This window comes from Cryptomeria japonica, chromosome 9 (assembly GCF_030272615.1).
Source record: "Cryptomeria japonica chromosome 9, Sugi_1.0, whole genome shotgun sequence".
Taxonomy (NCBI): Eukaryota; Viridiplantae; Streptophyta; class Pinopsida; order Cupressales; family Cupressaceae; genus Cryptomeria; species Cryptomeria japonica.
In genome coordinates, this window is record NC_081413.1 from 587942538 (window position 1) to 588006151 (window position 63614).

General features: G+C 35.6%; 1 long non-coding RNA gene across 1 annotated transcript; it reads left to right on the forward strand.

Annotated features, from left to right (window-relative positions):
* The first annotated feature begins 27725 nt into the window (after positions 1-27725).
* On the forward strand, positions 27726-60662 carry LOC131052107 (uncharacterized). Its single transcript, XR_009107280.2, has 3 exons — positions 27726-28055; positions 59818-59933; positions 60019-60662. It is a non-coding gene; the product is annotated as an uncharacterized LOC131052107 (long non-coding RNA).
* Positions 60663-63614: the final 2952 nt, after the last annotated feature.

The following is a 63614-nucleotide window of genomic DNA, read 5'->3' on the forward strand; positions in this document are numbered from 1 at the left end:
ATTACCACCATTATTGCATCATTCCTAGAAGGTGACATGGGTAACCCTTGCATAAAATCCATGCTAATAACTTGCCACTTGTGTTGAGGTACATCGTGCAATTGTAACAATCCAGCTGGATGTTTATGTTCTGCCTTTACTCTTTGACACTCCAAACATTTAGCCACATACTTGGCAATGTCATTCTTCATCCCTTGCCAAAAGTATAGCTTCTTTAGATTTGCATTAAGTTTGTTAACTCCTGGGTGCCCTGAATAAGGGGCATTGTGAGCCTCTCACAGGACTACTTCCCTTAAGTCTCCTGAATTTGGAATATAGATTCTATTGTTGTATCTGAGCAACCCTTCTTCATGTAATGTATACCCTTCAACCTTAGGATCCATTGGGTTGTGTTCTAAAGTCAATTTGACTTGCTCATACCATGGGTCATGACCCTGCTCATCCATTACTTGCCTTTTGAAAGAAGTTTTGAATGTTGTTATAGACATCAAGTGTCTCCTCCTACTTAAGGCATCTACCACCCTATTTTCCTTCCCCTTAATATATTCAATTTAAAAATCATATTCACTTAGAAAATCTAAACACCTTCTTTGTCTGGCATTTAAGTGAGGTTGGGTAAAGATGTATTTTAGTCCTTGGTTATCTAAATTTAGCTCAAAGGGATTCCCTAGTAAGAAGTGTCTCCATTTTTGCAGGGCATGCACAATTGCTGCCAACTCTAAGTCGTGGGGTGCATAATTGACTTCATGAGTCTTTATCTTTTTGGATTTGTAGGCTACTACCCCTTCATTTTGGACAAGTACTCCTCCTAACCCTTCAATAGAAGCATCAATTACGACTGTGAAGTGTCCATTTGGATCTGGTACCTTTAGAATGGGTGCTAAAGTTAGTTTTCCCTTCAAGATTTGGAATGCCTTATCACTTTGCTCAGTCCACACAACTTTTGCCCTTCCTTTGTAATGAGGTGCTGGGGTTTGCTATCTTAAAGAATCCTTCCACAAACCTCCTATAGTAACTTGCTAGCCCCATAAAGCTTCTTACCTTTGAAACATTCTTAGGGATTGGCCATTCTACTATTGCCTTTATTTTATCTGGATCGACTTCTATTCCTTCCTTTGATATTATATGCCCAAGGTAGTGGATCTTTTCCTCAAAGAAGGCGCATTTGGACAATTTCCCATATAACTTATGTTCTCTCAACCTTTGCAAAACAATTTGTAGGTGTACTAAATGTTCCTCTTCATTTCTAGAGTAAATCAATATGTCATCCAGAAATACCAAAACAATTTTATCCAAGTAGTCATGGAGTACACTATTCATTAGGTTCATAAATGCAGCTGGGGCATTAGTTACACCAAAAGGAACTACTGTGAATTCATAATGCCCATATCTAGTCCTGAAAGCTATTTTCCGAATGTCTTCCTCTTTAATTTTGAGTTGATGGTACCCTGACCGGAGTTCTATCTTTGAGAAAAATGCCACTTCTTTCATTTGGTCAAAAAGATCCTCTATGCAAGGTAAGGGATACCTATTCTTTATTGTGACTTTGTTCAACATCCTATAGTCGATGCATAACCTTAAGGTTCCATCCTTCTTCTTAACAAATAAGACTGGCGCTCCCCATGGTGATTCACTTGGCCTTATTAATCCCTTAGCTAAGAGTTCCTCTAATTTCATTTTGAGCTCTTGTAATTTAGTTGTGTTCATCTAGTAAGGTGCCCTTGATACTGGTTCAGCTCCTGGGAGTACTTCGATAGAAAAATCAAACTTCCTCTTAGCGGGTAAACCGGGTAATTCTTCTGGAAAAACATCCTTAAATTCCTTTAAGAAAGGGGTATTTTCAAATGTTGGTGTATTTTCCTCCTTTCCTTCATCAATTTCAACCATATAGATTTGGCCTCCTCTTCTCCTTTCCTTCTTTAATTGCATTGCTGAGATGGTTTCTATATTAATGGGTTTAAACTTTCCTTGGATTTTGACCCTATTCCCCCCATCATCCAAACTTTCAACAACTTTGTTATAGAAATCTACATTAGCTTGATGGTCTGTTAACCAACTCATTCCAATAATTATATCATATAACCCTAAGGGTGCCACATAGAGATCTACCCTTGTTTCGAACTCAGGAAATTGTACCCTTGCCCCCGACAAACACTTAGTTACTTCCCTAGTTGCCTTATCCCCATATTGAACCATCCATGATGACTCCCTTTGATTAACTTTTAATGCATATTTGTTTACTAATTCAGGTGAGATGAAACATTCAGATGATCCAGTGTCAATTAGAATTGATATTGGTTGTTCAAATAGTGTACCTGGAGTTCCCACGGGAACATTCTGGTATCTTCCTCTTCAGTTCCCAACTGCTGCATGAGTCCTTTGTTGGGGCCCTTGTTGGGGTTGATTGTCCCTAATTTGTCCTTGCATCCTGGGGCACTCTCTAGCAAAATGGTTTCCCCCACACATGAAGCATCCACCTGGAGGACCCCTCCTACCTTGATTTCTAGGGGGATCATTCCTTGTTTCATTGGCCCTGGGTGGATAAGTTATCCTGTTCTGCTAGTCATTCCTGTTATAGTTGCCTCTGCTATTATTGCCTCTGTTATTATTGCCCCTGTTATTATCATTTCCATTCCTCTAATATTGATTAGGAGGTGGTCTTCTTTCGGAAGAATTATTCCTTTGACCCATGTTGAAATTAGTGTTTCCATTGAATTCTTGCTTCCTTTTAAATGAGTGGTTCCCATTATAGTTCCACCTTGCTAGTGTTTGAATCTTCCTCTCTTGCCTTAGGGACTTTTCAAGTACTTCATTCATGTTTCTGGGTCCATGCATGTCAACCTCTGCCCCTATGTTGGTATTTAGCCCCAAAATGAACTTCCTTGCTTGACCTTGTTCATCTTTCTGGTACATAGGTACATATTTAAGCAACTTGGAAAACTTATCCCAATATTGTTGAACGAATAGGGACCCTTGATGTAGATTATGGAATTCTGTCACCTTCTCATCGAAGAACAATTGAGGGAGCCACCTATCTCGGAAGTGGTGAACAAATTGATCCCGTGTGACCGTATCCTTGCTATACCCATTTTGTTCCTTGGTGTTGGTCCACCAACTGGCTACCTCCCCTATGAGTTGATAGGAACCGCATAAGGCCTTGGTTTTTTCGCTAAAATCTCTTAGCTCAAAATATTTTTCCATTTCATTTAGCCAATTCTCAGCCCCTTCACCAATTTGCCTCCCATCGAACTTAGGAGGGGTGATTTTCTTTAAGTCCTTGGAGAGTTCCAATATGTTATTTTCCTTTCTATTACCCACCATATTCCCTTGATTGCTACCAGGGTTTCCATTTTTTATACCACTTCTATTTTCAAAGTCGTTCTGCTTTTCCCTAAGGTCCTGCATTAATTGTTCTAGAAAGTTGATTTTATCTCTTTGTTCGGTTAGAAGATCAATTATAGCTTGGACCCCATCTCTATTATTTCTTGGATTGTGTCGATCCTCTTCATGGTCTTCCTCATGGTTTTCTTCATGGTTTTCTTCATGGTTTTCCTCATGGTTTTCCTCATGGTTTTCTTCCCTTTGACTCCTATTACGTCTTCCATTACCCCTTCCTCTTCCTCTTCCTCTTCCTCTTCCTCTTCCTCTTGCCATTCTAGGTTTTTACCTGAAAGTTAAATTATGTAGTTATTTCTTGGTTTAGGATTTTAAAATTTAATTTCTATCATTGCAAAAGATTCCCTTAGTTGAATAAATTGAAGTGAACACAAGGCCTAGATTTGAACCTTTTCTCTAATGCCACATGTAATAACCCACCATGATTGATTCAACAAAATTGAGTATTCATTTTTTTTGTGTGTTTAATTTAATCATTATGTTTTATTCAATTACATACTTTGGGCATCCATCCAGGATGAACATCTAACCATACGGGTTAGGCAATTGTCCATATGGGACATAAGATTCCATCTATCCAATATGGGATAGGCATCTACCCATATGGGTTAGGCATCTATCCAAACGGGATAGGCATCTACCCATACGGGGTAGGCATCTATCCAAACGGGATAGGAGATGCTCTGGCCAGAGACTTAGACTCATTGGGACCATTCGGGTCATGAGCCACTCACTAAGTACTACACTCTTCTAATAGAAGTGCACCGAGGACGCCGTCCTTAGGAGTAATTAAATAATACAAGCTTGATTTTCACCTCCAAATTTGGCTTAAAGCCTCAAGAAGTCAAGCAAATCCATACGGGATTCCTTTTGAGTATGCATTGAATTTCTTTTTCCAATTTAATTATATTATCTTACAAATAGGATTCTTACTCAACCAAGCCCAAACCCCACCCATGAACGCCTGAGTATGAGGGACAATTCCATCCCAAGACTACCTACATACCCGCTTCGGCACGAGATCAAGGCATAAAGTATGTAGTTGTACTTTCTATTCTATGGTTTGATGTAAACTGATTTGTGGGTATGCAACCCTTTCTAGGGTCAATGTCCCAGACAGTTTCTCTGCAGTTGCTACCCACAATGGTAGCGCTTAAGCAAGGCTCAAGATGGCCTATTGCTTGTGGCCTAAAATAACTAGATCCTAATTCTTATCATGAGCGTCACCCTTGACCAAATCGCAAATCACCGATATCTCTTCAAGATAAAAAGAAATCAATTTCATAAAAGCATTTAACTTAGCCATCCCTAAAAGGGGTTTACTATGGTTTATCTCAACGGATGTGAAATCATTTTCAAGTTATCTTATTAGATTATCGATCCAAGGGGGATTACCTGCCCCTTGGATTTTAACTTCCAAGTGTCCCTTATTACTCCCCGACGATTTATAGGGACGATGCCATAGGCGTCATTGATGCAGCTTTATTAGGCATTAAGTGTAGTAGTTCAACACGACGGTATTACCCATAAGCATGACCCAGAGGCACCGTATATACCGAACGCTGCTAAATTTGGTTTTCCAACTTCCTTTGATTAGTTTCTAAACTAAGAGCTTATGAAAACATCATGCTTGAATATAATTATGAAATGAATGTACATAACTTTAAACTTTACGAACTTTAGTGACACTTAAATACTATTTGAAAATGAGAAATACCATTTTTCTACAACTAAACAAATTAATACATGTATTGGCATGATAATGATAATTGTGAACTTACATGCAATTGCATGAAGATAATGAATGCGAATTAATATAAATGCAATGCAAAAGTAGCGTTATTTGCATACAAAATGAAGACCTGTTTACTCCTATCATGAGAATAATTTATAGAATTATTGGCAATTAGTTTATACTTTTTGAAATTTTGGATCAAATTGAAATAATACGACTTATTTGTTTTTAAGTGAGTCAAAAGTTATTGATCAAATAATCTAATAAATCCCTAAGGGGATTGAGACAATAATAATTTTATGATTCCAATCTCTTACTAATTTATTAACTTTAAAATTTAACTACGCAATTATGAAGATTAGCTTTAATTAAAATGATTATATATTTTTTTTTAAAAAATTATATAAAAATAAAATTAACTTAAATTTTAATTAAAATTATAAAAAAACCGATCACAATTTCCAAGTGTAATGATATGTAAAAAATGCATTGTTTAAAAAGTAAATGGGCTGAAATAGGGGATGGGGACCACAGGTCCCATCACCCCCTGCGGTCCTGCATGCGTAGGCCCGTAGGGGTTGAGGGGACTCCGCGGGCCCCCCAACTCCCCTGCGGATCACTACCGTAATAGTGACCGTAGGGCAATGGGGGGTGCTGTTGTCCCTCCCTGACGGTTACAATGACCGTCCGTTACACCATGCAGAGTTATTAGCTTTGATCGCCATTAATCATCAGCGTTAATATGCATTTTGCCTTCTCTTTTTTCTTTCTTTTATTCGAAACAAATTATATATATATATATATATATATATATATATATATATATATATATATATATATATATATATATGTATGTATGTATGTATGTATGTGTGTGTGTATGTATGTATGTATGTATGTATGTATAACTTATATAACAAAGGAGTATTGACTTATAAAAAATAAAACATGAATAATATAGGAAATCAAATAACTGTTTAATTTAATTTAATTAGACATAGAGAGTAGATTTTTAAACAATAAGGATAAAACAATAAGAGTTCATTCACAGGAGTGAATAACCCAGAGAGTTGTTCACAGAGATAAAACAATCTAGGAAAATGAAAAGATAGATGCTTATGCTAGGGAATGTATTTTAATCTAATTTTTAATCTAAAATTTACAGAGATAAACTTATATTTTTCTTCCTCACAGAGATAAATAATCCAGAGAAAATAAATCATTTCCAGCCATGTACAAATGAAAGATAGATGATTATGCTGGTAAATGCAAGCTCATAAGGTGTATTTACAATCCATTTTTCAATCTAAATTTTATAGAGACAACAAGAATAACAAGTATACTAAGATTTGCAAGGAAGCTAACTTATTCCTACAGGAAGATTTGATTCATCCATAGCAAGAAAAAAAGTAAGATTTTATTCTTTAAATTTAATTCACAGTGTGCATATAAAATAAGATTAATCTAATATACAACAATTAGATAAGAAACAAGATTTTAATTCTTCAATCTAACAAAAATCCAATATATTGAAAGACAATATTTAAATTCTTCAAACTAATCCACAACAAAATCCAATTTACGGTAAGGAATTGAAAATAGATTTCAAACTAATTTCAGTAATGTATTAAACCAAGATTGATCTAATTAAATTCATAGCAAAAGTAAAAATGCATGATTCAAAATAAAACTAAATAAGAAGAAAAACCTGGAAACTTGCAAATGAAGAATCCCCTATGAACCCTTCAATCAACCTCCCTTGATCTTCAAACTTGAAAGAATTCCTCCAAAGAAAATCTTAGCTATTTTCAAAATGAAATATGACTACCAAAGAAAAAGATTACTTGAGAGAAGAATTTCTTTATGGAATAACCAACTCCCTTTTTTGAAAACTTGTATATCTTTTATAAGAAAAATCCCTCTATTCCACTACCTAAATTTTTAACTAAAAAAAAGAGTTTCTTTCCCAATTTTGGCCTTCATGCAAATTGATTAGACTTAGTGGGAGGAGTTACATGCAGGGTGGTAGAGAAGTCTCTAGAAGCTTCTTATTCTTCCTACAACATGTGCCATAATTTGGGTGAGAAAAATTAAATAAACAATTAAGAAAAAAATATATTTTCCATGTGTGTGCGTGTTTTATTATTTTTATCCCTTTATAATATTCATTCAATAGTTTATCCAAAAGAAATATAATAGAGTTTGTATTTTAAATCCAAAGGTGATAAAGGAGGGTTGTGACATCCTCCCCCCCTTAATTTGTGCATCATCCCGATGCACTTATTAAATGCATTCAAAAGAGTTTATAGTTTATGTTTAAAACAAAAAAGGAAACAACTGTTGCATCTCCTTAGTATCTTCCCAAGTGGCATTCTTTTCATCATATTGGTCCCATTGCACTTTGTACTCATCAACCTCTCTGTTGCGCAACTAGCACTGGCACCTCTACAAGATTCTGAATGGCTCTATCATTATTCCTCCCATTTCCTGGACCTGTAAAGCATCCCAGTTCAAAATGTGTTGCTCATCAGGTACATACTTTTTAAGAAGAGATACATGGAAGACATCATGGATTCGGCTGAATTGGGGAGGTAAGGCCAACCGGTATGCAACTAGATTAATCCTTCCCAATATTTCAAAGGGTCCAACATAACGAGGTGCAAGCTTAGTCTTCTTCCCAAATCTTATAGAACTCTTGTGTGGCCTAACCCTTAGGAAGACTTTCTCTCCTACCTCAAACTCCCTTGGTGTTCTATTTTTGTCTGCATAACTTTTCTGCCTATCTGAGGCTTCCTTCAATCTTTGTCTAATTTCCTTGGTTTTCCTCTCCATCTCTTTCAACATATCTGGTCCAACAATCACTCTATCTTCAAGACTATCCCAACTCAAAGGTGTTCGACATGGTCTACCATACAAGGCTTCAAAAGGTGCCATTCCCAAAGATGTTTGATATGTATTATTGTAAGCAAATTCTACTAGAGGTAGGTATTCTTCCCATTTCCTCTGTTGGTCCATACAATACATGTGAAGTAGGTCTTCCATAATCTATTATGTCCTTTCTGTCTGACCATCGGTATGCGGTGCAGGTCTTCCATAATGAAATATGACTACCAAAGAAAAAGATTACTTGAGAGAAGAATTTCTTTATGGAATAACCAACTCCCTTTTTTGAAAACTGTATATCTTTTATAGGAAAAATCCCTCTATTCCACTACCTAAATTTTTAATTAAAAAAAAGAGATTCTTTCCCAATTTTGGCCTTCATGCAAATTGATTAGACTTAGTGGGAGGAGTTACATGCAGGGTGGTAGAGAAGCCTCTAGAAGCTTCTTATTTTTCCTACAACATGTGCCATAATTTGGGTGAGGAAAATTAAATAAACAATTAAGAAAAAAGTATATTTTCCATGTGTGTGTGTGTTTTATTATTTTTATCCCTTTATAATATTCATTCAATAGTTTATCCAAAAGAAATATAATAGAGTTTGTATTTTAAATCCAAAGGTGATAAAGGAGGGTTGTGACATTTTGTAAAGATCAATATAGGTTTTTGCATTACCCTCCACTTAAGGTTAGTGTAGGAAGTTGTTTCACTACTTATATTAGTTTCGTTAGTTTCATAGCTTCTCCCTATATCTCTACTCGTCATCAGTGGCATCTCACATGAGGTGGGATTGAAATAATTAGTCGATAGGCTATTTTATGTGGGTAACCCCACCGAATTTGTATCATGCTACAATTTTTTCTTATCAGTAAATTAGATTTGGTTGTACATGTTTAATTCATGGGAAGGGAAAATTCAAACTCACCTTATTTGTATAAGCATCATCACCATCATTTTTTCAGTGTATAAGGACATAACCACTTTCATTGGAGTCTTCAAAATGGGACAACATGGTGTTGCCATAAGTGATCCTTGGCTATGGCATGAATTGTACAATTCTTTGATGTAAAATAAACCAAATTCATTTCATTATGCTAAAGTATTATGATTTGTTTGATGGAGTCAGAAGAACGAAGCTATAGGAGAGGTTCTGATGGCATTACATAGTAAGATCATAGGGAGAAGATAAATTCATGTATTTTTTAAAACTATTTAATTTTGGTAATGGTTGTTTTTTTTGGTTCAGTTTCTTTTAGCAGTGAATCTAAACCATGCCTAGTTGGTAATTGTCCTTTTTTTGGAAGATTGCAATCTCTTTTGTGAGCAGATACGTGGTAGAAGCCCCTCGACCCCAAAGAGCTCTAATAGCTATGTCACTTTCTTCACATACATGGTAGAAGCCCCTTTTTTTTTGGAAGATTGCAATCTCTTTTGCTTCTTTTGTGTTATTTTGTTCGGTTTCTTTTAGCTATGCCACTTTCTTCACATACGTGGTAGAAGCCCCTCGACCCCAAAGAGCTCTAAACTATTTTTCGATTCATTGTAGGAAAACAATCTTACATTGATAGAAATAGTAGAGACTCCATCCTATAAGAATAGAACCAATTTTTAGATATATTTTATATTTTCATATAATACAGAGAACTAGATTGAGGCAACAGAAATTAAATTTTTTGGATAAAATATTCAAAGTCTTTTGCATACTTTTGAATGATATGTCAAAACATAAAAGAGCACTTAATTTTTATTCCAATTTAGGTGTCTTCCTTTAACATAGGAGTTTCTCTTAATCTTTATTTTAAATCTCAATCAATTATCTCTACTTTAAAATTGACACAAATGGGCCATGCTAAACAAGACTCTATAACCCTAGATAGATATTTATCTAGAACTCAAAAGAAATTTCTAATTAGTTTAAGTAGATTCAATGATATAATTGACATCGTGAAACATATTTCCAAATTTGTAAAACGTTTTACACCTCATTCCGATGGAAGTGTTAGTTTAATTTAGTAGGAATATAATATTTAAGATATAAAAATCAAAGTGTAGAAAATAAAAGTGACATTATAAAAGAATTTTCACTGATTTCTAATATATTTGATTTGACTTTTCTTACATTATCGAGCTATTCATCTTAAACATCGTCACAAAACATACACTTCACCCACACTAAAATGTGATAAATTTTGTGTTATTTTATTGGTCAAAATGATACTAAGAATAGTCTCCATCAACCTAAAACCTAATCCGTCATTCAAATATATCTAGTAACTTTGTTTAGGATATTTTCAATCCAATTGGTCAAATCTTACTTTTTAACCATCAAAGTAAATAATACTAGGAGTAGCCTTCATTTGTTTAGGATCTTTTCTATCCAATTGATCAAATTTTACTTTTTAACCATCAAACGTAATGATACCATTGAAATAAATGATACTATAAATACTCTTCATCATCCAAAAACATAATCCATCATTCAAATCTATTTAATAACTTTGTTTAGCATCTTTTATGTCGAATGGTGCCAACTCCTCCATCACCTTGAACAAGTGTGATGCCTGATATGAGGCCTGGTGCTTGCTTTGGCAATAAGTTGTGGGTGTCCACAGTTGCTTTCCACAACCTTTTTGCCTCCACTGGAGACTCTATTTCAATACTGAAACTTCATGCCACCATCTTCTCCTCTTCTCTTTTATCTCAAGATTTCTACAACTATTCTTCTTCAAAATGCTTGCCTTCGTTTGGTGTAGTGTTGTGTATGAGAAGACGTATGTATGGTATTTATAGGAGTGAATAACAAGAGTTGTTGTATTACTAATCTTTCATTGTGTGAACTGATTTTTGAGTCAAAGAAACATGCCCTTTCCCACTCGTTTATTCAGTGACTTTGGAAGCAGGCATAGAAAACAAAAGATTTTCCACAAAAAATTCCTAGTTAAAATTATCAAAGCATTTGGTCTTTGCTAGAGACTCACTTTATCACATTGAGCGGATCCTTATTGCATGTTTTGAATGTTTGCAACCCACTTTTACAATTGTTCTAGAAGCTTCCTCGCTCCACACTCATTAAAATTCATAATATTAATGAACATGGCAATTTCTTTCCATTTGCATTTCAATTATTTATAAGTAATGTAAATTTAAATAATAATATCTATTAAAGAAAATTTAAAATAAAATTTATAGATCATGTCTAATCTTTAATATATCCACAGTTATTACTAACATTCCTGTTTTTAAAATCGTACAATACATGAGTATCTATACTAACTAATATGATGTGTGTTTTAGAAGTTAGATGCGTTATAGTTTATATTTTAGGGCTAAATGAATTTAATTAATTAATTTATATTTTACATTCCTTTGAGAATCCCAAAATACTCAATCCTTGCTTATAATGAAAATGTGGATATGTATGCCACCTTGATTGACCATAGTACTGTCTAGATAATCTAATTATGTAACATGTAAAATTATTATATTTGAAGCACCTCCACATATGGGTAGTTTGTCAAGATATGGATGGTAGAGATTGTGTCTTAGATCGGAGTCTATGATTTTCTTGCGTATGGGAAAGGATAAGTAGTATTCAATATGGAGTATATGATTAGATCAAGTAAATGTAACTGATAATAGCTTTAAATTTCAATTAGGAAAGGAGATGCAATAAAGTTGAGGCTCGAAGAGAATGTACTTGGATGAAGGCGATCAAATTATGAAATGAAGGGTTGAGATCAACTTTCTCACATGGAGAGAGGACATTTACACACATCTATGTCCTTCACAAGAGGATCATCAATATTGAACTTGAATTGAGGTTGGAGATATGAAAGGTTGTTTTCTGTATTTTATTGTTGTTGAGGCACAAATGCTTTATTTTATTCTTAAAATGAGGAGATGGATGTGCCTTAGCCTAATTAATTAGATAAAATAATCTTGTAATTAATTAGTGATGAAGGAAAGTTAATGTATACATTTAAATATGATTTAATTAATTAATTATGATGGGGATTTAGCATAATTAATTAAACAAATAAGTTTTTTTTTAATTAAATATTTGAGGAAAGATGGCCTAATGAATTAAATAATTTTTTTTCATTAGTTCATGAATATGTGGTAAAGGATCATGACGTGAACTGATGAAAGTGTGACAAAATGTTAGGTTAAAATTTGCAAGGAAATGTTAACTGTCTACAAAACTATGAACCTCTTTAAATATATATAATTCAATGTATATAAATGATTGAACTTGCGCTTACAACATGGGAATACAATATCATGCGACTCCATATCTTATACCAAGTGAATGACACAATGCAAGATCAAATAAAACTTTTTCACTAGGAAGAGTTAACACCAATACAAAGGTGATTGCTTAAGAATATTATTAGATTTAAAAAATAAATGATGAAAAAATAAGACAAAGGTGATTGTTTTTTATTACAAGAAAACATGTTTTCAAGGGACCCGAAACCCTTTGCAAAAGGTCACAAATAGAATCAAACATGAAAAGATTAACAATTAAACAAAACGTTGGCCATAGAAAAAAATAGAGACATCGACAGCCTAGCACCAATAAAAAACCAACAAAATACCCAACAAAAACCAAGGAAAGAGAAGGGGATCTAGGCCAAATTCTTCAAAGCCTCAACAACATCCTCCTCCAGTTGGTTCATATTCTGAGCTACTTTCTTCAAATCATACATATCCTGTAGCAGTTTGTCTTCCTTCCTCTTCAAATTTGCACGAGTCCTCTTGCTGGGACCAAAAGACTCCTCGTTACCTTTTTCCTTCTCCTTCTCCAAATACATATACACAACTAAATTACCCTGATAGCCCTTTCCAAGATTCCCCACCATGGTATTCATGCAATCTGCAGTGGTCTTGCTAACTTTGTCATAGAGAGACATAATGGATTGGAGAGTATCTTTAATGCCATTCAATCTCTTCTCGAAGGCCGAAAAATTGTGCTCATAGTCTTTTTCTAAATTTTTCATGGCTTCAATAGTTTTAGAAAGGAAATCAACAACCAAAACTAGTTCCTCCTCTGTCCAAATCTCACTACCTTTAGTACCCTATCTGCCATATAAACCCCACCTCCAGTTTCCAGCATTTCCAACTTACTATTTATAGACATCTATTTTAAATTAAGGTTCTTAGTCTCATGAAAGGCCCACTTAATAAGACAAAAAAATCCACCACACCATTTCTTGTAACAACTAGAATGTTAGTAGGGAACTCCTAATCCGAATCTAAAAGTTGAGAATTTCTATTCAGCTGAGTAGGAAAATGGGGTCTATTTTCCCTGTCCGTAAAAGGATAAGAGTTATCCGAGTTCACTAGAGATGGGGAGCCTTAATTATCATGGTCAAAGGAGGGTTCCTCAAGAGCTAGAGTTTTACCCTTTATCTAAGGGCAGGCCTTAGACATATTGCTACCACATTTGGTTCTAGAGCCAGCGGGTTGGGTTTTTGAGCTTCTTAGGAGGAATTGTGGGTTTTTTATTCCTCATCCTCCAAAATGAAACTATGGGGGAAATTGGGTTTAGCATAATTGGCTTTGAAATGCTCATAAATCAAAACCACCAACCCCTCATGATAAAAAGCATTATCAATAGGGTTTTCTCTATGCTCTACAATACTATAATTAAGGGAAGACATGAGATAGAGGGGGAAAGAAACCCTCACTTGGTATCTAAAATTATTGAGCAAGATGAAATGGTACCCAAAAACTCTAGAGTAGCAGTCCTCTATATTGATATATTCCATGATCACCTTTAGCACCTCCCTCCAAAGCAGCTTGATAGTGGCCGCATCATAGCAACTTTTTTTCTCTTGACCAACATTTTCCTTTCCTTGTCAATTTTGGAAAATTTCTTCATCACAGGGTCAAAATATTTTCTCTCTATAGAATTTGAGCCCCTTGTTAGATAAACCATTTACTTTGGCAATTAAGTTCTCATCAATCACCACAGACCTCCCATATAGAGTAATTTTGCCGTCATTCTACCCTTTGGCAAAAGTCTTAGTGACTTTATGATCCCAGGCATGTAGATTTATGATGTAGGGTGTTAACTCCCCCTTCTCTAGAATTGTCCAAATAGTCAGGTTGGCCCTTATCCCTTCAGAGTCCATAGGTTCGGCATGACGTATTTCTCCTTCCATCTTAGAATTTAAAGAGCCCTCAAGTAAAGAATGGTTTAACAGAATGTGCAACCAAGTTAAAAACCAGAAGAGCTCTCGAATAACACAGAAAGTGTGTGAGAAATTATGAAAAATACCTCATCTAACCTCGCCATGATAGCCTCCATAAATAATAATTATGGCACTGCCCATCATAGAAATTAGTAATGTGACGGGATACTTCCACATATCCCATGTGATCTATCATATCTAAGAAGAGCCCTGACTTTGTCCTCTAGATTGTCTTAAGTAGTCCATGTCATCCTCCTCTTAGTTGTGACCCCTTGTTGGCAAAGAAATCCGCCACCATGTTGGACTCCCTGTAAGAATGGGAGACAAAACATTCATCAAAAGAAAGAATAATCTCTTCTTATAATCCCTCTATAGTCTACGAGTCCCTATTATTCCCTATGAGGCATTGGATAATGTTGTTTGAGCCCCCTTAAATCTAGACCTTTTTTCAATTAGCTTGACGGGCAAGCAATAAGATCTGATAGGCTCTAATGGCTTCAACAAGGTGGTTGGTCTAGTTACCCATGGAGAGTGCCAATACAGAGGTGATTGTTGAAACATGATGTTTTTTTTTGGCAAAATGCATTAGGTATGTATATAAATTGATAGGATAGGAAGTACATAAGATTGAAGAGTAGCTATGGTTTTGATATTAGGGAGCACAACACAAACCAAAACTACTATGAGAACTTTACTATAGCATAATTTCTTCCTGAGATGTTATGCTATGATTGCTTAGAGAAATCACCAAATAATTATTATAGACCTTAATGGCTATCATATTCTACACATTGAAGCCCATCAGCTTATACAAAAGATAAGTGAATAGAGGAGAAAAGTAGTTCGCCATCTAAAAATTATACCCAAGTGGAAGATTAGTTGCTTCTATCAAGCCTCATGGAAATAATGCATAAGGTTGGAAAAAGAGAATGGCAGACCAACTTAGTAGGTGTTGAATATCATGGGGGATGTGGATTTCCCTGTAAGATATGATTTGAGAGACCAAAACATCAGTGTTTAACTACAAAAGTCTTCATATATTTGACAGAAGATTCATCCGGTAAAAGCATCAATGAGATTTTTATAACCCATTATGATTTACTTACAAGCCATTAGAGGATATTAAATCCACCTTCCCAAAATGTATATATCCATCTCCAATGGAATTCATGTAAAGAGACTCCATGAGAATTTTTAGATGATTTAATCTTGGGTTTCAAATGAGGGAATCCATAGATAACCATGCCCATACATTGATAACTATGAAAGAGGGGACTGCCAACACCCGGTCAGAAGTTTGATTCTTAAATTAAATAGATAGATAGCCCATCCTCTCTCTATTGAAGTTGACATTTACAACGAACCTTTGTGCCATGAGGGCTGCACTTAGGAAGAAGACATGACTTCCTCCAAAAGGACGTCATAGACCTGTATAGGAAACATAAGGGAAGATACCAAGGCTAAATGCATTTGAGTGAAGAAAAACTGAATGAATATGAATAAGGGAAAGGTGGAGACTTATAAAAGAGAAGGAGTGTATGTGAAACATTATACAAATTTGAGTGAAAAACACTACAATGAAATATAAAGCATCAAACTATCTACATGTCATAAGCTGAAGCCATGATGAATTAACATGTGAGGTGGTGTATCTGTTGGAATCCAATGACACTGAAAGGGAGGGGTTGATTAGTGTTATATCAGAATGATCAATTTTATCCTTATTAAAACATGCATACACCAACTGGTATACCGGTACATACATAATTGAAATAAGTAAAGCAACCAATAAGCCAATAACATAAATGAACACCATAACACACAAAATTATAGGTGGAAAACCTCAAAGAGGAAAAACCATGGTGGGATTTGTGACCCACAATATCAATTCACTGGCCAAATGAAGAGATATTACAAAATATAGGGGCCTGCACTTGCAAGAAGACTTACAGCTTAGAGCACACTGCTCAATCACAAAAGGACCCTCACTGACTACATATAAATCTAGACTTCAATTTGGAGAAATGGGTGAACTGCTAAGATAACATCTTCTATGCTAGACTATAGTTTTGGTTAACCTTTGTCTCTTCCGGTCTGAAACCCTTAACCATTTATCGAAAAAACCCTTACATAAATAGCCTCACATACATGATCTCTCAGATATATTTTGCATCTCCTTCCTAACACATATTCACATGATATCGCATTCACATATCCGACAACATTTCCACTTCCAAAATGATCTAATCCAAGTGACCTATATACCCTATACAATTTATCATGCCTTATGTCGGCTTACAAAGATATTTACAATATCAAATGAAATGTCGGTTAGATAACATAAATACATGAATATCATAATCAAGTGTCGATGCCGGATCCAAGAGATGTCGGCCTCCAATACCGATAACCTTATTCTAAACCAGGTCGGCCTGCATTGCCCGTAACCAAATAAGTCCTTCCATCCTGTCGGTGCCGAGGAAGTGTCTGTCGGTGAGGTGTAAGCTAGTGAAGTGTGTTGGTACACAATTGAACCAAAATATCATGTTTCCATGAATGACAACATAGTGAAACCAACCAATTGAGTGTCAATTGCCAACAGTATTTGCAGGCACATTTAACTGTGGAAATCTCTTCAAATGACCTAGAAGGGAGGAGGAGTGAAAAGTACATATAGGAGTTAGGAAAAAAACTAGGACTCTTTTAATTCTCTAGATAGTTCTTCAACCATGACTGGCTCTTCATAGGAAACAAAAATTCTGCCTTGTGATAGATTTACTCCTCTATTAGCCAAATAATCTGCATGTCTATTTCCCTCTCTGTGTGTATGGGAAATCTGGTAACTTTGAAATGAATCTAACAATGAACATGATTCCAAAAATATCTATTTAATATAAGAAACCTATAAACTGATAGTAATATTTATTGATGTGAATATAATGTTATTGAGGATAGATATCAATATGAAACCTTATTAATCTGCATTGTTTGATGTTTTTATTTAGAACCAATCCTCTTATATTACTAGGCCATTTTGTTTTATATTATTCATCTCATCCATCCTGTAAATTATAGATTAATTTGATTATCAATTATGCATTTGTTATCCATACTTCGAAACTATCAAAAATCATGCAGAGAAAAAAATAACATATAAGCAAAGGAACGAAGGGAAAGAAACACAAACAATGCAACCACTTAACAAAACTATCAAGCACCAAGGAGGCGACATGAGGAAGACAACAATCACAGACAAATATGATGCAGGACACCAAGGGAAACACATGATCACCAACAAGCCATGTCTGAAAACAAAGGATGGTTAATAGACAACCTTCCTGGAATCATAAAGATTGCAAAGCTTAATATCAATTTTCACCCTTTTATAATAATAATTTAAAAAATACATAGAACTATAAATATCAAACATATAAAAAGATTAAATGTATAGCTTTAATTGACTCATTTATATAATGATAATATAATAAATTCTTATATAATATTATATAATATATATAATTATTAGATAATAATATAATAATTAATAAATAATAATGTAATAGAATTTATATATTCATGAAATAATTATAATAAATTAATTATATATAAATTAAATATAATTGAATAATTAAAACGTATTATATAGTCATCAATAATAAATGATAAAATAATTATTATGAATAATACCATATATTATTAATATTTTTTTATTATAATATAGATTAATTATTACATGTATAATTATACATGATACTAGTTATCATAGTTATTTTATTTTTTTATTGGTAAAGTTTACGTAATTTTATTAATATTATCAAAAATTACAATAAGATTTGTCATAATTTTAGTTCCTCCTACTTCAAATCCATACAAATTCACAATCTACACCTATCCTATCTACAATCGTTTCTGTATACAAAACTTGTCACAGTTTTTGCTACTCCTCCTTTGAATCCATACAAATTTATAGTCTGCATGTATCCTATTCACCATAGTTTCTACATACGTTTCTACAAAAAATCGTGGTTCCTATCCTAGTTCTTACATAAATATTTTTAAACTTTAATAGAAAAAAAAAAAAAAACTGAAAAAAACCTAACCGTCCTTCCTTAATCGCATTCTACAACATAGACATTATGGCGATAGACTTCTCTATCACCATTCCACCTTGCCTTGTTTGGTAGCCTTAGAGCTCATAGAGATGACTCTGCTCGTTCTTTTTGTCTTTCATCCCACGAGCCTTCTCCTTATTCTCTTTGTCTCATTCTTCTTTCAATTTCTTTGCTTCGAGAGTATTATCATAATTATTATTATTATATTTCATTAATTAAAAATAATATTTGTATAACAATTATAAAAATTCATGGAGCTTTAATACTAAATTGACATACTCTATTTATTGCAAAACCTATAGTGTACATATCTAATTTTTGTTACATGTAGAAATTATTATTGTTACAATGTTGTCTAACTAAGCAATATGTTATAGATTTTACTAATTGACAAGAACTAGATGCAACACATCTATTGTTTACTTACTAAGGAAAAGCATTTTACATTTTAATATTTAAATATAGATGCTTCAAGGTTAAACTTTCTTCAATACTATTTGTCAAAAGATTTACTATATATTATTACTAAAAATTTTATTCAAAGAATTCCAAATTATTATTTAACGATGTCAATATTTTAATATTATTACTACAATTCACAAATTCCAACTTTAATACAAAAGCACTATGGCAACAACTTGATGTATATGCGTCTCTTGTTCTTTCATGTGTTTGGGCTCTCAAGTATCCTTGTGACCTCCTCTAATTCGAGAAACCATCATCCATATGTTCAGGGAGCTAGTTATATGTGTTTGCAATTTGGTGTTCATTAGCGTATCATTTGTGCTTCTTTGTCTTTCCCTATATAATTTTCATGAAGGGATTCAACTATTATTAATGATTTAATGGTGTTTCATCTATCTCATTGTTTGCCTTCCTGTTTAAATGCTTTCTGTTGATATTCAGTAAGGATATTGAGAAGGTTGTTGAAGATGATTGATATAACTGAAGAAGGATGATAACTATCTTTATAACATTATTTTGTCATTCATGTCAAGGAATTGATTATCTGATTCAGTATGATGTTGCCATATCTTGAGAAGATTGATTTGAAGAGAATTATGATGTTGGTAAAAGACACAGAAAGAATGTGATGAATAAAGGGAGGAATAAGTTATTCAATGAGCAACTATTATCGAGTTAGACAATGATGAAATCATGATGTTTAGATTGTTTTGATATTCTACATATGTTATTGATTGTAAGGCTAATACTATACTATGTCACCAAGCAAAGAACCCAGTTGGTAAACCCTAAGGTTATCGATATCAGTTAATGAAGGCGGAATGTCTACCGAATAAAGTTTAATATTTATCGAGTTGCAACTGAGTTATGACAATGCACATGGGATGGATAAAATCATTATTTAATGAAGGACAATGATTAGGTGGAGATGTATTAATGATTTAAATATTGTGCATGAAGTTTGTTAAGGATCTATGGCAAAGGAAAATTGGCAGGAAGATCTACAGTGCAGATTGAACCGCAATAACCTTGTGCAAGTTCCAAGATAGGACTGCAAGTCCCGAGGTAAGGTAAAACATTTTCAGATCGAAAGGATACATTAAACTTGGTCAAGTTTGAAGATTTGATGGCGAAGATTGATCATGGGAAATGTGATCAAGGAGATTAAGCGGTTAGCAATTGTTTACAAATAAGGAATTGTTAATAAACAATGTATGTGGGCAAGTGTATGCACATGGATGCTACATAGTGATTACCGAGCACAGAAGCTTTAAGACCTGTTTGAATAACAAAGTAGAAAGCCCAGCAGAGGGACAAGATAAGTCCTATGACTAGATTGTTTTGAGCAAATAAGAATCTGCTTTAGCATTTTAGATGTGAAGTTATAAATAGATTTGTATTACTGTTATTTTGTAAGTGACAAAAAATCTCTTAACCGAGTGGACTTAACAGTCTTATATGTAAACCCTCTAGCAAGGTAACATTCTAAATGAGTGTTTGAAATCCTTTGACAAAGTCACTTCTAACAAAGTGAAGATCCTAACAGATTTGAGGGAAATCCCTTAACCGGGTCACATTTAGCAATGTGTTTGTAATCTTTAACAAGATTTGCTTTTAATCGAGCATACTCTAGAAGAGTATATTTCTTAGTGGGTCCAAAATCCCACAGTGGTATTTCCCTATTTGGGTTTCCATGTTAAATCTGGTGTTATGAGTGTTATGATGATTATGTGTTTATAAGTTTGCATGTTTAGCAGTTTTGGTTATATTGCTGAAGTATATGTTACCAAGGTTGAATCTGTTGTTCTTATGCAAGTTTAAGTTTGTATGATTGACACCCCCCCTCCTCATCTTGTTAGCTATTGGCATCTGTACTTACATTAAGTATCAGAACTATCAATTGGTATCAGAGCTTTGGACTCCAGAAGAAAAGTTTAAAGGTACTTGGGGCAAAGATCCGAAGATGTATAAAAGGGATGCACCGAAGTTGAACAAGTCAAGTTTCTCCACATGGTAGAAAAGGATGAAGCTGCATTTATCACGAATTGGAGAATATGCAACATATTATCTGGAGAATGATTACATTGCACCGAGCACCAACCCTATGACCTTGGAAGAGATAAAGGTAAAGCAATAACATATTCAAGCTATGATTGAAATTACATCATGATTGACCGACTCAGAGTTTAATGATCTAGAAGGTTATAATGATGCAAAAGCAATGTGGACTAAGCTCATATCTGTGTATGGAGGTGATGAACATGTTCAAAGAGCAAAAGTAGATAGTCTAAGAGGACAACTTGAATCCATGAAAATGAATGAAGGTGAGAACATAACCCAATACAGTACAAGACTAAAGGAGATTGTCAATCAAATTAAAGGAGCAGGTGGCACTATTGAAAAAAAGGATATAACAAGTAAGCTGTTGAGAACCCTTCTACAAGCTTATGCTATTCAAGTCTTTGCAATCAATGAATTGGGGTCTGTACCTAACATGCTAGTTTCTTTGGATGCTACTATTGGTAAGCTACATGCATTTGAGTTAAGTAATTTTGATAACAGTGGGTCTTTGGTAAATAAAGTAGAATCTGCTTTCAGTTCTTTTCATATTGGTGAATCTGATGATTACAATGATAGAATGAGTAAGTACTCTGAAGGAGATCACAATGGAGCAAGTGAAAGATTTCGCAAGAACATGGAAAAAGTGCACAAATTGTATGAGGAAATCAAGAAGCAAGAAGAATTTGAAGCATTATTAGCCAGAAGTACCGAGAGGAAAAGGTAAGTATAAAGGAATGCTACCTTTAAAATGTTTCAATTGTGATAAGATAGGACATATGGCTTCTAACTGCCCTGATAAGGAATCTAGTGAAAAGAGAGAATACCGAGATAATAGACAAAAAGATAACCAATACAGAGGACACCAAGACTTCAGAAAGAGAGATAGAAAGACATGTCTAATAGCAAATGAGGAATCCAACGATGATGAATCTAATGAAACTAATACTGAGTAAGTTTTTTATGTGGCTATTAAAGATGGATTGGATGAAGAAAGGTATGAAGAAAAAGCTCTAATATCTCACATAAATAATAATGATGGAGATAGACTATGATGGAGACTATGTAAGATTTGGTAATGATGCACCATGTCTGGTGAAAGGTAAAGGATCTATAACACTGCTTGACAATGCTAAATGTGATGATGTATATTGGGTTGAAGGATTGAAATACAATTTGTTGAGTGTAGCACAACTAAACAATACAGGATACCAAATAGAATTTTAGAAGGAAATTGTCAAAGTTCATGACAAGCATGGAAAGTTAGCTGCTATCGGGACGCAAACAAAAGGTAATACATTTCATCTTGACTCAACTAGGAACAAGTGTCTTTATGCAAATATAGATGATACCTAGTTATGGCATAAAAGGTTTTGTCATGTAAATTTTGATAATCTGATCAAAATAAGAATCACCGAGTAAGAGGTATACCGAGTCTTGAAAAACCCGAGAATGCTATGTGCCAAGGATGCCAGATGGGTAAGATGACAAGATCAAGTTTTACAAGTAAGTCTTACACTTCTAAAGGAATTTTAGATCTAGTTCATACTGATCTTTGTGGTCCTATGAAAGTTCAAAGTTATTATGGTGATAAATATTTCATATTATTTGTGGATGATTACCCAAGGATGATGCCAGTCATGTTTTTGAAAGAGAAATCAAAAGCTTTTCAAATGTTCAAATGGTACAAGGCAAGAGTTGAAAATGAAACAGGAGGACAACTGAAATGTCTTAGATCTGATAGAGGAGGAGAATTCACTTCTGATGAATTTAACTTATACTACAATGATCATGGTATATAGAGGCAAGTATCTACACCAAGAACACCTCAGCAAAATGGGATAGCCGAGAGAAAAAATAGATCAATTATGGACTATGCAAGAACCTTGATGATAGAAAAGAGGGTACCTCAAACATTTTGGAGAGAAGCAATCAGCACTGCAGTTTACACCCTAAACTGAGTTCAATTCAAGAAAGGAACTATGAAGACACCTTATGAGATCTGGTATGACAAGAAACCTAATGTAAGTTGCTTTAAAATCTTTGGAAGTAGATGCTATGTTCACAAAGATGACATAAATGGAAACTTTGATCAGAAAAGTGAAGAAGGAACATTTCTTGGTTATTCTTCTAGAAGTAAAGCATTTAAATGTCTGATCAAATCACCTAACAAAATAGTGGAAAGTGCAAATGTGAAAATTGATGAATTTGTAGAAAGAAATGATGAAATAAATTCCAAAGAACTAGAAGATTATGAAGAATTTGTTTATGTTCAACTGAGAAGTCCTACCGAGAAAGTTGCTAAAAAAAATGAAGATAATGTCTAGTTACCGAGTGATGAAGAAGATCATACAGAACCTACCAAGCCTATATTAGCCAAGTATGTCAGAAGACGCCATGCATTGAGTCAGATTATAGGAGATAAGGATGATCCAGTGATGACAAGGAACAAACTGAGACAAAACACATGTTTGATATTTGAATTTGAACCGAGAATAGTGAAAGAGGCATTTGATAGTGAAGATTGGGTAAATGCTATGACAGAAGAGATTGATCAAATCAAGAAGAATGACACATGGACACTAATCCCAAGACCAAAGGACCAAAATGTAATCGGTAACAAGTGGATTTTCAGAAACAAGCTAAATGAGAAAGGTGAAGTCATTCGCAACAAAGAAAGACTAGTTTGCAAAGGTTATGCTCAGGAAGAAGGAATAGATTATGGTGAGACTTTTGCACCTGTGGCTAGACTTGAGGGAGTAAGAACATTGTTGGCATATGCTGCTTTCAAAAATTTCAAGGTATATCAAATGGATGTCAAATCTACATTTTTGAATGGTATACTAGAAGAAGAAGTTTACATTGAACAACCTGAAGGATTTGTTGAAGATAGGAGTAAAGATCAAGTATGAAAACTGAACAAAGCTTTATATGGTTTGAAACAGGCACCTAGAGCATGGTATGAAAGACTACACTCTTATTTGATCAAGATTGGTTTTATAAGGACAAGTGAAAACAACAATATGTACATGAAGAAAGATGAGGACAATGGAATACTGATCTCAGCCATATTTGTCAATGACATTATATTTTGTGGTAATGACTCCTTATGCAAGAATTTTGGAAATGAAATGTGCAAAGAATTTGAGATGTCACTAATCGGAGAGATAAAGTATTTTATAGGTTTACAGATATTGCAAATGAAAGATGAGATTTTCATTACTCAATCCACATACATAAAGGAAATCTTGAAGAAATTTGGAATGGAGGATTCTAAACCAGTAAGTACTCCTATGACTATTAACTGTAAATTATCAAAGAATGATGAATCTGCATCTGTTGATGAGACACTTTACTGATCTATGATTGGAAAATTGCAATATGTTGTGCATAGTAGACTAGATAAAGCACATGCAGTAGGTATTGTAGCAAGATTCTCTACAAATCCCAAGGAGACACATATGATAGCAATCAAGAGAATTTTCAGATACCTGAGAGGCATTGAAGATTATGGCTTAGTATATGAAAAGAGGAATAATTTTGATTTAAAAGTTTATATCGATGCTGATTGGGCATGCAACATAGATGACACAAAAAGCACAAGTGGTGAAGCTTTCTTTTTAAGAGAAAGACTAGTAAGTTGGCTTAGCAAGAAACAAGGATGTATCTCTTAGTAAATAGCAGAAGCTGAATACGTTGCTGCAGCATTGAATTGTACCAATATAGCATGGATTAAACAACTGTTGGAAGGTATAAATGAGAAAGTTATCGAGCCAGTAACTATATTCTATGATAATACTAGTGCCATTAACATTTCAAAGAATCTAGTGATGCACTCTAAGACAAAGCATATATCTATAAAGTATCATTATCTTAGAGAAGAAGTTCAAGAGAAGAAAGTTATGCTGGAATATATCAGTTCAAAGGAGCAATTAGCAGATATCTTCACAAAGCCATTGCCAAGGGACACTTTTGAGTATTTCAGAAGCAAGTTAGGGGTCCTACCCCTATCTTCTACTCACTGACCGAGTTCGGTGAAACCATCAATTCGATGAATCTATAGAATATTATGTGTGGATTGATGTTGATTTACACACTTTAGGAGGTCACCTAAATTTGTGCAAGAAAAAGTGAGTAGAGGCAAGTTACTCTAACCGAGACTGAGATGATACACAAAAAGGCAAATCACTTCACAGAGGAAGTAATCATGATTTAGTTCTTTTACTTTTTGGCATTGTTGTCAAAGGGGGAGAAGACTATAAATGGTTTGGTTAGAAGACTAAATGGTTGACTGAATGAAAGCCCTAAATCATGGAAATAATAGAAGACTAATGATAGGGGGAGAAGATTGCAAAAATGGAGAAGACTAAACGCAAGTCAACAGCTCAGAAGCCTAACAAAAAGGAAGAAGACTTCAGAAGATTTTAATAGCTCAAGGATAACAGGAGAAGTCTTACATCAATTTGATTTTGAATCAATTTGAATATCTTGTTGGTATTACCATTTAATTGTTGGTTTTGCCATCAATGCCAAAGGGGGAGATTGTTGATATTCAGTAAGGATATTGAGAAGGTTGTTGAAAATGATTGATATAATTGAAGAAGGATGATAACTATCTTTATAACATTATTTTGTCATTCATGTCAAGGAATTGATTATCTGATTCAGTATGATGTTGCCATATCTTGAGAAGATTGATTTGAAGAGAATTATCATATTAGTAAAAGACACGGAAAGAATGTGATGAATAAAGGGAGGAATAAGTTATTCAATGGGCAACTATTACCAAGCTAGACAATGATGAAATCATGATGTTTTGATTGTTTTGATATTCTACATATGTTATTGATTGTAAGGTTAATACTATACTATGTCACCGAGAAAAGAACCTAGTCGGTAAACCCTAAGGTTATCGATATCAGTTAATGAAGGCGGAATGTCTACCGAGTAAAGTTTTGTATTTACTGAGTTGTAACCAAGTTATAACAGTGCACATGGGATGGATAAAAGCATTATTTAATGAAGGATAATGATTAGTTGGAGATGTATAAATGATTGAAATGCTGTGCATGAAGTTTGTTAAGGATCTATGATAAAGGAAAATTGGCAGGAAGATCTACAGCGTAGAGTGAACCGCAATAACCTTGTGCAAGTTCCAAGATAGGACTGCAAGTCCCGAGGTAAGGTAAAACATTTTCAGATCGAAAGGATACATTGAACTTGGTCAAGTTTGAAGATCTGATGGCGAAGATTGATCATGGGAAATGTGATCAAGGAGATTAAGCAGTTAACAATTGTTTATAAATAAGGAATTGTTAATAAACAATGTATGTGGGCAAGTGTATGCACATGGATGCTACATAGTGATTACCGAGCACAGAAGCTTGAAGCCCTGTTTGAATAACAAAGTAGAAAGCCTAGCAGAGGGACAAGATAAGTCCTATGACTAGATTGTTTTGAGCAAATAAGAATTTGCTTTAGCATTTTAGATGTGAAGTTGCAGATAGATTTGTATTACTATTATTTTGTAAGTGACAAAAAATCTCTTAACCTAGTGGACTTAACAGTCTTATATGTAAACCCTCTAGCAAGGTAGCATTCTAAATGAGTGTTTGAAATCCTTTGACAAGGTCACTTCTAACAAAGTGAAGATCCTAACAGATTTGAGGGAAATCCCTTAGCCAGGTCACATCTAGCAATGTGTTTGTAATCTTTAACAGGATTTGCTTTTAACCGAGCATACTCTAGAAGAGTATATTTCTTAGTGGGTCTGAAATCCCACAGTGGTATTTCCCTATTTGGGTTTCCATGTTAAATCTGGTGTTATGAGTGTTATGATGATTATGTGTTTATGAGTTTGCATGTTTAGCAGTTTTGGTTATATTGCTGAAGTATATGTTACCGAAGTTGAATCTGTTGTTCTTATGGAAGTTTAAGTTTGTATCATTCACACCCCCCCTCCCTCCTCATCTTGTTAGCTATTGACATCTGTACTTACATTAAGTATCAAAACTATCACTTTCTTGTTTTTGTTTGAATGTGTTTTGCCTTTTCATTGTGTTTATTATTTTTCTTTGTTTGTCTAATGTCCAATCTTTAATGTTTCAAAATTTGATTGTCTTTCAGAGATTATTGATTGGGCTTCTCTCATATGGATTACCAAGCTTGATATGAGATCAGGTTAACCTTTAGCCTTACCTCTTTAACCTTTGGTATTTTCATTTGATAGTCTACCCCCTCTTGAATCAACATTTTGATCCTTGATGCTTTATAAACAAAATCAGGTTATCAAAATTTCTTGTTTTAGTTAATCACTTTTGAAAATATGAGGTACATGGTAGGTCCGACTTTCAACCCCTGATGGTTTTTTGAGACTGCTAATCATTCTAATAAAAGTTATGAGGATGAAATAATTCTCAACTCCTAATAATATCTAAGGCTTGTTCTTTGTCTTTTCAAGGAGTCAAGGTTTGCCTTGTTAGTTCCCGCCAGAGAACTATAGCGGACGCAGTCGTATTAAACCGTGATTAATCATTTTTCAGCGAGCCAATCAAACTGTTCCATTTCTTTTCATAAATTTATTTTCCAATGTAAGTTATAGGCAACTTTCAGATTTTTTATTTGAAATACTAATCAAAAATATTTCGGTAGTCTGTGATTAGCGTTGCAGGTGGTTGGCAGATGGGTTTGTAGATACCAATGTAAGAGATCACACTACCAACAAGTTCTCTGTCAGTACGTTCCTGGAGCTGCAGGTTCTGGTATAGGTAAACAATTGGCCTCTTCCATTTTTTCGTGTCCTCGTTTTTTCTGGTGGCATTCAGTTTTACCAACATGTATTTTGCATGCCAGTTAGGTATGGAGCTGGTGACATGAATAACATAGACTTCATGCCGAGGAACAATCGATTTAAATCAAATTCAGAGAGTTCTAAATCTATTCATATCTGCAAACTTTTCATTTCTTGCAAGGGCAAAAACATAAATTTATTTGACCTAAGTTTTTTTTGGGTTCTCAATGCTCTTTGCGACGGGGAATAATTAATATGTGTGGGTTTGGAACTACTGCTGAGCTTTTAGTTTTTTCAAATCTCCATTTGATTTTTTTCTTCCACGGCGGGATTCAATCGGAGAACCTCCACTTTGTTGGTAGAATGAGAATTAATGAGTGTATCAAGCGTCGTCAAAGCCACGCAAGTATTATTTACAGGTATTTGTTACACAAGCAAACACCCATTTCATAATTAATTTGAATTCTACCGCACTCCATTCTTATCATAAATTCAATAAATCTTTTAAAAATTTTACTTACAAAGTGGTCTTCTCCCAAAACCCAAAAGAAAGACAGATTCTTGTAAGATTTTAAGTATCCCTTCAGAACTTTCTTGTAATTTTTAAGTATCCCTTCGTTACAGTTTCGTTTCATTAAAGTGGTGCTCACGTTGTTGAGTTGAACCCATCTAGCCGTATTCACCTAAAACATATTTTTTTTCCGTTTTCATGATTGTTTGAATATGTCTATAACAGCTATAAAAAATTTTGTGGGTATGTCAATGATATGGATTTGAGAGGAACAACCAACAATGAGTTATTATAAGTTTTCCACTTTATTTGTTGAACCCATGCTTCTGTTCCAAGGGTTACACAGATCAAGTCCACCTGCAAGATAATTTCATTGGGGATCAGCATAGATCATGTAGGGTTGGGCGGGCTCCCACGGGAACCCAACCCAGGGGCCGTGGAATTTTAGTTCGTTGCATCCTCTTGAAACAACAAACCAGGCGATAACCAAGCTAAGGGCGAAGGAAGTTAATGAAGTGGATATAGAATCTCCATATTATATATGATTTGTTGCTACTACATATCTATTGACAGAAATACTTATATTTCTTCGTAAAGATAGTATAGCAGAGCACTAGAGAGATTAGTTAAGGTTCCTCTTTTGTCTGCTAAGTCATTTTCTTTCTACACTTCATGTATTAATCTTTAAATGTCTAATTTATTGAATAAATTCTGAATGCCATTATTTTGAATTGCTTTTCTCAAGATTTTGGGCTCAAGCAAAACTACCTATTGGTTAGATAGCACTAAATTCTGATTACATATTAAATTAAGTGGATGAATGCAAAAAGAAACATCAATGTCATTTGTAGTGTAACCAGTGTAACACTATGGAAACATTGTGTAAACAAAGATAATGCATTTGTAAAGAAAAACTTAATCCACTGGGGCTATATAATTCTATTAAATAAGTGGGGAAACACAGGAATGGAATTTATGAAGAGGAATATCACAAGCCCTTTGGGGAAAAAGGCATTGCTAAAGTTGTTCCCTATATTCATAACGGGCACTGTCTGTTTGTCATTGGATCAATGAACCTACTAATACATAGATTGTTTCCAATCTGGATTAATTAGGGTGTCCATGTTATTAGGAAGTATACGTGCAAGGTGTTCTATGAACCCAAGCAATGTCCTGAAAGCATTGACTTTTTGCAGGCTTGTGAGTTTAGCATTATTTCATAGGTACATCTCTGATACAAAATAATCCTGCTGGTTCAAAAGAAACATTATTCATGCAGGAGAAAACTCAGGAATACAAATGATCAGAACAACTTGAACCTCAGGAAAATACGAACCTAAAATAATATAATATATTCAATTATCAAGACACAAATTCATACATTAAAAACCAATTGTGGTCTTTTGCAAGTATATGGGAGAATTGGAAAAAAAAGGTATTGTTCATCAATGGTGTTTTCGGGCAAGATTTTTAGTTAAAGAAACAAAAGTGAAACAAAAGTGTTTTTGGGTGAGATGGTTTCATTAGGATTCAAAAGTGAAAACAACCAATTGAGCTCACTGATTAAATTCTTGTTAAGTCTCTTGCTCTGTTCATTTTAACGTTCAATGTTTCAAGCATCAATGTTTCACTTCTTTCATCAACGAAACAAACAACTATTACAACTCTAAATGTTACAACTCTGTCACCAAGAAAACAAATTCAATGAAACAAACAATTTTTGCTACTCTGTGACTAACAAAACAAATTTACAATTTACAACTCTGTCATAAACAAAACAAATACACAACCGTACTTGCACTGCTTGACAGCTGGCAGGAACTTCGCGCGCTGCAGCTCTTGTTGGTTTATCTTGTTGGTTTATCTTTTTGGTATGGGTAATGTGGTATGCTTGGCCTCTAATTATAATTGCTATCATTATGACTCTTAAGTTAAGATTGAGTTGTCAGAGATTTCTAAATAAGACTTCCACATTGGTAAATAAGACTTCCACATTGGTAAGGGTACATTGTGTTCCAACTTTTGATCATTGATGCTTTACATCTTGATTATTTAGACAAGATGAAGTCATCAAATTTTCTTGTGCTAATTTACCTAATTAGTATGGATTATGTGGTATGCTCGAGGGGCAATCTTTTCCATAAGCATTTCTCACATCATAAGGGTTTGAGACTCCAAGACATTATGGGTTTATCATTTTTCGAGTAGGTGTTTTGGAATTCTTATGATTCCTGAAGTTTGATAGAGTAATCTATGTTAGTGGTATTGAACCTAATTTTTCTCTTATACCCAGCATGAGATATGGTTGATCTTTGAAGCTCAATAATAAGTTGTGACTCAAATTTGTCTTTAATGACAGTATAATGATGCATATGCTCCATCTTCTTGCACATAGTAGCGTGAATGTTAGAGTCTCACAATGCAATCTGCATTTTAATAAAGGACAATGCATATCTACTGGAAAGAAGCTTCCATGAAAATAGCAGAGAAGAAATCACCATTCCATTCTATATCGAAAGGTAGATAATGTTTTTGTTTCCAGGTTTTTAAAAACCAATGTATAGTTTAACATATCGTGTGTTTTATTTTTTAATTCAAATTATTATTTTTTTTCTTCTTTTGTTATCCATAATTCGAAACTTTTTTCTATAAAGCCATATTTTTATATTTCAAAATTATAAGTCTATAATTAAAAACTTAAGAAAGCATCAACCTTTAGCTCTCTTCTAATCAACTGCGAGGAGGCTGAAATTGGAAACCCAAAATCTAAGCCAACATTGAGAAAGTGAGAAAGCTTTACTGTTAGACCCAGCTCACAGGCCTAGGACATACATCTTCTTCTTATTGAAGTATATTTAAGTGGCAGTAATGCCATTGACAAATAGTGGAATCCTATTATCATCATCAGTATGAGATACGCATGTCTTCTTATTAAGTGACACGGACACTGCTGCCATTGAGATCTTGATACTCCATTTGGCAGTATAAAGTGAGATTGGCGATAAGATATTCCTCCACCTGCTTGAACAAACCAGTGTTGTTGGCCTTGATCTCTTCAATCTTGGCTTCATCGTGGGAAACACTAGGGAGGCTATCATAGTTGCAGGTAAATGTTGTGATGCATCCACCCCCTGATTTGGGGGTGTATTTAATCTTGTGGATTACTGACGCCACCTTTTCCCCCAACATTCCTCCTTCCACAAGGCTGTAACCATAAACTAGGTTGGCCTCATCAACTAAGTCCACTTTCTCTTTCAAATAGCTAAAATCCTTGTTGGCTGCAATAACAATTTCAATTTAATATCGTATTATTAGTAACAAACAATGCCTCTGGTTCAAAACTAATCTTTCGTCGTGTGAACTGATTTTTGAGTCAAAGCAACGTGCCCTTTCTCACTTGTTTATTGACTGACTTTGGAAGCAGGCACAGAAAACAAAAGATTCGCCATAAAAAATTACCAGTTAAAATTATCAAAGCAATTGGTCTTTGCTACAGACTCACTTTATCACATTGAGCGGATCCTTATCGCACGTTTTGAATGTTTGCAACCCACTTTTACTATTGTTTTAGAAGCTTCCTCGTTCCACACTCTTTAAAATTCATACGATGTTGTAGTTGGACAATGAATATCAAGACAGTTTTCTTAACATGTGCGTAGGCAAGAAAATGAATATTATCTATGAATATGGCAATTTCTTTCCATTTGCATTTCAATTATTTATAAGTAATTTAAATTTAAATAATAATATTTATTAAAGAAATAGCATATTTGCTCACCGAAATGGCAGCGTTTGAAGGCGGCAGGAGCGGCAGCGGCAGCAGGAGCAAGGATGCCGATATGCGAAGTTTGGGAGTGCAGGCTGCAAAGATTCCTAATCAAAACAAAGTCGACCCAAAGATCGGTTCATGGAGCGATGAAGCAAATATTGCCTTTCCCCTTGAAGCAGGTAGGTTTCAACCCTCTCAGAAACCGGCTAATTTTGGGCGAAAAGACATTTTCCATGAAGACAGGTATTTCGGACTGCAGATGAATTATGGAAATCCGTACTCAAGTGGCAACCAGTGCCCTATTGACCTGCTTAAATGGAAGGAAAATGGTTTCATTTGGAATAATAAAGGTTGGTTTCGCAAAGCCAAGTATACTGCTTCCGAGTTTCCCTGAAACTAGCAACCTTCGCCTGAATCTAGCATCCCTAGTGCGGCAATCGAGCAAGGCAATCCACATTCTAAATCCAATCTGGTCCTTCCGAAATCTCATGGTAATTTCCAATTGTGTAATGGGCGCTTCAGGCAAGATAACTCTAGGGCGGACCATGCCATGTTTTGGAGATCCAACTTTCATCCCAAAAATCGGAACCCTTGTTCCGATCAAGTGGGATATACTAATTTTCAAGGACGTACCTTTCGCCCTCATTGTCCCCATCATCATAAACTGGTAAGAAATACTTCAAGACCTACTATTTTTTTGGATGAAAACAAAATTAATTCTGCTGGATTGAATCTGCTTAAATTTTTCTTTTTCATCAAGTGGGGTGGTGGAAAATGGGTTAAGGGTATATTTGAATCCTAGTGTAGAGCACAATGGGGAAAGGATATTAACATCAATTTTCTCCCAAATGACTTCTATATGATCAAATTTATGAATAATGAGGAGAAATGGCAAGCTAAAAACAAAGGTCCATATATCTTGGATGGAATTGAAGTTCACATCATTGAGTGGCAGCCCAACTTCAATCCCTGGACTAATGTATTACCAGACAACAAGGTATGGTTAAGATTCTACAACTGTCCCTCAAACTACTAGCATATTGATGTCATTAAGGATATATGCAAAGATCTCGGCACATTTGTATCAGTTGATGACATTTTGGAGGACAAAATATGGGGAAGCTTCCTCAGAATATGCATTTGCACAGATCAAATCACCAAGATCCCCGATGAAGTTAAAATTAGGGCTAGGAAGTTCTGGGTCCAAAAGATTGATAGAGAAGATCATTTGTATATTTTCCCTAGATGTTTCTCTTTGGATCACATCAGCTTAGGTTGTGATGTTTCGGCTACAATACAAAGAAGTTATTCCCGCATGCAATTTCCTTTTGAAGAAAATCTGCAACCAAAACCTCCTATCTCCTCTGACACGGGTGGATTTTTGTAATGAAAAATCATGAAAATGAGAATATTCCATTAACTGAGGCAACTCCTTTGAACATAGCTCTTCCCTCCTCTGATCAAAGTGAAAGCCAGCAAGATTTTCTCATGCTTCTGGAAAAGACTAAAACCTTACAGGCGGATATTGAAACTAAACTAGCGGAGTCACTACCACCCTCTCCTCTTGTGCCTAAGAGTCAGCTGATTATTGAAGACTGCAAAATTCAAACTCAAGAAAAGGATGCTATTAGAAATTTGGGGGAGATGGGAGATAAGATTTTCTCTTTGCTTGGTATTGAATTGGAAGATGGTGAAATTGAGTCTTCCTCCTCGAAATGTGAAGAAGACTTTGAACTTGACTCTGATCTTATATTGGAGGTATCCACAAAAGGTTTTAGGAAGTCGAATTCAACCATTGACAAACCAAACTTCAAGCCAAAAGGAATGCGGGGGCGCAAGTCAAAAAAAATAATGGTAGTAATTGCTGGTGTAGCTAGTGGTCAAACCAAACTTAATTTAGGGAAGGGAAATGCCCTTCCCCAAGAGAAATGAAACTCTTATCTTGGAATGTCAGGGGCATCAATGCCCCTGAAAAATGGCGCTTGATTAAGCACCAGATTGATGACACCAAAGGAGATATTTGGCTTTTACAAGAAACTAAATGGAGGAAGGCTGAGTTCAATGCATAAATGAGAGTTTGGAAATAGTGGAATGGTCTACTTAGGCAATCAGATGGAGCCTCTAGTGGCTTGGGAATCATCTAGAACCCCATGAATGTTAGGATCTCTCTTGTTGGGGAAGATAAGTATTGGCAACATTGTTTGGTAACTATCCTTGGACAAAATGAGAATTTCAATCTTTATAATGTTTACGGACCATCTTTTGCTGGTGATAAACATGCTCTTTGGGATCTTCTAGCCATCAAACTTTGTAGTATTACCAAAGGAAGTTGTGTGGTTGGTGGGGACCTCAATGAGATCCTTTCTAGCAATGAAAAAAGTGGGAGTATTCAGAGGACTAGTACATCTCATAAGGATATTTTGGAATTTGTTGAGAAGAATCACCTAATAGACATTGTTCCTAGAAATGGAATTTTCACATGGACGAACAGGAGATCGGGTTTTACTAATATTGCAGAATGACTAGACTAGTTTCTTGTTACTGGTGTTCATTGTGAAAATGGATAACAGTAATAACAATATTGAAAGACTAAATGAATCCAACCACTAAACCCTAGCCTAACAATCAACAAAGATCCACCATAACATATGAAGATTACCTAAGACAATGCAAAATAAAACAAAATCACAAAGATTATACCATCACATGTCCAATAGGGTTTTGATCTCCATTCTTCCTATCTCCATTGATCTTGCTTGATATATTTGCTCTCAGATTTTATATGCACAAGAGCTCAACAAAGAACGGAATGTGGTTGCAAGTAGGATCGTAGTGTAGCCAAGTCCTCCAAATTAGGTCATTAGCATGAGTGATTAGAATGCATAGAATGATTAGGGTTTGACAATGAAGAAAGCATCTCCTTAAATAGAAGACACAATATGAAATGGAGGGTTAAGATTGAGAGGTACAAAAAGAGAGGTCGGCTAGGATTAGAGGGTAGGTAAAAGAAATACCAAAATAATGAAAGGGGTAGGTAGTGTATGAATTAAGAGATGAATGACATGTGTCCTGTGTAGAAAAAGATAATGAATTAATTAAATAAATAAAGATTTATTTAATTAATAGAAGAATAAGATAATTAAATAAATAAAATATTTATTTAATTTAGGAAAGGGATAATTTAAATAAATAAATGTATTTATTTAAATGAGAAATAAGGCTAGAAGAGGATAAATGAATTAATTAAATAAATAAAAATTTATTTAATTAATAGAAGAATTAGGCTTAGATAATTAAATAAATAAAATATTTATTTAATTAGACATGACAATTTTGGGTGTCTACATTTTGCCCCTCTTTGAGATAATGCGGCTTGTCGCGTTGTTTCAAAGAAGATAAGATGAACTGATACAGAGTTGCCCCAAGATGGGAATTATATGCCCCCTCGAGAGATTGGATGAAAATGTCTGAAAAGATTGCAGACAATCTCTTGATAAGAAAGAGAGGCTAGAATGGACTGACCGGATAAAGTGACAAAGTCACGGGATAAGGAAGACTGACTCGGGAAATGAGAGTGAGGGCTAGGGTAGGCTATAAGATAGACCGCGGGCAAAAGACATCCTCATTGTCATCTACACATCCACGAGAGCAAAGTGCAGAGCAAAAATAGAGCAGCAGCAGTTAGCAACGATGGCTTTCGTTCATAGATTCGACCGGGTTCGCCGATTTCAGAGGCCAGCAGAGGCAGGAGAGCCAGTAAGTACCACAAAACCTCCTTGCACTTTCACGCATTTCAAGTTTTGTCATTAATGCATGTTAGGTAGCAATAAATGCGCTAGGAATAGGGTAGTTAAAAAGTGCAAAAACGCGCAACCGCGTCTGTGTCAGTGCCAGGCGCATCTGTGTCCAACAGGCGCATCTGTGTCAGTTCTAGGCGTGTCTATGCCTGGTACCGCGTTTGTGCTGAATGCGGACGCGTTTGCGAATTGTAGGGGTGTTTATGTCATGTAGGGACGTCTGTGTTCCCTGGCCGCATTTGTGAATGGTATAGGCACGTATGTGTTCGGAAAATGCATCTGTGTTGCAGAAGCGCGTTTGTGTAGTCTATAAGCACGTCTAGGAGTGACCGATATGTAAAGTAGCAATGGTTGATCTGGAATTGGTGGCATCAAAACTGGCGGGTTCAAAAGATAGTCTTTGAGCGCCTAAAAACCCTGTTGACAGTTCTCATCCCATTTGAACTTGATGTTTTTGTGTAGCAGGTGCTGGAAAGGGTTACACTTATCTGCAAGTTGTGCTATGAATCTTCATATGGACTGGAGTCTCCCTTGTAAAGATTGAAGTTGACTGATATTCTTGGGTGGTGGCATGTCCAAGATAGCCTTGACCTTTGCTGGATCGGCTTCTATTCCTCTTTTAAACACAATGAATCCTAGGAGCTTCCTGGAGGTTACTCCCAAGACACATTTCTTAGGGTTTAACCTTACCTTGTATTTTTCCAGCCGATCAAAGACAACTGAAAGTATGTCCAAGTGTGTATCTCTGTCTATTGACTTTCCCAAAAGATCGTCAACATAATCTTCCACGGTTATGTGCATGAGATCATGAAAAATAGTGGTTATCGCCCTTTGATAAGTAGCACCTGCATTTTTCAACCCAAAGGGCATGACATTCCAACAGAAGGTTCCCCATGGACAAGTGAATGATGTTTTATGTTGATCTTCAGGTGCAATCCTGATCTGATTATATCCAGAAAATCCGTCCATTAAGGATAACATTTCATGACCTACTGTGAGATCAACGATCAAGTCTATGTTTGGTAATGGGAAATCGTCCTTTGGACAAGCCTTGTTGATATCTCTGAAATCTTTACATATTCGGATGCTGCGATCCGGTTTGCTGACAGGTACTAAATTGGAAATCCATTCGGGATAATCAATTGGGCGTATGAATCCGACATCCAGTAATTTCTCCAGCTCTGCCTTGACTAGCAATGCCACTTGTGGATGCATCTTCCTTAATTTCTGTTTTACTGGTTTTGCCCCCGGTTTGACTGTCAAATGATGCATTACCAAATCCGGATCCAGTCCAGGCATATCAGCGTATGACCATGCAAAGTTGACTTGTCGTTCCTTGAAGAATCTTATGAATTTTGCCCTTTCCAACTCTGTCAATGATTGAGCCAAGAATATGTTGTGTGGAACCTCTGCTGTACCAATGTTTGTCTTTATAGTCTCCTCTACCAACATGGATGATTTTTCCTCGTATGATGCTGGGAGAATGTCGAGCCTTCCATCTTCGGGCACCTCAGAGAGGTTTTCACCCTCAAATACGTCCTTTCTTTTTACTTTTTTGGAGTCAGATAGCGCCACAGTGTGGTTTTCACCATAAGACCCTTGTTTTGTTTTTATTTTCACATTTTTGCGACTAGAAGGCCCGACACCCTCACCAAAGTATGCTATGTTGTTGAGCTCTATGGCGTATCCTGCTTTGTGGTCTCCAGGGGGAAGATCATCTCGAATGCCAAGATAGTCGACAATAGCTTCGTCATTTTGAAATGTATCAAATTGTGCTGGTCCTTCATGATTCCAGTCAATGAGTTGGGGATGAACAAGGGGAAGGTCATTAGTGTTTTCCGAATTTGCTGGACAAAGAGTGAAGATATGGTTATATTCAGGTATGTCAAGGTAATCATCGAGGTCATCGATGGCACTCTCCTCATCAGTTTCAATCGTGAGCGAATCCAAATTGTCATCACTAGTAGCACCTTTTGGGACAGGTGTCCTCATCCTATGTGATTTTGACCTAGGACCTTGAAACGAAGCTTGTGCGGGATCCTTATGGGTTGGTTCTTGACCAACTCTGAACTTTTTGTAAAATTCCTCCTCCTCGGTAGGTTCATCTGGCTCTCTGAATGTCTCGGTGAGCTCATAGTCACTGGAGGATTTGTCTGAACCCCATTCCCATTCATTGGAATATGTGGAAGGATAATCCTCTTGTTGAACGTCGGCAACTTTGATTCGCCATACCTCTTTTGTTCTTTTATTGTGAATCTTGGAATTCAGAAAACCAAGTCCCTTGGAGCGTTCTCTTCTTGTAGTTAGCTCAGGTTGTAAGGGCTCCATGACACCTTCTTTGCGTAACCCGAGAGGGCTTTTTCCATCATACCCGAATTTTTGTAGAATTTTAAAGCCTTTGCCATAGTTCTCACAGGGTATAATAATCTGATCATGTGTGTCCTCTTCAACGTCCTTATAAAGCATTTTATATAAATTTTCTTCTTCTAGTTCACCCCATTTTTGAAAGATGGTAGGATCCCATTTGAGCATCATGATGGAGATTTGCTTGTTAGGATGTGGCCTCCCATATTCCTTGGGAGAGGTCATGACTTGTTGTAAAAACATTGTCTGATTCAGAGTGTATTCTCCCATGCCTTTGTCTTGAAACTTGGCTCTAAGTTCACCTTGTTTGGATGTCGAGGGCTTTAATGACTCAGGATCAATATATGCTGAAGAAGGAGTAGCCTCACGATTGCTGGGGATGATAGTCTCAGTATGTGATCTCAAATTATTACAATATATGAATGGATTTGGATCACCATTGACCGTTACCTCGACTCCATTGTGAGGAAACTTAATGCACTGATGGTATGTTGATGGGACTGCCCTCATTTCATGAATCCACGGACGTCCTAGCAATATGTTATACATGAGATCTAGATCCAGGACTTGACAAACCACATCCTTTGTGACTGGCCCTATTCTTAGCGGTAAGGTGACTGTTCCCTTGGACGAGCGCTCTTCATCATCATAAGCCTTGATGGTGATTTGGTTTGTAGCATTCACAGCCTTGTCAGAATATCCTAATTGTCTTATGGCACTCAAGGTACAAATATTTAGACCTACTCCTCCATCTATCAGGACTCGCTTTATTCGGTGTTTATGTATGAAGGCCTCAACATGTAGAGGTGCATTATGTGGCTGACTTATGGAGGCGTCATCGGCTTCTGTGAATGTGAGGGAGTGTGGAACGGATAGGTATCCCACCATGGCTTGAAACTGGTCCACGTTCAGATCAGTAGGGATGACAGTATCTCTCAAGATTTTGTCAAGGATAGCTTTATGTGCAGGAGATATACGTAGAAGCTCAAGAATAGAGATGAGCGCAGGTGTCTTCCCTAGTTGTTCTACAAGGTCATACTCAGGCTTGGTTGATGAAAGATTGGTATTCTTAGTGGAGGTACCTGGCAATGTAATCTTACCTCGACGGGTTGTAACATGACATTCAGAGGTAGATTCGGACGAAGATCACACACCTTTTAGGACAATTTTGGGTCTCTAAGAAGGATTCTCAGGATTTTTGTTTTTGATAGTAATGGTAGAGATATGATTGTCCATTGAGATGTGATTGATAGTAGAATAATAATTGTAAGGTGCTCTAGTGTAATTGGCTTGATCATCTATGACTTTGCCTTTTCCTTTGTCATGTTTTGGGAATGGTTCCTTAAACATCTCATGTTCTTGATTAGATGAATGTCCCTCAATCTCAATGTCGCCTCTATCAATGAGATCTTGCACAATGTTTTTCAATCGATGGCAATTACTTGTCTTATGACCCTTGCTCTTATGAAAGTCACAAAATTCATCATCATTCCACCAATTTGGTTTGACCTTTGGTTCATATGGAGGAAAATCTGGAACTGTGATCACTTTGTTTGCCACAAGCTTTTTGAATACTAATTCAAGTGGTTCCCCCAATGGAGTGTACTTCCTTCAAGGTTTTGAAGTTGTTTGGTTGTTCACCTGATTGTTGGTAGAACTTGATCCAGAAAAGACGAACTTTGGTCTCACTGTATTAGCATCAACAACACCATCATTAACTGTGTTCTTGTTCTTGTTCCAAAATTTTGGTTTGTCCTTTCCTTTAAAGTCCTCTTTGTTTTCTTTGAATAGTTTGATAACTCCTTGTTCAATTAAGACCTTTTCTATTGCTAGGCCCTTTTCAATAACATCCTTGAATGTAGACAAACAAGCTTTTCTGAGATCATAGCCAATAGCCTTATTAACATTTTGTGTGAACATCTCCACCATTTGTTTTTGCGGGATTTCACAAGAGCATCTGCTAGCTAAGTTTCTCCATCTTTGTAAAAATGTTGCGAAAGATTCTCCTTCCTTTTGTTCAGTATTGCACAAGGTAGTAACTGAGACATCTGTTTCAATGTTGTAAGAGAAATGCTGAATGAATGCCTCTGCTAAGTCGCCCCATGACTTAATACTAGGAGGTAATTGAGAAAACCATTCCATAGCTTGATCTCCTAAGCTCCGTGGAAACAACCTCATCAAGTATGTTTCTTCTGCCGCTACCTCAATGCAAGCTGTGAAGAATTGTCTTATATGTGCCTTGGGGTCTCCTCTCCCTCTATATTTGTCAAATTTTGGTGTCACAAAGTGTGGAGGAAATGGAGGCATTGGAATGCTCTTATCGAAGGGATAAGGGCATATATCTCTCATAGTGTATGTAGGTTTTGATGTACTCATGTCCTCCACTTTCTTTTGTAAATCTCTTATTTGTTGCTCCAAATTATTTTTGGGAGGAGATTGATTTCTTGTAGCATACCCCATGTTTGAAACGCCCATTTGAGGAGGAGCTTGTTGCATATATGGATGATACTGATCGTAGACATGTCCATATGGAGGTCTATATTGTTGCGACATGTATGGAGCATTTGGCATAACTTCTTGTTGGGGAACCCCATATCTATTTTGTGTGTATAAACCATATTCAATAGGCCTTTCATTTTCCATTGTGTTGCCCCCAATTTTGACATGAGGTCTCCTTGTGTCAAAATTTTGAGGATGTCCTTGAGTATCCACTTGTTTTGGTTGATCCATACCTTGAGCGTGTGTTTGAGCATAAGGCCTCCATGATGGTCTTTGAGTATAAGTATCATATGTTTGAGCTTGTGTATGTGAGATTGCTGGCTTTTGAAGCAAAGTTGATGGTGACTCCGGCATCATATTATTCGGTCCTCTATTTCCTCCACTATTTGGTCTCCTTTGATCCATGTTGGGTTGAGTTTGTTGTGAGGGTCGACTTTCCATAAGTTGAGATAAGTCAAAATCATGTGGTATTTTAGCTCCACTATGTACCATCATGTTTAGAAAGTATTGTCGATCTCTCCTCATTATCTCTTCAACCAATCTATTGAATTGAGGATTCATTATGGACTCTTCTATGTCTGCTGATAGTATTGAAGAGTTGTCCACTGTGTCATTGTGTGTAGCATTGTTGTTTATAGTATTTGCGCTTTCCACATTTGGATTGTGTCTATAAACATTCATGTCTGGTAATGTAGTGTGCTCAGGATTGTAGAATAGATCATTGTCATACTCATAAGAACTCATGTTTACGGATTCTTGAGCTTCTTTAGCTATTCTCCTAGATTTTTGAAGGCGGGTTTCAACCATGAACTAGGTGTTTGACCAAGATGTGAGAAACTAGATGAAGAATGAAAAAGTATGGAAGACCAAGAGTTGTATGGAGTGTAAATGAATCTTGAGGTGTACTTGCAATGTCCAAAGTGTAAGACCAAGTATGTATGTAGTAGAGTAGGTGTGACTTCCAAAGAGAGGATAGTTTCTCTTGATGAGGTAAGCTGACCTTGACTCTAAGTAAGACCAAATGAGACCCAAAGGTAAAAAACCTTGATGAGGGACCACTTAGCAAAGTGTAGTAGTATGTAGTGTCTTGAAAGAGTATAGTGAGGACAAGCAAGTGACCTTTTTGACTCAAGTTTAGACAAGTATGAATGTAAAATGAGGTATGAAGCAATGATGGACTGTGTGAAACCTTAGAACAGGCTGCATGCTAGATGAAACCTGAAGAGACAACCTAAGAAGCTCAAGTATGCTGAAACTGATTTTCTTTGTTTGCTTGACTGTTAAAGTTTTCAAATCCTAACACAGACGCCTCTATATACTTCACAGACGCGATTCCAAGACACAGACGCCTCTCTGTTTGACACAGACGCTGATAAAAGCACAGACGCTATTCTGTACTTCACAGACGTGCTTATCTGATGCAGACGCGGTTTGAACAGACACAAACGCGTTTCTGTAACCTTAGTGCAATTTTTCCTATTTGTGAAGTTGTTTTGTTGTGACCAAATTTGATTTTTCGACTGTTTTTCGTGACAAGAGGACACAATGTTGATGACTCAATGTTTGCAAACTGTTTAGACTCCAAAAGTGTGTTGTTTGATGTAAAAAGGTTTTTTTTGCATACACTTGAAGACACAAAAGACATAATGTTTTGTTGTTTTGTCTTGAATGTTTGAGTGTTTAGCATAAGACAAGCACAAATCTTAGGGCTGGCCAAGACAATAGTTGTTGATCCCACATAGGGTTTTACCCCCGAGGCTACGCTATTCAGAGCGGATACTTAGATGCTTGACCTCACTGGCTCCACCCTCGGCACTCACTTCTCGGGTCAGCCAAGCATTAGTCCCCATGAAAACTCCCCATGGCGAACTTTGTATCTCTACTAAGAACCGTATGTGTGTGGGCCGCTACCAGAGGTCCGACCTCCTGCCTCAACAACTAGAAGGATTTGGGCATCTAAAACAAAGAGGTGCTAGTAAGGGCATCTACTCGTGTGGCCATACATGCGGCACTTTCAGCTCTGTAAATACAGAAGGCTCCCAGCCGGTAGGGGTTACGCCCTACAAATGATCAAATAAATTTGATCAAACGGGTTTATGGGGAGACATAGTGTCGGTATGAACTAATTAGCACACGTTATCCATAGTTTTCACCATGAATACATTTGATTATAGTGGTTTGGATGAGGTGGGTTTTCCTCGCTACCACTTGGGTCGTTCTCTTCTCACTAGTAGTCCTAATGACCACACGGGAAGACAGGCCCTCTAAAGATTAAACAAAAAGAGCCTATTGCTCAAGACACAAAAGACAATGATTCAATTTTAGTGCACCAATTGAAGTGTTTGCTAAGCTATGAAAAACAAGGCACACAACAAAAATTCAAAAACCCTTGCCAAGGCCCTGCAACAAAATTTGTCAGTAGTTTGGGTTCTTTCAAATGATAACCCCTTCCTGCAAGCACACAAGTTAGGTAAATTTTAGAAAACCCAAAAAGACTTTGTGAAAAGGGGCCTTCAACAAAAACATTTTTTTGCCTCCAAAGCAAGCTGCACAAACCAAGTTAGCTAGATCTGCAAGGGTTAGCCGAAAATAAACCAGATCTGAAACCCTAAGTACAAAACCCAAAAACCCGAATCTCAGAAAAATTGAAATTGCAAAACAGAAAGCACAGACGCTGCTATACCAGACACAGACGCGTCTGTAAAATGCAGACGCGGTTCTGTTATGCACAGACGCGCTCAGAGATCATAGATGCTGTTAAATGATGCAGACGCGGTCTGATGCAGCGCAGATGCGGTAAGGAATCACAGACGCACCTTTCGGAACCCTGCAAAATAAAAACTGACAGAAACACAGACGTGATTCCCTCTATCACAGACGCTTCTGAAACACAAAAACGCAATCCGAACACTTGCAGACGCAAAAAAAACCTAAATGTCGTCGAAAAATTGTCCGATCTGCAACTTCAAAAATGCGAAATCTGCAACAAAAATGTTAAATGCAAAGGGACAAGAGTCACACCGGGTGTGCCAAAATGTTCATGGTGAAAATGGATAACAATAATAACAATATTGAAAGGCTAAATGAATCCAACCACTAAACCCTAGCCTAACAATCAATAAAGATCCACCATAACATATGAAGATTACCTAAGACAATGCAAAATAAAACAAAATCACAAAGATTATACCATCACATGTCCAATAGGGTTTTGATCTCCATTCTTCCTATCTCCATTGATCTTGCTTGATATATTTGCTCTCAGATTTTATATGCACAAGAGCTCAACAAAGAACGGAATGTGGTTGCAAGTAGGATCGTAGTGTAGCCAAGTCCTCCAAATTAGGTCATTAGCATGAGTGATTAGAATGCATAGAATGATTAGGGTTTGACAATGAAGAAAGCATCTCCTTAAATAGAAGACACAATATGAAATGGAGGGTTAAGATTGAGAGGTGCAAAAAGAGAGGTCGGCTAGGATTAGAGGGTAGGTAAAAGAAATACCAAAATAATGAAAGGGGTAGGTAGTGTATGAATTAAAAGATGAATGACATGTGTCCTGTGTAGAAAAAGATAATGAATTAATTAAATAAATAAAGATTTATTTAATTAATAGAAGAATAAGATAATTAAATAAATAAAATATTTATTTAATTTAGGAAAGGGATAATTTAAATAAATAAATGTATTTATTTAAATGAGAAATAAGGCTAGAAGAGGATAAATGAATTAATTAAATAAATAAAAATTTATTTAATTAATAGAAGAATTAGGCTTAGATAATTAAATAAATAAAATATTTATTTAATTAGACATGACAATTTTGGGTGTCTACAACTGGTGATTGGCTAGGACAATATCCTATATTAGGGTCATCTATTCTCCCACTTATTGGATCAGATCACTACCCGATCTGTCTGGAGGTCGCCAAGGAACAATTGGAGCGAGGTACCCCTTTCCGGTTCGAGAAAATATGGTTCAGAGTGCCTAAGCTACATGATCTTATATCTGTTTGGTAGAATGAACCGGTTCTAGGGAATAATTCGAGATTATTTATACTCAATTAGAAGCTCAAGTATATTAAGGTTAAGATCAAAGAATGGAATATGAAACATTTCAAGAATATTCATATGAAGAAATTAAGAATTAAGACCGAGTTGGAAGAAATCACTAATTCTGTTATTACTTCAGGTATGAATGAGGATTTATTTAACAAATAAAAATCCCTCTAATCTGATCTAAATGAAATCCTTCGGTGTGAGGAAATCCATTGGCAACAAAAATCAAGGGAGTTATGGCTTAAGGAAGGTGACAGAAATACCAAATTCTTCCATAGATTGGCCATTGCCATTTGCAATAGAAACATAATATCAGAGATTAAGAGACCGGATGGATTCATAGTTAGGAACTATGAGGACATTGCTCATGAAGTTGTAAGATTCTTTTAATCCTTTATGAATGGTGGTCACTAGAATGATCATGAAGCAAGAATCAGACTTCTTAACTCAATCCCATCCATAATATCTTATAGTCAAAATGCATCTCTCTTTAATCCTATTTCAATTGATGAAGTAAGGAAAATTACCTTCCAGTTGAATCTTGATAAGACTCCTACCCTTGATGGCTTCCCTATAGCTTTCTTCCAATAGTTATGGGATATCATCGCTCGAGAGCTACACCTAGAAGTAGAAGAATCAAGATAGAAAATGACTATGTTAGGTGCTATTATTCACACCTTTTTGTCTTTAATCCCAAAAAAGCAAAACCCTCAACAAATCAGTGATTTTAGGCCCATTGCTTTATGCAACATGGTCTATAAGATTGTAACAAAGATCATAGCCAACAGATTGAAGCCCCTCCTTAAACACATCATATCGGATGAACAAAATGGATTTGCCCCTAGAAGATCCATTGTGGAAGGCATTATCATTGTCCATGAAATGCTTCACATGGCTAGGAAAACCAAGGACTCCTGCATGATTTTAAAATTGGATATTTTGAAATCCTATGATATGGTGGACAGGGATTTCTTAATTGATGTATTAAAAATTTTGGTTTTTGCAAGGAATGGATCACATGGGTCACGAGTTGTTTATCATCCCCCAAATTCTCTATTTTGGTTAATGGCTCATCTCATGGATTCTTTTCCACATCAAGAGGAGTACGACAAGGTGATCCAATGTCACCATTCTTGTTTATCATAATGGTTGAAGCCTTAGGTTGATCAATAAGATCTCTTCAACAAGATGATCAATGGCTTGGAGTCAATATGGCAATTGGGGTTGAAAAAATGACTCACTTGCAGTTTGCCGATGATACCATTCTGTTTGGCTCGGATTGTAGGAGAGAGGCAAGGATAATTAAATCATGTCTCGATGATTACTATATGGCTTCCGGATAGAAAATCAATTGGAACAAATCTGAAGTGTTTTTTGTCAACAGTATGATTAACAAGCAAGGTGTCTTATCAAAGATTCTTAATCTCAGAGTTGCAAACTTCCCATGGAAATTTCTTGGAACCCCCCTCTTCATTGGCAGTAACAAAACTTTCTATTGGAAGCATCTTATTGATAATTGCAAATCCAAGCTTGCAAATTGGAAAGGTGAGTGGTTATCCTCTATTGGGAAACTCACTATGATAAAATCGGTCCTCTCTGCACTACCAGTTTTTTCCATGGCATGTCTGAGATTACCAATGGAAATTGAAGATGAATTGATCTCTATAATGAGAAATTTCCTTTGGAATGGCTCGGATGACAAATGGAAATTTCCTCTAGTATCTTAAAAAAAGATTTGCCAACCAGAAAAGGCAGGGGGTGCTGGCATTCGACAAATTTTGATTATGAATTTAGCTATGGGTGCTAAATTGGTTTGGGAAATTTGCAGTGGTGGTAAACAAAAATGGGCAAGGATTATAAAACATAAATATTTGGACTCCCTTGAGCCAAAAAGGATTCTTACTATAGACAACCCCCCCAGAGGATCGGCCATCTAGAATTTTATTGTGGAAAGCAAGGAAATCATAAGTGATTTGGTTACCTAGGATGTCACTAATGGAAGGGATGCCTCCTTTTGGATTGATTCTTGTGCTTGTGAAGCTACCTTATGTCTCAACCCTTCTTTGCAACCTATTATGGTAGAAACTTGTTGCCTCTAGGGTCACAATATCTGTGATTATGGTTACCCTATCCAAGAAAATGGCATTGCTAAGTGGAAATGGAACTCCTTGGATCCCTTGGACTTGGATTAGCACCAAAAAGACTTGTTTGCCAACATTCTCAACAAAAGGGTTATTTTCCCTTCCCTTGAAAAGAACATTATTAGGTGGTGTGGTTCCTTTGATGGTAAATACAAGGTATGTTATGGTTACAAATTAAAAGAAGCAGCTATAGACAAAAAATATTGGCCTGTTAATCTTTTTTGGCATCGACATCTCCTACCCAAAGCAGGTTTATTTGCCAAGCTGGCTTGTTAAAAGAAGATTGTAACTAAAGAAAGACTCTTTTCAATGGGCATCAATGGACCCAGTAGATGCATTTTATGTCAAGAGCAAGAAGAGACTGCGGATTACCTACTTCTCCAATGCAAGTTCTCTTGTCACTATTGGTGGCATTTCATGGGAAAATTGAGAATCTTTGACCCCTTTACATCAGGGTTGGAAGAGTGATTTCTGCAATGGCCTAAACCAGTAGGAAAGGCTATATTTTTTGATTTATTTTATATTCTACTGTCTCTTTTGATTTGGGAAATTCAGAAAGAAAGGAATCACATAATTTTCTAGGGTAAAGAGATGAGCTTAATGACTCTATGTGGGAAAATTGAGAACCATTTGACTGGGCTCCTGAATGAGGTTGCTCAATCCAAATCATTTAAAGAAATATATATATACGGACTAGGATTGGAAGATTAAGCTAACACTTCCAAATCTGCTCATTCCACTACTTTTTGGTAAGGGATCCCCGGTGGATTAGGTCAATCCAAGATTGGGTATTAAATGGGAAGAACCAGAGCCTGGGTAGTTTAAGGTAAACTTTGATGGTGCTTTTACTAGAAATCCAGGTCAAAGTGGTATTGGGTGTATATTTAGGAACTCTGATGTTATCTGTATAAAAGAAATCTCAGAAAAGATTTTTGTTGCCACTAACAACAAAGCTGAATTCAGAGCAGCTCTAAGAGGACTACAGCTAGGGATGGAGCTTGGAGTGTAAAGAATTCATTTGGAGGGAGACTCACTAAATGTGGTTAATGCAGTTTGTTGTAACAACACCCCTAGTTGGTGCCTTAACCAGTGGCTTTAATTGATTCTGGTGCTGCTAGCCACCTTTGATGAATTTTGGATTAGCCACATCTATAGGGAAGGCAATGGAGAGGTTGACAGACTCTTTGAAATGGCGACTACGAATGGTGACCCCCACTTGGAACTCTGATTGGGTCATTCTGACTGGTTTTATTTTCCCAGATGAAATTCCACTGGTTGATATGGTCCGAGTATCTTGCCAAGTAATGGTGCTTTCTGGTTGAGTCTATCGGTTGTGGTCTCAACTGATTGTCTTCTCCTTCCAGCTGATATATTTCTCCAATTAACCTATCCATGTTGGTACTGTAGTATTGCCTCCACTGGTTGATATGGACTCCCAACTACCTCACTGGTGGTGGTGCTCACCAGTTGAATTACTTGCTGATTGCATTCTCTATTTCTCCTTTCGGTTGACAAGTTTCTCCGATTGAATTACCAGTTAGGGTGCAAACCGGTTGCATTGCCTCCTCGCTTGCCTGAATATTTTTTACTTAACCTAATGATCATGGATTCTGGTGGATAGATCAACCAATTGATGTGTTCAGTAGTTAAGATTTCTTCTTGCCACCGAGTCATGGCTCTCTGCAGTCATTATTGGTCTGTGTCAGTTTGCACCCTGTGGCAATTGGACATGTGTGTAATTTTAATTGATATTTAGTTACGACTAGATCCTATCTGGATATGCATATAATTACTTGATGGATAAAGATGGTCGACATTAAGTTGACAAACTTTGGATCAGAAGTTGATTGGACACTATCATTTCACATGTGTGTGTATTCAATAGACATGTGCTACTTTCCTGGTGCTCGTATCCCCTAGTTTGATGACTTGCTACTTAATAGTAGAATGCCCTCATTTCCCATCAAACATTTGCATGTTTCACTTGGTGACTTTTCATGGAGTCCCCAATTCTCCTTGAAGCTACTAGTCGACAGATGGCCTTCTTGGGCTAAATCACTAACAAACATTTGGAGGAGGTCCTCTAGTCTTGACACCCTCTCATTCTTCATAGCCTGAAAAGGATATTGGGGAAGGAATTCCTTATGGCTTATCACAAGTACAGAGCCAATGCTGATATCCCGACCTTTTTCCTTGCAATGGTCATATACATGGGGACTAGCGAGCAGAGAGTGAATCTTTTAACTCAAATAGTGTTTAAACACTGCCTGCTAGGGGATATTGATGCCACTTTGGACAATATTGATGCCAACCTGAGAATACCACTTCCCTAAAATTATTATATGTCCTTGGGCAATGGGGTAGAGGTGAGAAAGTTTTTGATTGTGAACTCCCCAGACTTTGATGCTCTTCAAGAAACCTGGCCTGCCATTACCAGGAATATTGAATTTTTGCTTAAGGCGACAGACTTTCAAAATGGCTTCACATCGGAATGGAGGGAAAAGTATATTCGAGATGAAGGGTTAGTGGGTGTAGAAAGTTTTGGTATTCTAGAGAATGGAGACTTGGTTGATGGCAATGTCTGGGGGTATGGGTTTGGCGAGGAGTGGCTCCCTAATGACTACTGACTCCCTAGGGAGAAGGATGAATCAGTGGCTCACTCCACCTGTGGCATTGAATGCCTTATAATCTTGGATGTGGCTCATTCTCTTGTGGATGATGACTCAAAAGACTCCCACTGATTCCGGTTGTCACCTTTCTCTAGTTTCCCTATTTTCTGGTTATTGTTCTCTGTTTAAAGGCCTCTGGCCGCTTCCACTATCTTCAACGATTGTCAACTAGTGTTTTGTACTTGTCCAGCCTCCATTGTTGGTTCTTTTTGTATAAGAAATAGAGCTAGGGTAGGGGGTTTTCTTCCTGGTTCTTTCCCCTACCGCTCTCACTGAACTAGGCCATGTATTCACCTATTTTGATTAATACAAGGGTGTTGCCCCTCTGCAGCTATTTACTTATTAAAAAAAAAATATCTATTAAAGAAAATTTAAAATAAAATTTATAGATCATGTCTAATATTTTTAATATATCAATAGTTATTACTAACATTCTTGTTTTTAAAGTCGTACAATACATGAGTATCTATACTAATTAATATGATGAGTGTTTTAGAATTTAGATGCATTATAGTTTATATTTTAGGGCTAAATGAATTTAATTAATTAATTTATCTCTTACATTCCTTTGACAATCCCAAACTACTCAATCCTTGGTTATAATGAAAATGTGGATATGTATGCCACCTTGATTGACCATAGTACTATCTAGATAATCTAATTACGTAAGATGTAAAATTATTATATTTGAAGCACCTCCACATATCAGTAGTTTGACAAGATATGGATGGTAGAGATCGTGTCTGAGATTAGAGTCTACGATTTTCTTGCATATGGGAAAGGATAAGTAGTATTCAATATGGAGTATATGATTAGATCAATTGAATGTAACTGATAATAGCTTTAAATTTCAATTAGGAAAGGAGATGCAATAAAGTTGAGGCTCAAAGAGAATGTACTTGGATGAAGGCGATCAAATCGTGAAATGAATGGTTGAGATAAACTTGTCTTGCATGGAGAGAGGACATTTACGCTCATCTATGTCCTTCATAGGAGGATCATCAATATTGAACTTGAATTGAGGGTGGAGATATGAAAGGTTGTTTTATTTATTTTATTGTTGTTGAGGCACAAATGCTTTATTTTATTCTTAAAATGAGGAGATGGATGTTCCTTAGCCTAATTAAATAGATAAAATAATCATGTAATTAATTAGTGATGAAGGAAAGTTAATGTATACATTTAAATATGATTTAATTAATTAATTATGACGGGGATTTAGTGTAATTAATTAAACAAATAAGTTTTTTTTTAATTAAATATTTGAGGAAAGATGGCCTAATGAATCAAATAATTTATTTTCATTAGTGAGTGATGCAGTAAAGGATCATGACGTGAACTAATGAAAGTGTGACAAAATGTTAGGTTAAACTTTGCAAGGAAATGTTAACTATCTACAAAACTATGAACCTCTTTAAATATATATAATTCAATGTATATAAATGATTGAACTTGCGCTTACAACATGGGAATACAATATCATGCGACTCCATATCTTATACCAAGTGAATGACACAATGCAAGATCAATTAAACCTTTTTCACTATGAAGATTTAACACCAATACAAAGATGATTGTTTAAGAATATTAGTAGATTTAAAAAATAAATGATGAAAAAATAAGACAAATAGAATCAGACATGAAAATATTAACAGTTAAACAAAACATTTCCCATAGAGAAAAATGGAGACATCAACAACCTTGCACCAGCAAAAAACCAACAAAATACTCAAGAGAAACCAAGGAAAGAGAAGGGGAGCTAGGCCAAATTCTTCAAAGCCTCAACAACATCCTCCTCCAGTTGGTTCATATTCTGAGCTAATTTCTTCAAATTAGACATATCCTACAACAGTTTGTCTTCCTACCTCTTCAAATTTGCACGGGTCCTCTTGTTGGGACCCAGAGACTCTAATGGGGTTCACCTAGCTTGCTCACACTTCACCTAGTTGGTGTTGCTCAATTCCACCAACTCTCCAGGTCTAGCTATGCTCTAAGACCTCAAAAATCTTCTCAATCTCTTCTAGGGATTTCTTCTTGTCAATCTCAAGGTGTTTCCATCAAGTGTTTAACTAGGAACCCTACCATTTCAAGGTGTTTCCCACATGCTCATCATTGTTGTCTTGACCTCAATTTGTCAATTTTACCTCCTACTATTGTGAGTTGTTGTAGAGGTGTGGAGATGGATCCTAACATGATTTTACTACCATTTGGGTCCATTTGAGGTTTGCATCCATTAGCTTTCTTACCGGTTTCACCATTTTGTCTAGAAAAGGGCTACAAGGAATGAGCCCCTATTAGGCCTCCAAAATCCGATTTTCTAGGGCTTGGAAGAAAATGGTCCAAAAGACCCTACAACAAGATTGGTTTTTCTTCAAAGAATCACCTATACCCAAGTGATTTCAGTGGTTTTGGTTTCTCAACCCATTGTACAATGCCCTAACCCAAAAATGAGGGTTTTGAAGGGTTTCTAGGCCTTCTAACCGGCAGTGACTGGTCAAGTTTGTGAAATGGACATCAAATGGTCTTTTCATGGATTATCCTTGTATTGAAAACTCTATATTAACTTCATGGACCCCTCCAAAAGGTTTGGTTATGGTTTTATTCTCACCCCTGCACTTTACACTCGAATTTTACCCTGTCTTCTCTAGCTAGGTTACTCGTGGACTCGCCTAGAACAAGGTGGCAGTCATGTCAATATTCATTTCCAGGACTTCTCCCCACATATGCACACTATACAAGTGGTTTCCTTCCATTTCCCAATAGGTGGTGATGGTAGCACAAAGGGATTTCATGGGGCAACAATTTTACACAAAATTGCTATGTATAAGCCAAAACTGGTTGTTTGAAAACAAAAATTGGAAAACACAAACACACACTATCTAAAAAGATTTGAAATGAATTAAATGAATCTAAAACACACCAAGGAAAGTCAATCCATTATTGTATCAATGGATTCAATCCATTTGTATTCACATTGCAAGCAAAATAAGCCAAAATAGTGACAAATAGTTCGAAAATGAGTAGTTTGAGATTATTGATCATACAAAAATAAAAATATAACCTTGGTAACCATGAAAGAGGAGTTTATTATAGTCTTCCCCATGTGTGGATGCATTCTAGGTCATTTTTCTATCCCTAGCTCCCTCGCTAAGCATTTTAGGACAAAAATTGTCATGACAACTTTCAGAACTTGTCATGACAACTTTTGCAACTTTGCACTTTTTGCTTTTCTAACCTATGAAACCCATTCTAAGTCATTACTCATGACTTTTAAAGAATTAATAAGACTAATATAAACCTCACTCATGCTCATACCAAGTTTTACCACTTTTGACCACCAAGAAGGTCAATTTCCTACTCAAACCACTACTTATGCACAAAATGCAAACCTAAGAAGAAACTAACTCAATCAAGGCCTAAATTTGACTCATCACACTCACTATTTGGACCCTCTTGGAGTACTTATTAAGTACCTAACCTGGCTAAGGTCAATACAAGCCAAAATTGAGAAAAGGCTGAAAAATTATGCTCATAGTCTTTTTCTAGATTTTTCATGGCTTCAACAGTTTTAGAAAGGAAATCAACAACCAAAACTATTTCCTCCTCTGTCCAAAGCTTACTTCCTTTAGCACCATGTCTGCCTTATAAACCCTCACCTCCAGTTTCCAACATTTCCAACTTACTATTTATAGACCTCTATTTTAAATTAAGGTTCTTAGTGTCATGAAAGGCCCACTTCATAAGACAAAAACAATCCACCGCCCCATTTCTTGCAATAGCAAGAATGCCAGTAGGGAAATCCTAATTTGAATTTAAAAGTTGAGAATTTGTATTCAGATGAGTAGGGAAACGGGGTCTATTTTCCTTGTCCATAGAAGGATAAGGGTTATCCAAGTTCAGTGGAGACGAGGAGCCTTAATTATCATGGTCAAAGGAGGGTTTCTCAAGAGCTAGAGTTTTACCCTTTATCTAAGGGCAGGCCTTAGACATCTTGCTACCACATTTGGTTCTAGAGCCAACAGGTTGGGTAACAATGTTATCTGACTCCTTAAACTTCTCTTTATCAGCAGGTGGGGGATTGTCAAGCTTATTTTTGTTTTTTAGCTTCTTAGGAGGAACTGTGGGTTTTTTATTCCTCGTCCTCCAAAATGAAAATATGGGGGGAATCAGGTTTAGCAGAATTGGCTTTGAAATGCTCATAAATAAAAACTACCAACCCCTCATGATAAACATGATTATCAATAGGGTTTTCTTTATGCTTTACAATACTAGAATTAAGGGAAGATAGGAGAAAGAAGGGGCAAGAAACCCTCACCTGGTGTCTAAAATGATTGAACAAGATGAAATGGTGCCCAAAAACTCTACAGTAGCAATCATCCATATTGATGTATTCCACGATCACCTTTTAGCACCTCCCTCCAAAGCAGCTTGATAGTGGCCGCATCATAGCAAAAAAAAATTTCTTCTCTTGACCAACATTTTCCTTTCCTTGTCAGTTTTGCAAAATTTCTTCATCGTAGGGTCAGAATATTTTCTCTCTTTGTAGAATTTTAGCCCCTTGGTAGATAAACCAGTTACTTCAGAAATTAAGTTCTCATCAATCACCACTGACCTCCCAATATACAGTACTTTTTCCCCCATTCTACCCTTTGGAAAAAGTCTAAGTGACTTTATGATCCCAGTCATGTAGATTTACGATGTAGGGTGTTAACTGCCCCTTCTCCAGAATTCTCCAAATAGTCAGGTTGGCCCTTAGGCCTTACTAGTCCATAGGCTCGGCATGACGTATTTCTCCTCCCATCTTAGAATTTAAAGAGCCCTCAAGTAAAGAATGGTTTAACAGAATGTGCAACCAAGTTAAAAACTAGAAGAGCTCTCGAATAACATAGAAAGTGTATGAGAAATTATGCAAAATACCTCATCTAACCTTGCCATGTTATCCTCCATTAATAATAATAATGACACTTCCGATCATCAAAATTAATAATGCAACAGGATATTTCCACGTATCCCATGTAACCTATCATATCTAGGAAGAGCCTTGACTTTGTCCTCCAGGTTGTCTTAAGTAGTCCATGTCACCCTTCTCTTAGTTGTGACCCCTTGTTGGCAAAGAAATCTGCCACCATGTTGGACTCCCTATAAGAATGGGAGACAAAACATTCATCAAAAGAAAGAATAATCTCTTTTGATAAATTTATCCATCCCTCTATAGTCTATGAAGCCCTATTATTCCCTATGAGGCATTGGATAATGTTGTTTGAGCCCCCTTAAATCTGGACCTTTTTGCAATTAATTTAACGGGAAAGCAATAAGATCTGATAGGCCCTAATGGCTTCAACAAGGTGGTTGGTCTAGTTACCCATGGGGAGTGCCAATATAGAGGTGATCATTGAAACATGATTTTTTTTTGGCAAAATGCATTAGGCATGTATATAAATTGATATGATAGGAAGTACATAAGATTAAAGAGTAGCTATGGTTTTGATATTGGGGAGCAAAGCTCAAACCAAAACTACTATGAGAACTACGATTGCTGGGAGAAATCACCAAATAATTATTATAGACCTTAATGGCTATCATCATCTACATATTGAAGCTTGTCATCTTATACAAAAGATAAGTGAATAGAGGAGAAAAGTAGTTCGCCATATAGCAATTATACCCAAGTGGAAGATTAGTTGCTTCTTTCAAGCCTCATGGAAATAATGCATAAGGCTGGAAAAAGAGAATGGAAGACCAACTTAGTAGGTGTTGAATATCATGGGGGATGTATATTGCCTTGCAACATATGATTTGAGAGACCAAAACATCAGTGTTCAACTATAAAAGTCTTCATATATTTGGCAAAAGATTCATCTGGTAAAAGCATCAATGAGATTTTCATAACCCATTATGGTTTACTTACAAGCTAGTAGAAGATATAAAATCTACCTTCCTAGAATATATATATCCATCTCCAATGGAATTTATGTAAAGAGACTCCATTAGAATTTTTAGATAATTTAATCTTGGGTTTCAAAAGAGGGAATCCATAGATAACCACACCCATAGACTGATAACTCTGAAAGAGGGGACTGCCAACACCTGGTTGGAACTTTGATTCTTAAATTAAATAGATACATAGCCCATGGACTATCTATTGAAGTTGACATTTGCAACAAACCTTTGTGTCATGAGGGCCTCACTTAGGAAGAAGACACAACTTTCTCCAAAAGAAGCCCCAGACCTGCATAGGAAACATAAGGGAAGATACCAAGGCTAAAATCATTTGAGCGAAGAAAAACTGAATGAATATGAATAAGGGAAAGGTGGAGACTTATAAAACAGAAGGCACGTGTGTGAAACATCATCCAAATTTAAGAGAAAAACACTACAATAAAATATAAAGTGTCAAAGTGTCTGCATGTCGAAAGCTGAAGCCATGATGACTTAACATGTGAGGTGATGTATCTATTAGAATCTAATAACACTGAGAGGGGGGGTGGATCAGTGTTATATCAGAATGATCATTTTTATCCTTATTAAAACATGCATACACCAATCGGTATACTAGTACATACATAATTGCAAGAAGTAAAGCAGCCAATAAGACAATCACATAAATGAACACCATTACACACAAAATTATACATAGAAAACCTCAAAGAGGAAAAACCACGATGGGATTTGTGACCCACAATATAAATTCACTGGCCATATTAAGAGATATTACAAAATTTAGGGGCCTGAACTTGCAGGAATGCTTACAGCCTAGAGCACACTGCTCAATCGAAAAAGGAGCCTCATTGACTACATATAAATCCAGAATTCAATCCGAAGAAATGAGTGAACTGCTAAGATAACATCTTCTATGCTAGACTACAATTCTGGTTAACCTTTGTCTCTTCCGATCTGAAACCCTTAATCCTTTACTGGAGAAACCCTTACATAAATATCCTCACATACATGATCTCTTAGATATATTTTGCATCTCCTTCCTAACACATATTCACATGATATTGCATTCACATATCTAACAACATGTCCACTTCCAAAATGCTTTCATCCAATTGACCTATATACCCTATACAATTTATCTTGCCTTATGTCAGCTTGCAAAGATATTTACAATATCAAATTAAATGTCAGCTAGATAACATAAATACATGAATATCAAAATCAAATGTTGATGCTAGATCCAAGAGATGTCGACCTCCAATACCAATAACTTTATTCTAAACCATGTCAGGCTGCATTACCAGTAACCAAAGAAATCCTTCCATCCTATCAATGTCGGTGAAGTGTCTATCGGTAAAATGTTAGTCGGTGAAGTGTCTCTTGGTACACAATTGAACCAAAATATCACGTTTTCATCAATGACAACATAGTGAAACCAACCAATTGAGTGTCAATTGCCAACAGTATCTGCAGGCACATTTAACTATGGAAATCTCTTCAAATGACCTAGAAGGGAGGAGGAGTGAAAAGTACATATAGGAGTTAGGAAAAAAACTAGGACTCTTTTAATTCTCTAGATAGTTCTTCAACCATGACTGGCTCTTCATAGGAAAAAAAAATTCTGCCTTGCGATAGATTTACTCCTCTATTAGCCAAATAATCTGCATGTCTATTTCCCTCTCGGTGTGTATGGGAAATCTGTTAACTTTGAAATGAATCTAACAATGAACATGATTCCAAATATATTTATTTAATATAAGAAACCTATAAATTGATAGTAATATTTATTGATGTGTATGTAATGTTATTGAGGATGAATTTCAATATGAAACCTTATTAATTTGTATTGTTTGATGTTTTTATTCAGAACCAATCCTCTTATATTACTAGGCCATTTCATTTTATATTATTCATCTCATCCATCCTCTATATTATAAATTAATTTGATTATCTATTATGCATTTTTTATCCATACTTGGAAACTATCAAAAATCATGCAGAGAAAAAAAGAATATATAAGCAAAGGAACGAAGGGAAAGAAACACAAACAATGCAACCACTGAACAAAACAATCAAACACCAAGGAGGCAACATGGGCAAGACATCAATCACACACAAATATGATGTAGGACACCAAGGGAAACACATGATCGCCAGCAAGCCATTTCCAAAAACCAAGGAGGGTGAAGAGACAGTCTTCCTGGAATCATACCAGTTGCAAAGCTTAATATCAATTTTCACCCTTTTATAATAATAATTTAAAAAATACATAGAACTATAAATATCAAACATATAAAAAGATAAAATGTATAGCTTTATTTGACTCATTTATATAATGATAATATAATAAGTTCTTATATAATATTATATAATATATATAATTATTAGATAATAATATAATAACTAATAAATAATAATGTAATATAATTTATATATTCATGAAATAATTATAATAAATTAATTATATATAAATTAAATATAATTGAATAATTAAAACTTATTATATAGTCATTGATAATAAATGTTAAAATAATTATTATGAATAATAACATATGTTATTAATGTTTTTTTATTATAATATAGATTAATTATTACATGTATAATTATACATGATACTAGTTATCATAGTTATTTTATTTTTTTATCTTTAAAATTTACGTAATTTTATTAATATTATCAAAAATTACAATAAGATTTTCATAATTTCAGTTAGTCCTACTTCAAATCCATACAAATTCACAATCTACACCTATCCTATCCACAATAGTTTCTGCATACAAAAATTGTCACAGTTTTTGCTACTCCTCCTTTTAATCCATACAGATTTATAGTCTGCATGTATCCTATTCACCATAGTTTCTACATACGTTTGTAGAAAAAAAAAAAACTGAAAAAACCCTAACCATCCTTCCTTCTTCACATTCTACAACATAGGCTTTATGGCAACAGACTTCTATGTCACCGTTCCACATTTCCTTGCTTGGTAGCCTTAGAGCTCATAGAGACGACTCTGCTCATTCTTTTTGTCTTTGATCCAACGAGCCTTCCCCTCATTCTCTTTGTCTCATTCTTTTTTCGGCTTCTTTACTTCGAGAGTGTTATCATAATTATTATTATATTTCATTAATTAACAATAATATTTGTATAACAATTATTAAAATACATGGAGCTTTAATTCTAAATTGATATACTCTATTTATTGCAAAACCATTAGTGTACATATCTATTTTTTGTTACATGTAGAAATTATTATTGTTACAATGTTGTCTAACTAAGAAATATGTTATATATTTTACTAATTGACAAGAACTAGATGCAACACATCTATTGTTTAATTACTAAGGAAAAGCATTTTACGTTTTAATATTTAAATATAGATGCTTCAAGGTTAAAATTTCTTCAATACTATTTGTCAAAAGATTTACTATATATTATTACTACAATTTTTATTCAAAGAATTCCAAATTATTATTTAACGATGCCAGTATTTTAATATTATTACTACAATTCATAAATTCCAACTTTAATACAAAAACACTATGACAAGAACTTGATGTATATGTGTCTCTTGTTCTTTCATGTGTTTGATCTCTCGAGTATCCTTGTGACCTCCTCTAATTCGAGAAACCATCATCCATATGTTCAGGGAGCTAGTTATATGTGTTTGCAATTTGGTGTTCATTAGCGTGTCATTTATGCTTCTCTGTCTTTCTCTCTAAGATTTTCATGTAGGGATTCAACTATTATTAATGATTTAATGGTGTTTCATCTATCTCATTGTTTGCCTTCTTGTTTAAGTGCTTTCTTGTTTTCGTTTGAATGAGTTTTTCCTTTTCATTGTGTTTATTATTTTTCTTTGTTTGTGCAATTTCCAATCTTTAATGTTTCAAAATTTCTTTGTCTTTAAGAGATTACTGATTGAGATTCTCTCATATGGAATACCAAGCTTGATATGTGATTAGGTTAACCTTTAGCCTTACCTCTTTAACCTTCGGGATTTTCATTTGACAGTCAACCCCCTCTTGAATCAAAATTTTGATCCTTGATGCTTTATACACAAGATCGGGTTATCAAAATTTCTTGTTTTAGTGAATCACTTTTGATAGTATGAGGTACATGGTAGGTCCGACTTTCAACCCCTGATGGTTTTTTGAGATGGCTAATCATTCTAAAAAAAGTTATGAGGTCGAAATAATTCCCAACTCCTAATAATATCTAAGGCTCGTTCTTTATCTTTTCAAGGAGTCAAGGTTTGCCATGTTAGTTCCTACCAGGGAACTATAGCGGAGGCAATCATATTAAACCGTGATTAATCATTTATCAGCGAGCCAATCAAACCGTTCCATTTCTTTTCATAAATTTATTTTCTAATGTAAGTTATAGACAACTTGCATATTTTTTATTTGAAATACTAATAAAAAATATTTTGGCAGTCTGTGATTAGCATTGCAGGTGGTTGGCAAATGGGTTTGTAGATACCAATGCAAGAGAACGCACTACCAATGAGGTCTCTATTAGTACAGTGCTGGAGCTGCAGGTTTTGGTACAGGTAAACAGTTGGCCTCTCCCAAATTTTTGTGTCCTCATTTTTTCTAGTGGCATTCAGTTTTACCAACATGTATTTTGCATGCCAGTTAGGTATGGAGCTGGTGACATGAATAACATAGAATTCATGTCGAGGAACAACCATTTTAAATCAAATTCAGAGACTTCTAAATCTGTTGATATGTGCAAACTTTTCATTTCTTGCGAGGGCAAAAACATAAATTTATTTGACCGAAGTTTTTTTGTGTTCTCAATGTTGTTTGCAATGGAATATCCTTTGTAGGAAATTTCTTCTTTTTATAATCATGCATATCCTCTTTGATAGATTGGGAAGGAAGATCCTTATCATCTAAAGCCTCATCTTTACTTAATGTAATGTGGGGAGATAGATCATAAATGAAATGCATAACATCATCTTCTCTACAAATGTTTTGATGGTTTAGATAAGCTCTAGGAGAATAAGGGGGATCTAGAGAGATTGAAATACCAACATTTTGACCTTGCCCCCCATGTGCTAGGTATGTATGAGAACAAGATGGTGCCATGTCGCTCTTCAATGCTTTCTCTCCGTTAGAGAGATCATTGATAGGAGTATTATCTCTTTCTTCATTCACATGAGATACCCTAGGAGAGGTACAAGTATTAGGTTTTTCGCTAGCATCTTTAAGATTATGATCTACAAAAGTTATTGTATAATCTACTTATGTAATGCATTTTCCTAAAAATATTACCATAAAACAACATGCATCATGATTAAAAGCTTTGAGATATAATTGATTGATAGGAAGCATTTTGGAAATTCTAAAAATGCAATATGCCAAAGTGCTATCAATGAAAAGAAACAATGTAAAGTGAAAGAAACCATAATCCAACACATAATTATGATAAATATAAGTGAAAAATAATGTAACCATATGTGAAATGGAAAACACATCACCTCTATTAAGTGTCATTATGAATTTCTAAGATCGAATCTGAAAACAAAAGGTACAAATTATGGAACCCACAAATAAAATGAACCAAAATAAATTAGGGTTGTTATGAAGTTAATCTCTAAATTTATGTAATTTTGATTACAAATTTAATTTCTAAGTGCAAATTTAAAAATTAAAATGCTCACAAATCATATATCAAAACACAAATCATAAATAATGGGTATAAGGTGTTGGGTTCACCAAAATGTAATGGTGAAAATTACGGTTTTACAAATTAAGGTAGCAAAGCCTCTAATTTTGCTTAATTAACCATTACATTAAAAGAGGGATGGACCTAATCAATCTAGGCTTATTCCCTCTTGGGAAAAATTCTAAAATTTTGATTAGGTTCACTTAGTTAGGGTTTGGCCCTCTTTCTAAGTTGAATTGTGAAAATGTTGAAATTAGGGTAAAATAGGTGATTATTGAAGAGATCGAGCATAAATAGTGAGCTATAGTCATCCTATGAAGACACCAACCTGGATCTAGGCAAAATAGGATGTTTCAAATTTGTCCCCAAATGTTCGACCTGATTTTTCAGGACCAGGGCTCATCAATTGATCATGGCCCTCTGAATTTCTCACCATCAAAAGGTGAACCTGTTTGTCTATACGAATCCTGTCGATCCTCCTGAATGCAACTCTTTACTTATTTCCTGCACATAGAAAGAAAGGGGAAATTATTGGGAATAAGGTTTTCCTAAGTCAAACCCCAGTTTAGGAATTAACTTGAATGAAATAATGCAAATACTGAAATAAATGCTAGATAGATATGCCTTAGATTTGTAATTGTTAATGATGATGCTTCACTCTTTGAATGTAATCACATATGCTGTATGAAATGGCATGAACATGAAAAAACCCTAATCACATACACATGCTTGCATTAAAATTAACATGACTTTGCTCCATAATGGTCAAATGGTGAATATGCAACCTTGAAGATCTCTGAAAATGCCTGATGATGAATGCTTCATGGATGCAAGAATGTTTTAGGTAGATAATGGATGGAGACGTAGATTTCTTATATAAAATTAGGTTGATAAAAAAAATTTATATAGGGGCTTCTAGGTAAATTACCGATTAGGCTAACCCCCAATGGTCATACAGAGCCTCTTAGATCCAATCTTACAATTGAGAGAAAGCCCCAACCCCATTTAAAATTGGGGCTTGATTGAGTGAGACCATAATGTTATGAGGTGCCATGCTCCAGACCATGGTGCTACATGCCCTGGTCCTACCTCAATTAGGACCAAAACAAAGCTGAAACATGGTGGGTATCCCATGGGTGGACCCACAAAAGGTTGTTCGTGGCCTTAAAGTTGGAGAATTAGCACAAATGAACCTAGAAAGGTGATGAGGATCAGATAAGCTAAAATAGGGGTACAAACATGAGATGTAAATTGCTTAGTGACAATTTACGACACTGCACATTCATTGGTGGAATGACTATGAATTTGATGATACTTGCAAAAATAAGGATTGTGTTGATTTTTCTTATGATTCTTTCTTTGATTTTTAAAAGGATCAGTAATCAAGTTGGCTTTAAGAATGTCAAACCAAATACACTCTTTTTGTGATGAGAATTTGTGAGAAGATGCATTAGACAATGGGAGAGGGGATGTTGATAAAGGAGGAGGTTGGAAACCAAAACCTTCTTTTGAAAAGTGTGATGCAGATTTCTCATGACCATCAAAACTTTGTTTCACACATCCTAAATCATATCCATTGTATTTATGTTTAGAATGAAATATAGCCATTGAAATGTCTAGAGGAAAGGGTTCATTCTTAATGCCAAGGTCTAAAGAGCTCCCACCATCATCAAGACATGCGTTGGAAGGAGAGATGAAAATTGATTTAGAAGAAGCTTGGATAAATGACACACAAGGCTCCTTCAATGCTTTATTCTTAGATTGAGGGATCTTAGACCCATTAAAGGAAGGTGTAAAGTCTAATGTACCCCAATTCTTTGCTAAAGAAGTGCCATTGATGGGAGATTGTGTTTTTGAAGGAATCATATTATTAAAGGGAGAAATGCATCATACTTCATGAAAAAAATCATAAGGATTAAGATCAAACTTGATTATGTGAAGTTCATTGTTATATAGGAATTTGATCATGTGATGAAGAGTAGAAGGGATTGCTTTCATATCATAACTAAGATCGTTAGGCATGACATGAATAGGAGTGGGTAAAGTCATAGGTCCTACTTTGACATTTTCAAATCCACTAACACAAAGAGGATTGGGTTGAATAAGAAAAATCCCAATTTATCTTTTCTAATAAGTCAACATGACAAATGTTAAGTGTTGACCCATTATCAATTAAAGTATCTTTTATTTTTGTTTGTGAATATGAGGAGTAATCATAAGGGGATCATCTCTATTCTTAACGTCTATAGAAAGTAATTCATCTTGTGAGAATTTAATATTATTTGGCTTAGAAGAAGAATGAGGAACCACCTTTTGTAAGGCTTCTTAGATCAAACCATGTGGTATGATTGTGAAGTTTGAATAAAGTCCCAAAGGGATATCTTAGCTAACGTTGCATGAAGTTTCTCAACAAGATTAGGTTTCTTATGATCACTTTTCTTAAGATGAGGTGGGGAAGGAAGGGAAGTAAGAAGAACTTGGAATATTGATTGTTATTATTATTGTTATATATGCAAGGTACATCAATACCACTTTTTGTGCTAGTTAACTTTCCATATCA